At 36.2% G+C, this 72089-nt stretch overlaps 4 protein-coding genes across 4 annotated transcripts in view; all 4 read right to left on the reverse strand.

Annotated features, from left to right (window-relative positions):
- The window catches only part of LOC111613305, a 25086-nt gene extending 14298 nt beyond the window's left edge, over positions 1-10788 (reverse strand). Inside the window, exon 1 of the mRNA XM_023354654.1 lies at positions 10627-10788. The gene's annotated coding sequence lies outside the window, so the exon portion shown is untranslated. The remainder of the gene's footprint in view (positions 1-10626) is intronic.
- Positions 10789-19227: 8439 nt separating this feature from the next.
- LOC111613304 (nibrin-like) lies at positions 19228-36196 on the reverse strand. The gene is made up of 18 exons (XM_023354653.1): positions 36055-36196; positions 35850-35983; positions 29825-29976; positions 29590-29749; positions 29013-29116; positions 28832-28949; positions 28577-28767; positions 27828-27919; positions 27669-27756; positions 27540-27603; positions 27425-27471; positions 25949-26043; positions 25760-25875; positions 25612-25695; positions 25359-25535; positions 25177-25287; positions 25070-25104; positions 19228-19816 (listed from the first exon to the last, which is right to left on the reverse strand). Exons 1-18 carry the CDS (start codon positions 36083-36085, stop codon positions 19783-19785), a joined length of 1833 nt encoding a protein of 610 aa, XP_023210421.1. The 5' UTR covers positions 36086-36196; the 3' UTR covers positions 19228-19782.
- A 1566-nt stretch (positions 36197-37762) lies between these two features.
- LOC111613307 (general transcription factor IIH subunit 4-like) lies at positions 37763-46494 on the reverse strand. Its single transcript, XM_023354657.1, has 14 exons — positions 46223-46494; positions 43169-43273; positions 42974-43105; positions 42497-42590; positions 42325-42419; positions 42149-42260; positions 41995-42063; positions 41830-41913; positions 41628-41760; positions 40956-41007; positions 39858-39936; positions 39744-39791; positions 38265-38405; positions 37763-38187 (listed from the first exon to the last, which is right to left on the reverse strand). The coding sequence occupies exons 1-14, from the start codon at positions 46342-46344 to the stop codon at positions 38077-38079; spliced, it is 1377 nt and encodes a 458-aa protein (XP_023210425.1). The 5' UTR covers positions 46345-46494; the 3' UTR covers positions 37763-38076.
- A 707-nt stretch (positions 46495-47201) lies between these two features.
- On the reverse strand, positions 47202-54974 carry LOC111613306 (WD repeat-containing protein 19-like). Its single transcript, XM_023354655.1, has one exon. It carries the CDS (start codon positions 54293-54295, stop codon positions 47642-47644), a length of 6654 nt encoding a protein of 2217 aa, XP_023210423.1. The 5' UTR covers positions 54296-54974; the 3' UTR covers positions 47202-47641.
- Between the last annotated feature and the right edge of the window lie 17115 nt (positions 54975-72089).

A 72089-nucleotide genomic window follows, 5' to 3' on the forward strand; every position in this document is an offset into this window, starting at 1 on the left:
TCTGTACTTCGTTTATCTCGAGAACAGAGTTAGATGGAAATTGGGAGCTGATATTTGAAGCCTAGGGGCCGGAGACCTCGATTGAGGGAAAGTATGGGGTTGAATCAAATATTGACCCCTCGAAATTTTTACATTTTTGGGCTGTGGTGATTTCGAAACGTCGAGAAATGCAAAAAATTTGGAGGTTTTCCCTCTACGTATTGATGTGTGTGTGGGGGGATCACGCTTTATTCACCCAATTTCAAGCTTAATAACTCCCGTGCCCGTAGACCAAAATTTATGAAATTTTGCAGGATGGTCTGGGTTCTAGGGGCATCGTTTCTGTTAAATTTTGGTGGTTAAAGGTCGAAGGGGTGGGAAGATAGAAGCGTGTGAAGTGTCACACATCGACTGAAGATTTTACACGTTTCTCAGCCTTTTGCCTTTTAAAATAATTACTTTCAAAATAAAATCTCGTAAAAGATGCCGCCACACGCAATTTTCACCCTTTTTTTTCACCGGGAAAGTTATGCAACTTGTTTTTCTCTTTCATTTCTAACAATTTGAGGTGGAATCCGGACGTAAACGGGAGCAGTCGATTGTATCAAACAGGTGTTAAAGTGTGTACACCACTCGAAAACACATGCGAGGGGGATGCGAAATTAATACTTTTATCCTTGCAAACAATCAATTTCTATTAAAAAAAATCCAAATGATTTACAACGTGGAAACACGCAAGAAAAAAATTTCAAAAATTTATATTGCCATAAATCCCCGACTTTCCACTAAATTTATCTCGTTGAAGAGGCGTAAATCATCGTGTTTATCAGCTACGGGCATCGAGTAATATTTATTAATCATTGCCAGGCAGATAAACGCCCGGTGCCGTAAAATCTTTGACGTTTATGACCCATTACACTCTAATTTTGGATTTTGAACCCCCCAGGCATTCTGACTTGACGCATCAATTTTACACAATATAACTTTATTAAAAATGACGGTCTGTCAAGTGGGGCTCTATTTACAAGAGATAAAAGGGCTGTTTCTCAAGTGGGGCCTTCCTAGAAAGAATATGACTTTATTGAAAGGGAAATATGACAAGTGGGGGTTCCATTTGTAAGAGAGGTTGCTCCTTTATTAAAAGGGCAATCTGTGAAAGGAGGATCTTGATACAAAGGATGTGACTTTATTAAAATGGCAATTTGTCAAAGAAGGATCTTGATACGAAGGATGTGACTTTCGTAAAAGGGCAATTTGTTACAGAAGGATCTTGATACAAAGGATGTGACTTTATTAAAAGGGCAATTTGTCAAAGAAGGATCTTGATACGAAGGATGTGACTTTAGTAAAAGGGCAATTTGTCAAAGAAGGATCTTGATACAAAGGATGTGACTTTATTAAAATGCCAATTTGTCAAGTGGGGATCCATTTGACAAAGAGATAATGTGCCTTTACTAAAAGGGCAATTTGTCAAAGAGGGATGCTGTTACAAAGGATGTGACTTTATTAAAAGCAATTTGTCAATGAGGTTGATACAAAGGATGTGACTTTATTTAAAAGGGAAATGTGTCAAGTGGGGGAACTTTCTACTTGTCTCCTCACCTTTTATCTTATCTTAAAGACTGTATAAAATTTATAGAAAGGATGAATTTACCCACTTTACAAAGGTGATTTATCATCACCACCTGTAGATAAACTGTGATTAATTTGATAAAAATTCACTCTTCTAACATCAAAAAATGACTTATATCCGTTTTCTACGCAACAGATTTTATTATTTTTATCAATTGAATTAAAAATAATGCTTATTTCGCTCCACAAATTAACGAAAAAAAACACGAGAATGGCTCGCAGTTAGGATCGATATTTATTTATTTATTTATTTAAATATAAATTTGAAGCTGTTTACGTGTAACAGACACTGAATATCTTCTAATTAATTACTTAATATGAAATAATAAAATAAAAACTTCATTATCTAAGAGATTTAATTAAACTCATTTAGAGTTAATGAAGCTCAATCTAATTAAAGATATAACTTCGTATAAAAATAGAGTATAAACATCGTCACAATGCTGTAATGTTTAACAATCATTTAATTTAAATGTACGGTACTTTATCCATTTTAAAGTGTGTCAAAGTGGCCTCATCCCAGTGGTTAAGGGCAATAAAAGAAATTGCCTGGTGCTCCCAACAACAGGGGGCCCGAACCAATGTTCAATGAGAAGCCATGGAATCAACACCGTACATTGGGCCCCCTAATTCAAATTTGCTGGGCACCACGAAGCTATATACCGCTAACACTATTAGATCAGAGGTAAATAACACAATTTGGTACAAGTAGGGTGGCATGGACGAACAGAAATTTAATAATACAGAACGTATTCATGGAAAATTAGGGCGGAATGAGGACCCTATGAAAATCTCAGTTAATTTCTGGGTGGTTCCTCCTTTTGTTTGGATTCAGATTTACCATTCCTCAGAGTCACTTGCAAAGGGCAATTAACTTGAAAGACAAGAATCTCGAGATAAAACACATTAATAACAATTGAAACCACCGTTTCTGTTTATTGTTCTTTCTGCTTAAAACGTACATAAACACGTGGCCCACCACACAGAAGCACGCACTAAAACAATTAAGAACATCCCAGCAATTTAACAAATACAACCAACTAACAGGAATCTAACACACGTAACAGCCTGTCATCACCTTAACAGTATCCAGCACAATATAATTTAACGGGTGACCCGTGTAATATAATAACTAAACACAACGTGGCACGACTCCGAACCGAAATTTACCCGCCAAGAGCTTACAGGGCAATTGTAAAATCGCATTTTAAATGACTCCTAAACACGTGAACAAACACAAACGTTATTAGTTTGCCCATCCAGTTTACACGGCAATTTCCATTATTAACGAAGCTGGTGTATACCCGTTAATTATATTTAAACTGTAAATTCATTTAAAAGTTTTATTTATTTATTTATTTGTATTCTCGAAAAGGAGATCGGAATACACAAGAATTGGCGTTGGTCTTCCGATTCAATATGGCTTCCGAGAACGTGACGTGAATGAGAAATTGTGGAGAATTCGATTCGATTTTTCAGGATTTATCTTTTGATATTTGAATTACGGAAAATCTAGTTTCGTGTGACGTAAAATAAGCGGTGACTTAAGTTAGTGGCTTAGTAGATAAGTAACTAAACACTAGATGAAATGAATAAAGTGAAGTACTAAACGAGCAGTGGGAGAAAGGAACACCTTCCCCTCTATGAGAGGACTTTTCTAAGGTAAACTGTGCCCTATTTAGGTGTTAAAAACGCTAAGAAGTCCCGAGAAACTCCACGTGTCTAATCCTTAGCGAGGTGCGAACCCACGACCGACCGGTAATTAGTGGTTCCTCATTGGACTAACGGAGGGCACGTTTACTTTCTTAATAATTTAACGTAGGGCCCCCGATGTGCACTTTGCCAGGCCCCCCACTTATAGTTTGAACGAGGCCCTGGCAAGTTTGAATTAGAGGAGAATTTTTCTTATAAAAGATTAATTTGGGGGTGGGCAATTGCCCGTTTTTGCCTTCTAGGATAACGTTCCATCCCTGTTTTCGCCCGAGTAAGGAATAAGTTAAGTTGTAACTAACTACTAGACGAGTATGTTACGCTGTTTTTATACTTTTCGACTACCCGTAACGTAATAATAATTAAGTAATTAACTAGCAAAGTACTAAGTAAACAGCTTACAAAATATTGTATAATTAATTGGAATGGGTATTGAATAACTGGCGAAAATGTTCCTCCATTTGCAGGAATGTCCTCCGTAAACTGTGGTATAAAACATTGGGTAGTGTGAACCACCTCAACCCTCTTTGAATTAGCCAGTGGGGTAGACAATTATCTTCAATTTTCCTTAGTAAAAAAGTCAGCAAGAGCAATGATAAATATTGCATTATCCATTTCCCATTTTCTGCACCAGTGAAATCTTTGACTAATTCGTTTAAACGGAACCAAATTAATCAGATTTTACACTGGATCAATGGGTTTTTTTTACGGAGAAAAATTGCCAAAATACGCAAAGTAACTGCTGAAAAAAAAAATAGAAAGAATTCCGCAGGGAGCATCCATTTGCATATTGATGCAGAGGAATCGCAGTTTTAATGGACGAAGAAGAAAGAATCAATCATAGAAATTGCCCCGATCAATCATCGATCTTTCAATTTCTTTTTTTTTTCTTTTCTGCAACTGAAAAAAAGAAAGAAGTGCAACTGAAAATTATGAAAAACAGCGGGGGAGCAGCCATTTTGCGTATGAATTCAGAGGGATCGCAGTTTAATAATGGACAAACGAGAATGAAATCAATCAGAGAAATTGTGGCGATCAATCAGGAAAGAAAAAAAGTTAAAAGCTTTCATATTTTTTTTTCTGCTGCCGAAAAAGAAGAAGAAGAGTAACTGGAGTTGACACGTCAAGGATCTCTGCTTCAATGAGATTTCTGCGGTTTGCCACAATAACGTGAGATAGGTCAAATGTAACAAATGGACAACACAGATGAAGTAGTGTGGGTGAAGTCGCTGTTTGACATCCAGGAAATGAAATTTCGTTGACAAATACGTGACCTAAAATTGCCGAAACAATATTTTCTGCAGGGTGAGAGAGCATTTTCTCTCCTCTATTTTTTATTATTATTTTTTTATTTCCTTCTTCTTTGTCATCCTCATAAAATGAAATGAGTGTTTTTTCCCCCCACTATTCTCGTTTATTTAACAATGTGTCGCTCGTATCCGTTGTTAGTAACAAAAGTAATAATGATAATCTTGTGTTACGTGAAAGAATTTCTGCAAGAAAAATTCATGATGCAAGAGGAGGAAGAGAAAAAAATAAATATTTCCTAGCAATTTTTTTTAATTTTCTTTTTTCGGAGCAAATTTTATTTTTACAAGGTATTCTTCTAGCATTACATTTGCTTGGGAAGTTGGAGGAGTGTGCTTAAAAATGACTTCAGAAGTGAAGAATTGCCCTTCACAGTTGTTTCAGAAGTTGAGGATCGTGCTCGTAAATTTGCTTTATAAGCGAGGAGCGGGGATTTATAGCTGCTTCGAGGGATTGTGCTTTGAAATAGTTTCAGATGTGAGGAATTGCGCTTTACGGTTGCTTCGTAAATGAGGAATTGTGCTTCGAAATCGCTTCAGAAGTTGAGGATCGTGCTCCTAAATTGCTTCAGAAGTGAAGAGATGGGCTTTATAGCTGCTTCGAGGGATTGTGCTTTGAAATAGTTTCAGATGTGAGGAATTGCGCTTGACGGTTGCTTCGTAAATGAGGAATTGTGCTTCGAAATCGCTTCAGAAGTTGAGGATCGTGCTCCTAAATTGCTTCAGAAGTGAAGAGATGGGCTTTATAGTTGCTTCGAGGGATTGTGCTTTGAAATAGTTACAGATGTGAGGAATTGCGCTTGACGGTTGCTTCGTAAATGAGGAATTGTGCTTCGAAATCGCTTCAGAAGTTGAGGATCGTGTTCCTAAATTACTTCAGAAGTGAAGAGATGGGCTTTAATTTTAAATAATGTTACGTAACAATCGATTAGTTATTGTTTAGTTAACAATAACAGGAAATTGTCCGACAACTTTTCTAGATAGTGGCATCCACAATAGGCATTTATATACAATCGATGGCATTAATTTGAATATTTTCCAGAGAATAATATACAATTTAGTTTAAAATTACAGAAAAGATAAATCAAAAGCCGAGGATCAAGTAAAACAAACAATGAATCCCAATAAAATAACCAAGTGTTTCCAGTAGGAAGGTGTTACTTTACTATTAGGGGACAAAGAATTCGTGTATCATTAATAATAAATGACTTTTAAACACGATAAGATCAAAAAAAGTCAGGGTGTTTAAAGAGAATTTAATAGTGTGAGAGCGAAGACGGATAATTAGAGACACAAGAAGTGACTTTACCTGTTTCTTCACCTAAGTCATTCTTAATTATCTTTGTCTTTGCGAATGGTACAAAGGATCGTGGTGTCTAAATAATGCAAGTATCTTCAGATTAGAAGTCATAACTCTCTTCCACCCCCTTCGCGGGGGGGGGGTGTAAAATAAGAGGATTAACCCGAATCCTTTTAGGTTTTGGTTCGGTGGGATAAGGGAAAGCGACATGTGTGAAAGGTTTTCTATAGTAAAATGGTGCCTATTTAGGTGTCTAACACCTAAATGGACCCTCCACGTGACCTAATTTGCCGCAATTTATGTCATCCTTACACAATTGAATCTCTCAACATCAGAATTAACCTTTATCAAATTAAGCTCCTTTTTTTTTAATTAATTATTTAACAAATCGAGTTCCTTAATGAAACTGGGGATCACTTAAACTTTAACGAATGATCGACTTTATATTAGATTATCCCGCAGACAAGATGGCGCGCGGGGAGAGAGAGAGAGAGACAAAACCGAAGATTAATAATGATTGAAGGTGGCCAAATTCCTCCTCTTACGCCTTTTTTTTTATAAGTCCAAGTGCCATCCGGAACACTCGAAACTTTTAAGTACGGACAGGAGAGAGGCATTTAACCCAAAATTAATTCCTGTACTTATGGAGTTGCTGAGTCAGAAGAGTCTTAAAATTACTTTCAGCGATGTCAAGAAGGGAGGAAAAAACGGTGAGTATTCTAGGAAATTCACCATTTTCCTTCAGTGTTTAACCCTTCCCTTCCCCTTTACCTTTCCCTCATCATTCACTTCACTTCCCCTTCATCTTTCCCCTTTACTCCCCTTCACATTTCCCTTCACTGTTTAACCCTTCCCTTCCCCTCATCATTCACTTCACTTCCCCTTCATCTTTCCCCTTACTCCCCTTCACATTTCCCTTCACTGTTTAACCCTTCACTTTCCCTTCATCTTTCCCTTCACCCCCTTCACTTTTCCTTTTCACTGACCAATGATAGATTCAAGCAAATGGCTGGAGGAATGGCAAAAATTGGGGCATTATCAAGATTTTCCACGTCGCCGATCGATTATTTTTTCGACAGGAACCACACGCGCACGGTTTATTGCAGAATTACACACGAAAAACACTGCATTAAGATGAGACGTACAGTACGTGGTAGGTGTAGCTACACATTATGTATGCATGATTCTGGTGCTATATGTTGGAATGCCGAGACAGATGAGTGATGGGTGTAGGGGGAAAAAATGCATTATATATGTGATCTGTACGTTTACAGTAGCGTGAAGAGTCAGGGTGAGGTTGAAAGAGCGATTGATATGAATTAATAGTGTTGATAGACACGAGAGAATTCATAATGGAAATTGTGTTCATTAGTACACAAGTTGATGATTTCATCCCTGTGAAAAATCAATTGCCACACGTTGCTTACATCAATTACTACGCGGGAATTTTAATTAATCACCCCCTCCCCCCGAAAAGAATGCGCACCCGGCAAATTAAACTGGTGGCACGCGCGGAAACAATAAAGGCCTTCTTCATCTTACCTTTACGCAAGAGAACTCGAAGGTGTTCTTAAGCCCTGTAGTTATTACTTTATGGCGAAAACGTACGTGTGTTTGTCGGTACGTGATCTTTCGGACTTGCCTTTAATTTGGCAAACCCAATTTGTCGATAGTCACGTGACCCGACTAGAGAAATATAGCAATTGATTTGTGGAGGAAGAGCAACAGATGCTAGAGATGTATACTTTCTCACGTGTAGAATACACAAAATATTAAAAGCCAATTAAAATAATAACTTGGCAGTTAATTTCTGATGTTATTGGAAATATTTCGTAGGATTTCTGCGCCAGATCCTTTATTACAGCAGCATAAAACGATGTGTTTTTTTCTTGGAAGAGCACAAAGTATGTGTTATTATGATAGAACACTATAAAAGGCATAAAAACATCACCTTTCATCGGTGGGACACAAAAGGGAATATTTCATTAGAAGGGCACAGAAGGGTACTTTTCATTCGAAGAGCACAAAAGGGAACCTTTCATTGGAGGAGCAAAACAATAACCTTTTAATGGAGAGACACAAAAGGGAATATTTCATTAGAAGGGCACAGAAGGGTACTTTTCATTCGAAGAGCACAAAAGGGAACCTTTCATTGGAGGAGCAAAACAGGAACCTTTTAATGGAGAGACACAAAAGGGAATATTTCATTAGAAGGGCACAGAAGGGTACTTTTCATTCGAAGAGCATAACAGGGAACTTTTCATTGGAGGAGCAAAACAGGAATCTTTCATTGGAGGAGCAAAACAGGAACCTTTTATTGGAGAGGCACAAAAGGGAATATTTCATTAGAAGGGCGCAGAAGGATACTTTTCATTCGAAGAGCACAAAAGGGAACCTTTTATTGGAGGAGCAAAACAATAACCTTTTAATGGAGATACACAAAAGAACACTTTTCATTGGAGGAGCACAAAAAGAAACTTTTATTGGCGGGACACAAAATGTCACCTTTAATTGGAGAAGTACAAAAGGACGTCCTTCATTGGAGGAACACAAAAGGACAGCTTTTATTGAAGAAGCACAAAACCATCTTTTCTGAAAGAGCACAGAATATGACTTTACGTCATTAGAGCGCACAAAATGATAATTTTCCCTACAAGAACACCAAAACATTCATCCGAGTTCGCTTAATTGCATCCAACTCGTATTAATAAGTCATTATTATTCATTACAAAACGAAAACTTACTCTACGTGTTTCGTTTTATTATTATATTATATTTCTTCCAGGCGAAGTTGGAAACTCCGAATTACCCTTTCGGCATTAAATTACAAAGAATTCTCAGTCGAGTTTTAATTTACTGCATACCACACTCTCTCGTTTCGTAACCGGGAAGGGAAACCAGTGTGTTACTCTTATTTTTATGGCTGCAATCATTCTTCCCCATTCATCTGTTAATTTTATTTTCGCTCCCTGCCAAGGTACAGTGCTCCCTCTCGATTCTTTCATTGAAAATTCCCCACCTCTCAACGTCTTTTTCTCCCTAAACCAAAGCAAAAACACCACTTTTTTCACAGAGTACAGAAGGGATAAAGGGTATCTTTGATGTCTCAATCGCTCTCCACTTTCTTCAGAGTGGTTTCTGGCTCTTCTGATCTGCTTTATCACTTTAAAATCGACTTTTTGACTTGAATATTTGCCGTCCCGAGTGATTTGGCCCCCTCATTTTTATCGAAATTAATTAAATTTTCAGTGTTTTTATGCATCCCCGTTTAGAACTTAATAATTCTTTAAAATATTCAACTTCATTATCATGCGCTTTTGCAAATAGATCACCTTAAGTCAACCTTGTCGGCTATGCAAATAAGTCTGGGATTTTCCTCTTTTGAGCTTTTAACTACCTTCTACGCTGATTTTGCATACATTTTCAATGCCCATTATCGTTTTCTTGCACCCAAAACACTTCACCCACCTCCAATTCCTCATTAGTTCTGATTAAACCCGTGAAGTTCCCAACGTTGCATCCTCCCAGCCCCTGTGCCACGAACCCAGAGCGGCAAACGTAACAAACGAGATAAAATTGTTCACGTAAACAACGCTAATTAGTACAGGGGGTGTAGTGAACGATAAACACCAGCGATAAATAGTTAATTAAGCGCAAAATACGTGTGCAGAAACGTTATATACGAGCCGAAACGTGGTGGATATCGTCCTGTACAACACAGGCTTTATCTCAACGATTGCTCCGCTACATTAATGTACGTGTGTTAACATAATGCGGTCTGCTTTTGGTTGTACGAAACACACAGTACATTTTGTAACACACCAATTAGGACCACGTTAATATTCACTCCACCTTCCATCCCACGCGTAATTGTAATTGGCACAGTTGCCAGAGTTAAATAAATCTAGCAGAATCTCTGGATGGAAAAAAAAACATTTTAGGGGAAATTTCATGGGCGAAATTATCCCAAATACCCGTTATTTACTGTTTTTTTTCCTCCTAGAAATACTCCCTAATAAACAAAATCACGTGAAGTAGCGTGGCTACTCTTAATGCTTACCATATGCATTGCCGGGTAGCCCAACAACTGGGGGGATTGCGTGTTTGTTAGAGTCATTTCTGTTTGTTTTATCGTCGATATTTTGTAGGATAGTAAATATTTATTGTTAAATTTTGTATTTTATTGTTATTTCGGTCGTCTCGCAGCACCGATTTTCTTTACGATCATTAAAATTACTCAGCTTAATTGAGATTTACGCACTCGAAACTTGCTGCTGCTTGGTCTCTTTCAAACCTTGAAACTGCAGTTTTACAGCTTTTCTAGTAAGCTAAAGGGGTCCAAGCGAAAATTACAACTGGACCCCATAAGTAAGGTAAAATTACACCCCTAAAGGGGGTTAAAGTTTGCTCTTTTAAAGCAAGAGAGAGAGAATTAAGACCCCCTTCAGGGGGTGATATTTCAGACCCCCTTAAGGCTCGCCCCGTATAAAGGGAGGATCTTAATTTCTGCTCCTAATACGAGAGACTAAAATGGGGCACTGGGGAGGAGGGTAGAAGAGAGAGTAATTAGAGTTGTCAAAGGGTTTCGACTTTAGAGGAGGGGGGAGATAATGGAAAATTTCGACTTTGAGCTACCGGGGAGGGTGGAATTCTTAAAGAAACGAATAATAGACGGGAGCAAAGATTAGAGAAACTCACCAAAAATCCTCGCTACTTGCCAGTATCTTTACTTATCCTCTAATTGGTCCTCTTAGACGATTATCCACCACCTTTACTTCCACGTGTTTCCTGTAGCTGACAAGCTCCCATCCTAGTCAGTCGACTTCACACTGAAACCTGAGATACGCTTGTTGCTCGAATCTGACGTCACGCGCACAGCTGACCAATGGCGACATTCGTTACGTGCCTTCTTTATAAATATATATATATATATTTTTAAATCGATATAGATAAATTCTCATTGGAAAGAATTTCGGGGGGCAACGCTGTTGACAGTACTGTAATTGGATACAGCACGTTGCTGATAGTGTTTAGCACAAAGAGGAGAAAGGAAACTGGTGAAGCGTGGGGAGGAAAATCAGTAAAGAAGTTGTGTGACGTCTGAAAGGGGAGAGTCAAATCTGCATCGTAAGCTGTTTGTGTAGAGGTGGGAGATTTTTCAATAAAGGGGATGAAGGATGCGGAGGGATGTACAAGCGCCCAGGTGAATGAGTATCATCTACCTGTACCGGTCGACACTAGACTCGGTCGGATCAATAACTCACCCTTTTTCCCTCTGTAATCTGATTGTTTTTTAAATCTTATGCCTTCTTTTAACGCACTCCCACCAAAACGGTAGAGGAATTTGAAGGGGAAAAAAAACAAATTGGCCGAAAATTCCCTGTGTTTTTTTGATATATTCCCTATTGTTTACTGATCGATTTTTATGTTCCTCAGGAAACTGACGAAGAAGAATGGTACAAAGAATGGAAAACTGGAAGAGAAGAAGGGTGCGGTGAATAGAAATTAGGAAGGAAGAAAGACGGGGCGAAGGAGAAAACAGGTAAGAGAAGAGATTAGTGTGTAAAGGGTAAAGGATATCGCGTGCTAAAGTGCATGAATAAAATATGTGATGGGGGGATTTAAAAATTTAGTACACGGGGAAAATGAATAAAACGTCAAACGGGATTGGCAAGTGGGTAGCGAAATCGACAAACAGAAACGATAGAAACATATAAAGAATTGGAAAAAGAATAGTGTAAAGCACACAGAAAAAAAAAGAAAACAAATGAACTGGACAAGTACACAACAAAAGAAACTGGGAAAATAAAAAGAAATAACCTGTATAAGTCAACTAAAATAGAAAGAGTAAAGAGAAAAACAAGTCCTTTTATACAAAGAAAACACGCTCTCCGCTAATTTCTAAGGAACCTGTACATTGGTTTAAAATGGTAAACAATACGCAGCTAGTTGTATTCAATTAAGCAAAAATTAATTAGCAGACTTTAAACAAAATGGCAGCAGTGAAACACTAGTTTTTTGGTGTTTGTGTGCGTGGAGAGACAGGATAATTGCTCTCCGCTCATTTTACACGAGCTACTTGCTATGCACTCATTTTACACAGGCTACTTTCTCTGCGCCCAATCTTACACAGGCTACTTGCTCTGCGCCCAATCTTTACACAGGATACTTTACACTCATTTTACACAGGCTACTTTCTCTGCGCCCAATCTTATACAGGACACTTGCCATGCGCCCAATTTTACACAGGATACTTTACACTCATTTTACACAGGCTACTTTCTCTGCGCCCAATCTTATACAGGATACTTGCCATGCGCCCAATTTTACACAGGATACTTTACACTCATTTTACACAGGCTACTTTCTCTATTATACACTGTATAAACAGCGAATATTATACAGGACACTTTCCATGCGCCCAATGTTACACAGGATACTTTACTCTGCACTCATTTTACACAGGTTACTTTCTCTGCGCCCAATTTTACTTGCTGTCCACGCAATTTTGGTAATGGTGCGCAGAAATCTTTTGCGGACATCGAAACACATCTGAACTCGCCATCAGAACGGATGTACAGCCAGACCGACGAAATGTGAAACTGCCAGTGTATTTGACACATGCCAGTGCATTTTCTGGTATCGGGAGCAGAGAAAGAGTAAGAACTGACATTTACCAAAACAGAAAAGTCGAGACTAAACATAAACAGAAAATGCCAAAGTCAAAGGCAAACAGAAACAAGTGAAATTACTCTTAAGTTGCAGAGAACATACAAACACTGTATAAACTGCGAATTAAAACGGGGAAATAAAAATGGAGAAAAGGTGTCGAGCGTGTGACGTGAGTAAACCTTCCTCCCCCTCCGGTGTTTGAAGAAGAAGGAAAGTAGAAAGGGCGTAGGAAACAATAAAAATGGAAAAGTAATTTAAATAAATGTCAGGAAGATGTCACGTGTCGTAACTGGTGTATCGGAAACGGCAGAGTTTTTCGGAGCAGCTATTAAGGGGGGAGGGATCAAACGTTGCAGAGTTTTTAGCGGGAAACATCAATAGTAAAGGAGGAAAGAAAAATAATACATATAACTTGATGGAAAAAGGTAGAAAGTTTTCGAAAACCGCTCGTGGCTAAAACAAGGAATTTGTGCCATTGAATACCTACTTTGATCGATCGTCGCGCGTGTCACACCTTCCACATTAAACACAAACCACTCTCGTTCCCTGAGGTATTCTTTTCTCTACAACTTATATTGACTTTGAGAAATCTTTGAAGCTGCGTTACTCCTACAGAATTAAAAGTGTGCCGCTTGCCTACGCCAAGAAGGAAATTTATATCTTAGAAAAGAAACCAAATCTTTCCTAATGAGATTGGTAATGAGGTAGGAAAGCAGCGCCGTTTCTTCCCTGGTTTTTCTTCCGCAGGGATGCGATTGACAGCGGTGCCGAGTTATTCGATCGTTAATGTCATTAGCAGATGGGATGTACGTTGCTGTGTTTTCCTACGAATAGAGGATACTTTTGTCAATAAGTTAATACCGTGGTTGGTTTAGTGCAGTGTAAACACTTTGCTCGTTTCCTCTTCTACGTGCCGGACACGTAAATCGACGATTTCTGATTATAGTGCTACGTCTTTCTCGGTGTGCAAGGTGTTACTTTTATGAGCGCGCTTACCACTTACTTTACATTCATTTTTACTCCTATTTAGTGTTCACTTTCATTCTTAACATCCATTGTATTTTACACAGGCTGCCTGCTCTGCTCCCAATTTTACACAGGCTGATTTCTGTACACTCCATTTACTTGCTCTGTATCAACTTACACAGGCTGCTTTTTCTACTAAATCTTACACACACACTTTATACTCATTTTTACACACACTACTAATTGTTTTTCCACAATATTATGCCTTTCTATTCCTCATCTCCAAGCATATTTCTGCATATCCCGTAGCTAAATTTGCACGCGTTATACCTAATTATATATATATAGAAAGATACACTTGAAATCGCCAACGTATCGATTGATGATGATCGTACTACTCTATGAATAATGTAAATTATATAGAAGGGTGCTCAGAAGCTGGTCAGATTTGATTCACACATTTATAAAGTCACGTTTAGATTATTAATTTCTAATGTGTAATTTTGATATCACGCTTAATAAATTCTATTGGAACTTATCACATCTTAAATTAAATCTGATGGACGTTTCCGGGGTTTCTGTCGTTAAATCGATGAGGCAGTGGCTCAGAACTCGGTTAACTACTATCAAGACACCAGTTTTACTCGTACACTTACGTTAGAATTGGCTCCACATTCTGGGGCCCCAGTGCAAATATAAGTGGGACCTTTGTAGTACAATGGTAGTGTTGGTTGGCGCCTGGAGAATTTGATACGTGATTTCAGGGTGTTGTTTACGTATCTAACACATAAACAGGGGTCTGTTTCCCACAGAAAGTACACTAGGAAGTTACCCCCTTGGCATATCGCTCATCTTATATTGCATTCAAACCAGTGTTCAAGACACGGACGCCCTGCGCGTTAACCAAGAGCACGGCCCCTCTAAGCCGATTCAGTGCGAAGGTCGCACACTTAACACACCCCATTTCTGTTGAGCTCACAAATTACAACCCTTGGATGGACAAATTGCCAAATTTCTTGCAACCGACTCTCGGTCCACCCCGCCCTTTGCTACGGCGTGGGTCCGAAAGACAGTTAACCACGTATCTAAGAGGGCATTTTGTAATCACAGCAAATTGCCGCAACCTGCTTAACACGGAAAGGATCTTTTCGTACCGATCCCGTATCGACAGATGGTGGAAATTAACAGGTTTGCATGAAAGCAGGCCTTGCGTGATGGCATTCTTTTTATTTTCCCCAATGAATAATGCAAAAGAAAATATTTACATCGAGGCAAATTAGAATTTTACGCGCGTAACGCCATTGAATATTTATATAGGTATATATATATATTATATCTCCAGAGATTTTTTTTATAACTTAATTTTCCATCATCAGCAAGTGGATGGCTGCCATCGTTAATTTCGTTTAAATATGTCTGGAAAAAGCGCAGAGAAATCTTAATGAAGTAAGAAAGTAAATTGCCTGGTGGTTACGCTTTCCAAGGCAGCAATTTTATCATCATCGTCGTTACGCCAGTAGTAAATAATATAGAAATCGCCACATTTTGGTACGGAAAAGTTGAAAAATCCCACAGTAAAAAAAAATACTAATGCCTCGTGTAAGCTCCTGGAGGATTCAAAAAGAATCTGCTGCTGACATGAAAAATTAGGTTTTAAAGCTGCCCACACTTACTTAAACCCTTGTTAAAAGCGTATTGGCCAGGATAGGGATTTTTCGATACGGACTTATACAATATATTGCAGATTTTCCTTCCCAGAAGTTTTACGAAATGAAACTTTCCACCACAGACTTTATCCTCCATCAAACGGGTGTTTAGTTCGCTTTAACGACAGGCGTGTAAAGATCACGACTGCCCTCCCTCTTCCGCATCCGGCATGCCTGTCACGTTCGCTCAAGGAAACACCTGAAAATCTGCGAAATCGCAATGTATCCCGCTAATGAGGTGGGCGATATCGTTTATTAACGACTGGCGGCACGAAAACGGCGAGCTGTATCGATTAAACCGTTCTTCTTGCAGCCCGGTTCCGTCTTTCCGTATCGAAAATTGTAATTCGCATCACGAAATTCGAATCTAAGCACATTTAAAACGTGTACGAAATCGTGCGAGTGCATAAAATTTGCTGTCACGTAAAAAAATCGCTCCGCCAGAATTGCGAGTCGCTCGGAAAGTGTCGCGCGACTCGCCGAGCGATAAAATTAGTAGTTATCGAAGAAAATTAAGTATTTTTTTTCCCCCTGTACTTTTACTCGAGAAGTGTCGGCAAATGTGATAAAGGAATAGCTTAATCTTTCTACTGATCTAGAAAATAGGATTAAAGAAATGTTACTTCTTGAAAGGAATATAATCTGAAGCTTAGATGATGCATCAAGTTTGAAAAAGTACAGAAGTTAAATTACGTTAAAACTTTGTTTTCGTGGCTTAAAAAGTTAAAAAAAAAAATAATTTAACTTGACTTATAACTGGAAAATTTGCTGATTAATCTCTGGATACGTCACATATCAGCGGTAAAGTAACCAATAATAAAAGATGTTACGTGTTATCAAATAAAAAAAATCCAACAACGAGTTGGGTAACTTTCCCGGCAGACGGTTAAATTATGCGTGACGCCATCTGTTAGATTTTTTTAAAAAATTATACTATTAATTATTATAAAATAGCAAAAAGCTTAATTTTGGGGTAGAGACATAAAAAATTGTATAAACAAGTCCGATCCCACTCGAGATGTGACAAACGACCTCCTCTATCTCCCCACCCTCTCGAGCTTTAACCACTAAAATCTATCACCATCGATGCCCCTAATACCTTAACCCCCCTGCCAAATTTCGGAAATTTTCGACAATAGGCACGGGAGTTATTAAGCTTCAAATTTGGTGAACAAACTCGTGCCCTCACACCACACAGAGGAAAACCACAGCTTTTTTTTTGGCATTTCCCGACTTTTCGAGGAATCCAGTGCAAAAATATGTCTTGGGGTGGGTCAATTTTTGACTGATCGCCATACTTTCAACTGTGTTACACACAACAGCCAGTAAAGTAAAATGGAGAGCTCTTGTTTGTCATCGTCTTAAAAGGTTTATTTTTATTGGTTGTAGCTGTATTTGATGAAAACATCCAGCAGTTGACGTTTGCGATCGATTTCAAAGCGCTGATTTATTTTTAACAACCAATTCAAATGTAAGTACCGTCAAAGAAGCTAAGTTTGTTTGTAACATTATCGCTATCAGCATAAAAATCGCACGATTGTAAAGTAAGGAGTGGATAAAAGTAGCGAACGGTTCTAAAAAATTCATTGTAGAATCCCGTTTTCTACAGAAATGTCTTAAAGGAAAACTGACAGACAAAGTTCCAAAAAAAAGAGATCAAGTAAATAAGCTTCAATTGCTTAATGCTGCGCACAGACACACGAGCACATAAATCTGATGCAAGAGAATTGAAAGTAACGTTCTCCGATTCTCTAGGGAAATAGAAAGACATGTTTTTTCGTGTTTTACATCAAATTTTCCTTCAAAGGCTGGGTTAAATGAACTGGATTTGGCTCTTCGTAGCTTTACTACAGTAAAACCTGTGTTAAAACTGCGGGCCTTTTTGGATATCGAGTGATGTAACCCGAGTAAAGCGGAATTTCTTCTTCAAAACTCCTAATTAATGATGTAATTTGAAACGAGGCATAGTCCACTTCTGGAAGAATATAAGTTGCAGTTTCTCTCTCTCTGTTACAATTGTAATTATAGTCAGGAAGGTAACTGTGACAACAACACAACAGTTATTTCTACTCAACTGTCCAGAAAAGTTAAGATTCCATGGATACTTGGGATTTTACTCAGCTTTTTCTTCTATACCTCACAATTTTTATGTTTCCAATACGTCTTTGAAACAAGAAACACTCGGAGCAGCAGCTGAAACATTTTTTAAAACTCATTTTCTGCACATTAACCCTGTTAGACAGGTTGCTAATGTAATAAGTCAGCATTAGATGCTGCCCGTAAAGATTAAAAAGACACCTGTATAAAATGGCACAAATAACACCGAATGGAAGCACGGTCCTGTTTGAAATGCGTGCGAAACCGCTCTGAAAGGCACAATGACTTCCATTGAAACATCCTCCATAGATTCCAGCACCAATACCATTATCAGTTTTAAAATCATCCATACACCGAACTAGGTCACGACACTAAAGTCAACTTTGCAGATGCCAATCAAGAAGAGTGAAAGGAAACTTGGAGACTCTTATCAAAATTGAAACTAGATAACATTTATTAGACCGTATTAACAGATGTCCTCCTTCACGGTGTCCTTCAACAGACAAAAAACGGCTCATAAACTTTGATCTCATAGTAGTTTTATTACATTTAAACCTGAAGAACCCTCCTCTTGTGTGTGAGAAATACAAAGCAATCGCGGCGCCAACTCTAAGGGGTTAGAAACAATTCAGCCCCCAAGTTGAAAGATAAAAATTATCATCATCCTCTAGTTTTGTTGAGATAAAATTATATCATTTTTTCTCAGATTTGCTTGTTGCATCGCAGCGATTAAATCGCACGATTTTATCGTAGTCGTAAATTCGAAAGCGAGAAAATCCCAGTTGTTAATTAATAGAAGCGAGAAAATAACCACCATAAAATCGTACGATTTTATCGCTCTCGAATTAACAACTACCATAAAATCGCACGATTTTATGATAGTTGTTTTAAGTAGAAAGCGAGAAAATCGCACGATTTTATCGTTGTCGTTATTTAACTCGAAAGAGAAAAAAAATCGCGCAATTTTATGCAAGTCGCAAACACGAAAACGAATTTAAAAAAAAAATAAAATCGCACGATTTTATCGCAGTCGCTAACTAGAAAAAGCGAGAAAATCGCGCGACTAAATTGGCATTAACAATCCAGAACAATTTTTTCGATAGCCTACAGTCATTTTACGCATCACTCGCGACAGCAGAGTTAAAGAAATATAAAAGAGGGGGGAGAGAGAGAGAGAAAAAAAAAATTGAAACTCGCTTCTGCCATCTACTGTTACGCAAGTTACTTTAATCCGATAAATTCGCCATGTATTATTCAGCTGGAGGTAGAATTCTTTGAAAGATTCAACATCTTTTAATCTACCGAAACCTCGATAAAATTTTCAAGCCAAGTAACGGACGTTACGTTACGTTACGAGGAATGTAGCCGTATATATCTTATTACCGATTACATTCTCGGCATCGGGTCCATACAGGAGGAGGAGAAAAACTCCCTCAGGACTCCTACCAAGTTAATTCATTTCGGATGAACACACAAAAGGTTCCATATATAGAAGGGCAATCTACCAGACCACAGTTTAGTACAATTGATGCTTAGTTTTATTGTGATCCGGTTGCAACCCTAATGGACTTACTGTATTCGGTTACTGTTACTGTTTTCTATCGATCGGAGTGACGTTGCATCGTATTTAATCGTTACGTACGAAATTGTTACGCTTCTAATAAACTACACGCCAGTTTGAAAAGGACAATTTCCGACTGGCATGGCCGCTGGGTGTTGTGTTTTTGTTACGTCTAAACCCCGTAGGGAGGCGCTTATTCCTACTTTCAATATAGAAAGATATTAAAAAGTGTAAGCCTGTTTAATAATGTTTTCCCTTTCGGATATTGAAAGTGGGGGGTGGGTTTTCTTTCATACGGAGCGGTGCAAATATGGGAATTATTACAAGCAGCTCCACCTTTTTTTTTCTTGTGTACCTCCGCCAGCGGGTTACCTAGTGTTTAGTTAATTCTGCCACGGCACTCGAGTCTAAACTTTGCCAAATTTGATATTAGTCTTGGTTAAAACTCGATAGGGTCACTTCACCCGAATACAATGCCCACCCGATTTACGATCCTCACACACAAACACACTGCAAAATCGATAACTGCTAACGATACGTCTATCCGTTTCGTACGTGTGTAGGGCGAATTGTTAGGGGGTCGAGTTGTGCACAAGTGTTTCTAATGCACAGAACGTGGGCCCTTAAGCAAGTAATGGTTCAGTTTAATGCTTAAAAATATTATTTATTTTAAAATACTCATCTTATGCAACAATAAGATACCATACAAGTAAGGCCACGCGCAAAAACAAGAAACGAAATCAGCACCCACCATTCGCCACTGCTGACATCTAGTGGGCGAATTTACTACTAACTGCCTCACGTACAAATATTTTACCATTTAAATCTTCTTTTATTAAGTATTTACAGGAATCATCGTCTTCTGGCTCTTGGGCGTTGTTCCCAACTGAAAAATAAAACATTTAAGAATTAAATAGTCAATAGCCGAGAGGAAGACTACACCATCTAACACCAAATAAAGCACACTAGTTATCTTGTTTATTGCAAGCTTCTCTTTCAATATGCATGTTAGCATCAAATGCAAGTCACCACATGTACACAAAACTCTGATTTTGTGGTTTTGCAGTTCATGCATTAATCAGAGATCTCAACTATAAACTTAAAAGAGATGATAATTCCACTAAATCTCTAGTGGCATTGTTTTAAAAGCATTAGTTTACTATCTTAAGGTTTAGAGACCGTCCGACCGTAGCCTCTGGCAAGATGTGCTCCCTCCTCTGCCTTATAATTTATTTAAGAATGTTTTCTGTCGGGTGGGAGCCACGTAGAATGTCAAATGAGACAACGGTAAGGCTTGCCGTTAATAAACTCTAACTAATTTTTAATAATTTTTTTGAAAAGTATTTGGAGCAGAGATGGCAAATTTTGTGTTAAAACCTACAGGACGGCAGAAATGGAATTCCTACAAGACAGAGCAACAGAGTAATCAAAGTTGAATAAAGGTGGTGAAGATGGAGAAGAAGAAACTTCAGATAACAGAGGAAAACAAGTTGGAGTGGACGTGAAAGATGAGTAACGGGTTGGGTGCTACCAGAGATGATGTCAAATGCAGGGAGGAGAACACAATGGATGGAAGGAACAAAAACCACACATCGGCTTAATCTCCCGTACAAAGAAAAACCCGAGGCATTGAAGAAATTCACATGCTACTCTCTCAAGCAATTGTATACTTAATCAATAGTGACGACCGTCTTTGTCTTCTGTCATCGAGATTAATGTAAAATTGAAAAGAGGACCGACGAGGGACACGTCCTAAATCATATCCTCGGGGATCAATAAAAGACCGCGTATCCATCTTAACTGCGTGTTCCTATACAATTCGTTCTCTGAAGCAATTGTATGCTTACTCATAACAAAAGGCAATCGAGTAAACATCAAAATACTTGTTTTACTCTCGAGATCACTAGTTTCAAGAATAACAATTCTGTTGTGTAGTTAGAATAATAAGATCATTCCGTTATATCAAAACAATCTCATAGAGAGTATTTGTTTAGTTTGTGTGTATTTATGCTAATATTTTCTAATTATAGTCTGAAGTCTTTGATAGGTTTGGCAAGAGTTTATGTATTTATTAAAATATCATCTCGAAGAAATGGTAACCGAATACCTAACATTCTGGATGTTTCTGGCAGACTTATTTTTTATAAATCTTCGACAACGGAATGACAGAGTTGATATTCCGAGAGACTGCAAACAGTTCCAAAATCAATATTATGTAAGTGTAGGTTCTGGTATTATTATTCTATGAGATAGATTCGAAGAAATAATACCGGAGTCGATTTGATATTTGCAAATGTCTTTGGAATATTAAATAATATTCGCTTATCAGTAAGGAGAGAAAGATAATTGTCCGAAAATTCTAATTGAAAGAATAAATTTATTATTATTCTTCCATATTTAAAGACGAATAACAATTTAGGACCGGACTTTTCAAGCAATTTTTGCATATCGAGGAAGAATTACATCAAATTTTCCAATGGTAAAGTTGTAGGGAATGATGAAATTGGTTTAAATCTCGCTTAAATTTCTCTAAAAACACATTAGAAAATAGTAAGTCTCCTTAACATTTATCAGCAGTGAAGATTAGCTTGCTTCTGTAATCCAAATAATGAATGTTATGCATAGAAGTTTCTTTAACATAATATTGCATCCAAATTTAATTACAGTCGACCCCCCTATAAGATCATTGATTATTCCGTTTTATATGAATTCCATGTTGTACGAGTCACTTAGATTTTACAAATACGTGTACCGGGCTGTGAACGGCTCACGTATTTGTAAAATTTAAGTGACTCGTACAACATGGAATTCATATAAAACGGAATAATCAATGATCTTATAGGGGGGGTCGACTGTAATGATTTGCTCGAAATGCTTTCCTTCAATTGAGCACGGGGGTAAACAAATGATGTCTGCAGTAACTTCTGCAATTGCTAATGCAATGGTGGTTGACAGGAATCTAATAGATGCTATCTTCAAGGAAGAAATCAAAAAGAAATTGTTTCCGATGAGCACGACTGCTATTCCGCAGGTCCCTCTCGACCAATCTGGTGATCCGGAAAAGCATGACATAAACCAGTATTTGACAGGGTGGGATTCTGTTGTGCCATCTGTTGAAATCCAGCAGACTGTAAATCTTCTGTTTAGTTGGAAACTATGCATAGTGTTCCTTCTTGCAGCTGCAGAAACAAGCTATTCTGCTGTAAAGTTGACTTATTGTTTCGTTGTTCTCTTGAAGAAACTTAAGCAAGATTTAAACTAATTTAATCATTCCTTGCAACTTTACAATTGGAAAATTTGATGTATCTACCGTAACAAATAAGATATTTGGATGCCCTTCCGGGTCAACAAAAGGTCATCCAATAGATTTGTAAAACACAATTTACTAAATACAAGTGTCACTTTTGTAAACACAACTTTCACATTTTCAGTTATAGTGTGTTTCCACCTTTATGAATCACCCATGCACGATAAAGTCATAAGTCAGTCAAATTACTTTTTAACAAAGGTATCTAGATACATATAATAGCAAAATATTCATATGGTAAAGCAATTATGCTCTACTAGTTAAGACCAATGGAAGCGCCTCTAGCAGTAAAGTTTGGAAGTTAACATTTCCATCGTGGAAATTATGAGAAATGCAGGAAAATCATAAATGGGAAAGTTGCAACACATCATCACTTTAATAGGAATTGACGTTGACAAAAAACGAACGCTGCAAATAAAGGCTAAAAACGCTACACACAATTTAATCGTTCGAACTGTACATTCTCTCCTGGAAAAGATGACTGTGATATGTCACCACGCAGAAAAACTCAAGCATGGCAATGTGTAAACAATATAGTCTGTTTGTTTTGTTAGTTATGGCAATGCAACACTTGGGCAATCTGCCTAGGGAAGATGCCTTCCGGGTGTCTTTTATGGATAACTGGCCTCTATTTAGGCATTAAAGACGTAGAAAATACCTGGAAAACTCCATGTGAGGTGAGGCATATACCCACAACCAAACTACCAACGTTCGGGGAATGGAACCACTTGGTAACTGGTGGGCCACATATACAATAGTCAAGTTTCGGATAATCCTTCGAAGAGTATGACAACAAAAAATCACAAGTTTTGAGGGTTGGTACTACTACATGGATCATGTATAGAGCCATTCAATAATGGCTAAGAAAAACCACCAGCATTGAAACTTGTCCACAAAGGTGCTGACGCAGTATAACGTGCCATTTCACAGAAGCCACTTCCTATCAATTTGATGATATTTGGCAACTTTTTCCTCTATCTCATAATTTCCAAGATAGGAATGCTAACTTCCAAATTCCACTAGAACATTGCTGTCGGTCTTGTCTGGCGACGCATGGTCATTTTGTCACACAAATATTTCACTTCCATTTCACTAGATATCTTCATTCAAAAGTTATTTGAGTGACTTACAATTTTACTAGTCATCCTTGTATAATTTTCATTGTTTTGGTGCCAGGTTTGACTTCAAAATTTAAAAAGTTTCACATACATATAAACAATTCTTACTTGTAAGTACTCCATATACTGTATGTTCTCTTAATACTGTATACTATTTGTTTCAAGAAGCTTGTTTTTTCTACACATTAAACGTTCTCAGTGACAAACAATGTCTCATGCTCAAATCCAAATCTTTGAACTACAAAAACTGCCGCTTCAAACAAAATTTGAATAGAATACAAAATAGACTACAATTGTTTTATGACTTAAGATCGAAATCTTTGCAAATTTTTGACAAGTTTGGTCATTGGTTAGCGTAAATGAGTAATAAAAATTACATGAATATATAGAATAATATCCATTTGTCTGCTGCATCGATTAGTAATTAAGCTAGTGAGGTGGAAGAGGGATGTATTAATTAGGTCCATCTTCCGTATCAAGTTCCATTATTGCCCTTATGTGCAGATCTAATCTTTCATTTTCTATCTTTTGATTGTATCCGTATGAGACACGAGACCTTTGACAGTTTGATAAAGCACATTTCTCGAGTGTGCTATGACATCTTAATTGACCGCTAATGGTTCTTATGTCAGTGCCGTGCTAACTTTACTTTCTTGACAAGAAAAATGCCCCATTAAAGAAGGATCAAAATAGTAGGATGCACAAGATTATGTTATCTGCTGGTACACCTCGACAAGCAGATATCATAAAACGGTACGTCAGTAGAACATATACAAAATTTTTGGATAGGCCGACAGAATATTAACAATTTAAAAAAAGAAAAAATTTGACACGAAAACGGCGAAAGAACCGTTAGCCAAAAAAGAAGCGTAGGCTGATTGGCAAAGTGCAGACATAGTTATAGCCCACCCAAAAAAGCATCCCCTCCAAACACTGAAAGATCTCGTCACAGCCACTACGAACGGCATTCTCGACGAAAGATAAAGGATTAGATCTGTGAATACAGGCTGTAACTGCACTGGATTACAAAAGAATCAGGCCTAACCAACACGTTCCACTCTTTCTCGCTAATGTAATTACTCGTCAATGCAGAAGACAAAGAGACACTAATAAAAACTATACAATAGTTTGCTTATGCTACTCGACAGCCAAATTTGCTAAAAATTTGCAAAGATTCTGATTTCGAATTGTAAAATAACCAATAGAATACAAAGTAGACTAGAAAACTTTGCTCAAAAGTGGCAGTTTGTAGTTGGATGCGACAATGAAACAACATCAGTCGAGGAGAAAGCTTCCTTAAATTAATAGTGTATGATATTGAGGATGTGACTGCATTTTTCATACGTGTTTAATTACTACAGGGTTTATGAAAAACAATCAGCCATTGAAAAATCATCAGAAAATTTGTGTGCACGTACATCAATCAATGCAATTTTATAATTCCTGCATTGATGATGTGGGCAATGGAAGAGAGACTGCAGGTCCAGTGGCAAGAAAGATTGCTGACCACTCATCTGTTTGGGAGTGAATGCAGATTGCCACAAAAAACTAGGTGTGGAAATTGGCGGTTGCTGTGCACGATACCCCTTCACCGTATGGTGGCATACGATGAAGGAGCATTGTGCCACAATTTGTCCGGAAACAATCGACAATTGTCATTAGAAGTGTAATTTGCGATTTCAAATATAAATTTATCAATTATAAATATACTTACTCGAAAAGACCATCTTCCTCTTTCTCCGGTTCAGTCTATTTATATATTAGTATGTTTTAGTTATATTGTATTATCTCAAATTTTATATAATATAGAAGAATTCTCACCTCCGGATTTTGGCTCAACCATTCGTCTAATGCCCTGGAAGAATTTTTATCATACGCCACCAGATCTCTTCCTCCTATGATACGGGGCAACGCACTGACTGCCGAATATATCTATTACCGCATAAGATGTCTGTTAGATTGAATATCGTAATGTCGTAATTTGTTTTCCACGGGAATCTTACCTTTCGAAACTTCTTGAAATTTCGTACTGTCCCATTCGGTTCTGTCTCATCTCTGACATTAATGTTGGTTCGACGATCATTTCTCAAAGGACATAGTGCGGCGTACTCCACATTCACTAACCGAGAAGGCAGTTCCTCGTGCGAGTTCGAACTTTTCGGCATTGTAGTGGTGACGTTCTACAAAATAACAATTTTTGTATACTTGCATCTCCAGGTTTCTATAAACGTGATAAATTAAAGAATTTTTATCTACTTTATTGGGTTTTGAAATAAAACCATCCATGACGTCCTCTTCTGTAACGTCCGCCCACACTTGAGTATTTTCCATGGACTTGTCCTGTCAAATAGACAATTGGCAATTAAAATACTGCAATTATGCATAAATTGCAAATTAGATTTACCTCATTGTAATCTGTATATAAATGAGGAGGTGAATTAACAGGAGAATGAATGGGAGAATCTTCTGCTTTTACGTCTGTGGTTTGTTCGGTTTCCGAAGAGATCGGAACCGTCGATACTAAGAGAATATTCATTTTTTTAGTAACTTTACTATTTGAATATCACAGTAGGTAATTTATAAAGCACGTTACCAGAGGCAATCGTCTCAGTTAGATTGGGTTTGTCCGCTTCCTGCAGTTTCATATGCTTGGGCGACGGATCCTGTTTAATTTCTGTCTCTAGGATTCTGTAATTAAAATTTTAATAAGAATAAAGTACAAGATTATTGCCAATTAAACCAGATATATGCTGGAATTTTAAATATCCTCTCACAATTTATCAAATTTTAGTATGCACGTGGTAGTCATCGGTGGCACCTCTATGTCACACAATTTTTAACTCATTTTACTTAAACTTAACCATAGCTGTGCCCAGTTGCTCATGCAGTTGTTAACATTGTTTACCAGCTCTGTCACAAGCAAAGAATATCTTGGGCTCAGTGCAGCCATTAAGCATAATGCCACCATCTGAAAATCGACCTTTTTCCATGTTCGTGAGATTGTATCAGGTTCCTCATTTTCTCGAGATCTGACTGGAATCATTCTGTAGAATGTATCTAGACTTGTTAGTGAATTGAACATTGGCCCATTCATTACAAACGGCATAGAGGGAGGTCGTGCATCATTGTATCTCGAGCAGTGTCGGAGTTAATGAAAATTTTACTCGTTACTGGCATTTACAATAACAAGTTGGATGAAGAAGTCAACTTATTACAAAACAAAAGAGCCGCACGGAACGAACTGTAGGAGCTCGAGCATAAATCTCATTTCCTGGGGAACAGAAAACTGCGATAATCGTATAGTAACGTGTGTTTTATCAATTTTTTATACAAATAAAAAAATTGTTAGTTTTTCTCGTTATACATTTTTTTGTTTTGAACACAGACTGAAAATGGCAATGTCTGCATTAATATATAAGGCGAACCGAATGCATTCTTAGCGTAAATACATGTAAAAAGGTGTTAATTTACTCGCGTGTTACCTTTGGCCTGTGATAGGCAATGTGTACTGATAAAGACAATAGATATTCCAAATTAAACATATACGTCTGTGGGGTTGGATGGAAAGTGATTAGGCATTGAAAAATTGGCGTAAGTTTTTTCGTAATGATAATGCAATCATAATAAAAGTTATGCATGTGCATCAGTTAATGGAATTTTATAATTCTTGCATCAGTGGTTGCCACGGTACCAAATAGAGTCGGTAGCATACGGTGAAGAGATGACATGCCTCAATTCAACCAGAAACAATCAACAGTTGTCATTCAAAGCTAAAATGACCACGGGTTTGGTTACAGACAGAAGTGGCCCACTGCATCGTGACCCGAGAAAAATGTATCATCGGTGGATGGCATTGGTGCTACCACCGACCATCATCATCTTTGCAATAGAAATTTAGAAATTATAGCAATTTCTCAATGCCTAGCTACTTTCCGCCAACACTATACTATATTTTATCAAGGAATTTAATAGAGAAAAATCTGGTGGAAACTCTCAGTTGTATAATGATATTAGAAGTCCAACATTGTTTATGCTACAGAAAATGATATATAACTAAGATGCAACTCACCTTTTTCTCGAAACAGGTGTTCTGCGCGGAGATTTTTGTATGGAACTCTAAAAGAAATTAGTCACAATTATCAATAATTTAGATCATTTTGAGTCCGCGTAACCAAAATTCTTACCAGCTGGGTCCTCTCCAGGCTTTCTTCGACAAACGATCCAGACCTGGTTTTGACTCCGCTAGAGCTAATCAGATTTCGGCCATATTTTAATATAAATCAATATCAAAACTGAAAAATGCTAAATCATACCTTTGAGTAGATTGGGTCGCTTGCACGTAAACATCTCCCTGAGTAAGCGTCTGGGAATGAAGGTTGGCCAAGCTAAACAAATTACTTCCTGTAAAGTAACTATCTTAGTCAGCGGAATATAAAAAGATAAACTTCCTTTTAACTTCAAAATTACTTTACCCAAGTTGTACGACGGATTGCAGTACTTCTCCGTGGAACAGTAGACGACGGCCAGGCCGATGTCGGATTCGGGAATGGTTCGTTTCTTCTGCCTACAAGCAAAATTTTATCAATGTTTGTTGAAATCGTCATCATCATTGAAACACAATTTATTCTACAAATGCAATGTCTATGTACGTAAAATCTACTGTACGAATGGAAAAGGGGCCAAATTAAATTTACTACGATATCTTCAACACAAATTGTCTTGGCATACAAATGGCCTTCATTTCAATCATATATAGAACAATCAAATAGAAGTAGGTCTGAGGGTGTGGGTTGGACTTTATGACGCCACAAGCCGTCGCCAAATTCCTCGCGAGTTTGACTTTTGTTTGGTTTTAATGAAGAACAAACCTGGCTCAAACTACCTACAAAAACATTTCATTTAAAGTCAGGTGTTTTATAACAGAAGAAAGATAGTTGACCAGTACACATTTTCTACATTTTGATTTTACAAAATGCTGCAGTTAGTTATTAATTTATGAATTTTCAGATTAATCCAGCAGTTGCGGACCGTAATGAGTTAGCTATGCTGCAGCATACGAGCGTTAAAAAGATAGCGTGCAAGAGAATTAAACCCCTCGGCTTCGCGGAGATACACTTTAATTACTTTTAAATCAAATCCTTCACAGAAAGTGCAAAGGAAGAAAGTGAAATAACATCTATGTAATTAGCATACACGTTAGTAAAAATATTACACTTAATACCTTTTTAGTTCCTGTTCTATTATTTCTACATGCCGTGGCAGTGTGGGAGACGGGACTGTGGAGGAATCCGACTGGTGCTTCATGACAATGGTGTTGGGATGCAGGAGGAGGCTTGCCTTTACTTCGTCTTTACTATCCAGTAGCTTGACCCTTCCCGACGCCAAGGTTATTCCGAGACAAATCTTCTTATACTGGACAAGTCAAACAGTCATTAATAAAATCAGTAGCGGTAGTAAATCAAAGTGGAAACGTTACCTGTTTCTGCGACGTGCAAATGAATGTTTTATTCTCGAACAGCTTTGCTCTGTGTGGATTGGGATCGAAGGAAATTTTTTCATTGACGAGAATTGGTTCGCCCAATTTTGGAACGTAGCTGTAAAATTCTACATTAGAATTGCTTAAATACTTTATGTTTGCAAACAGAGAAAGACGATACCTTTTGATATTCGGATGATCCTTTTTTTCTCGAATGGCTTGCAATAGATCTTCAAAATATTCCGCAGTTACAAATGGCTTCAAGCTAACCATTGCACAAACGGCCTGAGAATGTTCAGAATGCAATTAGAAAATACAGCAAATACAGAACTTTTTCATTTTAAGCAACTTCGTCAACTCCGCTACATAAAACAAATACTGTATGTCCTCGAGAGATGGGAATTACCAATTTATATCTTAATATATCTTAAATATAATCAGTTGCATATAAAAGAGATGAGATACGGGCACTTCATTAGATCTTACCATATGAAGCAGACTCTAATGTGTAGGATTTTTTATCCTCTTCTTGGCCAACCATTTGTCAAACTGTATGAGTCACAAACAGCACTTGAAGAATATGTCAAATAACAGATAATAATCCCAAGTTCGGGTTGTATGGTAAGATCCAATATAGTGTGACAAAGTGCCTAAATTTGTGCAAGCCAAACTACCCATTTTGCATAAATCAATTTTGAAATATTAAGTGTACACAGTTCATCCTTAAATCATCAATTCAAAATAGACATTATTCTTACTTTTATGGTGACTTTGATTTCCTTCATCACCAGATGAGTGCAGTCGGTCTGCCATTCGGAAACCAAGTGACCCCCCAATTTCTGGATCGACTGCTTTAACGATTTCTTCTCTTCGGAACTGATGCAGGATGTGCTGATCGTCATTGGATTACGGCACACTCTGGAATGAAATACAGAAATAAAAAATAGAATGGTTTTCGCTTGCGCTCTACTTACGGAAATGCTTCTAACTTACTCGTAAGTATTCCCACACTGTCCGAACGTGATCCTGTCGCTGATCTTCAGTGTGGTTTCTTTGGTATCGAGTCGTGCATCCTCGTTCAGATAAGTGCCATATTTTGAATCGACGTCTCTGATTGTTACGATCGGCAGCTTATTGATGTTGTTCTGAAATTAAAATTTATATAAATGCAAGAATTATTATGGGTGCGTAAGAGATGTTAAAAATGATCTGCAAGACATCAATAAACAGTAACGACTGACAAATAAGTGAATGTTAGAGATTAATGCTCTTAAACTGTAAATTTTTCTCTTAATCTCTCTCTCTCTCTTCCCTACTAGGCAAAATACTCAAGTTTCAACTGATACAGTACTGTCTCAACCACCTTTAAAAATTTAAACTTACCTAACTATCCTAGCAGTAAACTAAAGTAAAAATTAAGGAAGAAAAAACATAATGGTAAACAATAGCAATTCCCCATATTACAATATTATTGTCCTTAAATGACCGCCAGTAGAAGGGGTCGGCTTTGCCCTACGGCACTTCCTACTGTGCTTTCTGAGCATTTGAGATAATGTTTGGTCCTTACAGTTAATCGACTCTCTGATGCAGGCAGATTTATACGAGGCGCAACCTGAAAGTAAGCACAATTTGGCTATTTAAAATAGGCTATTGAAACAAAAATTATTTAATTACCATTAATTATATATAGCTTAATCTACTTTTCAATCGGATGTAACTGTTTACTTGCAGTAAACAGTTACATCCGATTGCCACAAATATTCGCAACCTAATTAATAATTCTCATAATAACTACATCATTTCTTGGACCAAAGGACACCAAGGTATGGTAGGAAATGAACGTGCAGATCAACTAGCGAAGGAAGCTGCTACTGACAATTCATTAGACACCATATATAATAAGATTTGCAGAAGAGGAATTAAAAAACTATTATATGAAGATCTTTTAAACCGATGGCAACTCAACTGGGACTGCAAACATAATGACATGACTTTTAAATTCATACCTAACATCAAGGAATATCATAATAAATATAAATGGGTAATTCCAAGTTTCCCCCTTACTCAATTTCTTACCGGACATGGCAAATTTTCAAATTATCTACATCGATTTGTGAATAAGCAAAATGATCTGTGTGCCATATGCGGACAACCGGACAGCGTCGACCATTATCTTCTTACCCGTATTTCTCTCGAAAGAGAACGTTTAGAACTAAAAACCATTGCTCATAGATATAACCTCAACTGGCCATGCAAACATGAAGATCTCATTAAAAATAAAGAAATTTTTTCTTCCTTTCTTCTACTAGTTAAACGCCATGAGACTATAGCAACCTACGCAACTAGGGAATAATTCTTGATTTCAATTACTTTTATCTTACTTGATAAACTTGTTTATTTTCTTGAAAACTTCTTGTAGTCTTGTTCTTTTATTCGGTTTTTGAAAGTCCTATTATTATTGTTGGATTCGCTATATTCGACATAGTTTTGAGGTTAACTCTCTTGCATTTTCTGTCGTCAATTGTTAACGACCCTTTTCTTACATTTGCCACTTTGCTGAATTGTCAGAGGACTTGACAGATGAAAATGTTTTACTACCATATAAAGGCTTCGATGGATACGTGATTATTAAAAACATTCAACATACTTTGATCACTATGTCTCATCTATGACCTTTGTGTTCAGTCAACGTGTTTATTATCTTCATAATAATCGAATACATAACTCATCACAGTCAGTTCGCAAGAAGAATTGCAAAGTCTCCTGGCCAAATAAATTGCTTCAGTGCAGAATCATGGATGTCTTATACACATTGTCTCTGACGTAGATACGTGAATTAACATAAGATATCTTGGATACATTGTACCGCAGACACGTGACATTTATAAAAGAAGTGTGGATTATGGATATCTTGAAAACATTGTTTGAGCTGTAGACAAGTGACCTTAATTGAACCTTGTGTCCTTATTCTAAACCGTTTGCTTTCTCAGCGCCTCTACTGCAATATGTGTTTTCTCCATTTGAGAAAGGACATGACATTTGGATGCAGCCTATGTGCTGTAACGATAGAGACGTGCTAGGCAATTATCTGAGCCCATCTTGTAGTAACAATCAATGCCTACTGCAAGTCTAAGGAAACTTTGCATTGATGTGACTGGATAAGACCATTATCGATGTGATTGGATAAGAATACGCCGTTGGATTAGAAAAGCAGTGTTCAACTTTGCGACTTGGCTTCATAAACTTTTGCTGGTTGATAGTCTGAGTGATCTAAACATCTGTGTGATAAGAATACACCATCCAATCAGGAAAATACTGTGCAACATGCAACTTGGTTCCATAAACTAGTGATGGTCGATAGTCTGTGTTATCTAAATATCTGTTATGAAGTATACACGGCTTCAACATTGATGAGCTTCGACAAAACTTACCACCAAACTAGAAAAACTGTGCTGTGGACACTCGGCCTCAAGATTTCATAACATTCTGTTTGTATTACGATTAGAATACAACACGCTCAGTTTATTGTTATATAGCATAAGTTTAGTTTTAAGATAGTCATAAGTTTAGTTTTAAGTTAGTTTTAGTTAATTTTCGTTCACCTCTATTTTATCTTATGTACTTTCTTTTTAATAACCTGCATGACAAGCTGTAAGATTATATCTATATTGGTACACCCAACACCTGTATAACCATTTCTATTCATTACCACGGTATCGATTTGTAAAATTCATACTGATATTGTACAACTTCTTTACTTTGTCTTCCCACAATTTGTCAAGCGTTTTATCATTTGTAAATTATATTTTCATATAAAGAATTGTATATATATTTCTCAGCTATGTATAATACGGTACTGGGAATGCACCTGCAAGGTGCCTAATAAAGAATAAGTAAGTAAGTAATCTACTTTTCAATGTAATTGCAATGTAAATTGATGTCCTTATCACATCTTGGCACTAAATTGAAGATACCCTGTTCATAGAATTCTGCTTTCTGTGATTTGAAATACTTCTAGACATTGCAGTGATTGTCTTGAACACAACTTTTCGAAGTGCAAGTGTTTAGTCACAATTTCGTGCAACAAAGATCTTGAAATGTCAGGAAATTATAGAGATAAATCAGAAATCGTGAACTGTCTATTGAAACAAACCTTCTCTTCGATACCGAGAAGCAAGTCTTCATTGACTAGGGATGAATGGCTACCATGCTCCTCATCACGAATGTCATCCCTTCTTATATAGGTAAATGTCTCTTCAATCCTAACAAAATTTCGGTAGACTTTCTTACAGCTCTACAGGTTAAAAATCTCCTTTATTGTTTTTCACAGATGCATTTCGGGCAAGTTTAATTTTCCTGCCCCTCTTCAGTGCTACAAAACAAATTCATATTGAATTTACACAAAACAACTTTTGAGTAGAAAATGCTTACAAGACATAAAAAGGCATTTTATAATACCTTAAGATTTCCCACGTTTCTTCATCTCTTTTACAGTACTTGTACTATCAATTTACAATGTTTTTAAATTTATAATTCCCAATTTTCTCTTAATGGCGTTTTACATCGAAATCCATACCATTATGCTACACAACTAATTACAAATTATAATTATTAGTAACATTTTAAATCACTTATTTATAACAAATTTTTTCTTTAAAAAAGACATTTACTAAAAAAAATACATACATGTTTTTCTTTAAAAGTGTCACAACAATAACAGAGTAGTATACGTTGTAAAAACTTTAAAAAATCCCTTCTTCGTTAAACATTCTAATCCACTTTCTCACCATGCCTTTACTCATCACATTTAGTCTGTAAATTTCACAAATTTGCTGGTAAATTTCGTGTGGTCAAACGTTTCTTGCATTCAAAAACCTTATTACCGATCTAATTTCACAATCGGCAGGCCGCTTGATTGTTTTGAACGTTATAACCGACGCTCAGTGATCCTCAGCATGAACAAGAAAAACAAATATGACTGAATTACTTCATTCTTGAGTTGAAGAAGTAACTACACACGAGTGACCTTGACATTCCCAAAATGCATGGGAGATATACGCAAACAGTACTTACTTTCTGAATGCGCCTGGTAGATTTCTGGGTTTTCCACATGCTTTAATTCCACAGCATCTGGTATGCTTTATTATTTTGGTCTCTTTCCTGTCAACTTCTCTTCTTTCATTGCATGTGCAACTTCTCTTAATGTGTCTGAAGGGAATTCCTGATCATGCCACTCAAAAGCTTTATTAATTCAATGATTTGGATGTTATCTGGATATCCTAGATTCCTGACACTAGCATATGGTTTGATTTCCCTTTATCATTATTTAAGAGATTAAAAAAAGTTTAATTCCTTCTATAAAAGATTCTTCTGTTTGTGATTCCAACAATTTCTTTATATAAGGTATTAAGGCACCAAGTACTTAATGATTTTAAATTCATCCTTAATGTGATTACAGTTATCATCTTGCCCCTTATTCAAGAAATTTTTTAGTAAAATATCCGCTGCATGTTCTCTCAATCTAACCCCTAAGGAACACTTTGTAGAGCTTACATAGACAAGACCAAGAGTAATATCCATTAGTTTGTAAATAACAGACCATCGATTTAATAGAAATTTCAAATAACTGGCACATGGCATTCCCTTAAGAAATGTGTTAAGGAGAATAAATATAACATAGCAAAGATTCGACCAGCAATGGCATTAGTTGCACATACAATAGACAAAAAGGCAGAAGTCAAGAGGGAAGATGCCAGAATACTAAAATGCATATGAGATACGACAGGATTAAACCATCTAGAAAACCTAGAAATCTATAAATGCAATCAGATCAGAAAGTCAATTAACCGTAAGAACCAAATGGCTATCTTGAATGCCCAGAAAAAACGGTACAAGTTGCCTTAAGAAACTGACCCCTTCTACATACTGTTGAATAAGGTCATTAAGTCATTTAACACGATAGTACCATATTTAGATCCAGTGTGTGAAATGTTCAAAAAAGAGCCAACCAATATTTACAAGAAAAAAGCATTCTAATCAGGAATGTAACAAGAGCAAAATTTCCACTCAGTATAATTAGATTCCATTCTCCAGTTTCTTTGTTTCATTCACATTCGTCTTTGTTCATCGGGTAGCACCATTCATTCTAACACAAATGCCACCACCCTAATAAAAAAAAAAACATCACTTATGAACCTTAAGGTTAGTCCAGCATTTAACGTATTCTATTCACTCCTGGACTAACCCTATGGTTCGTAAATGATTTTTTGATTTGTGCAGACCTAACTCAGAAGTGTTCCCACTACCCTAATAATGAAAATAAAGCAAATAAATTGTGTAAAACAGAAGATTCCTATCGTACCTCTTCCAACCAGAGATGATACAACGGCAAGTCGACCAGTAAAGTGGCTTTAAATACAGCTGGATAAGAAAGCAGACAACAACCCATTCATTTAAAATGATGACATTGGTTTGCTTATCTGGCTTATTCGACTAAGTCCCTAAGATAAGATGTGAACTCCAAACGAGGTGTTCCCCTGTAAGCATGAAAATGTTAAAGAAACCATACCCATACATGCAACCATTGGTGAGATATTTGCTTCTAAGTGCAGAACATCAGTTGAGGCTCGCCATCACTAGCCTCGACAGACGCTCCGCACGTAGTCATGCTTGCATCGCGACACCCGCATGGGGCGAGCAACACACCACCCTAATACTATATAACTTCGAATACTCCACGTCAAGCAGGCTAAATAGTTAAATGCGATAGTCTTAGAAGAGTAAACGGTTCAACTCTGTACGGCCGCATCTCACAAAGGGTAACAGGTAGAGGACGTTTACGCTCCTACGAGCATGATTTATAGCTCCGGTAAGGTCCCAACTGTCCAATTCAGAGGTGTAATTCTACCGTGCCAATGTAATCTAATTACAAATCTGTATTAGTGTAATAATCTTATCATATGTAGTGTTTATATAACAATGTAAACATTAATCAAGACAACATGACAACAAAGCATACCACATTGGCTTCAGGGTGATGTAAAACGATAACTGCATGTGTTCTGCTAATGGAAGGATCGTCTTCGATCTTTATGCGAGCATCTTTCCTCCCCACGGTATACACTTCATCCACCAACAGGTAATGGATTATATCTATAAGAAATTCGGCGTTAGATCGAAAAATATATAAAATTAAAAGATGTCGTTAAGAAAACGAGAGGTACTTTTGTTCTTTAAGCTTTTAAGATACCACATTTTCTATTTTTACGCTTCGAAATGCTTTATAACGTCCATAACTGTCCCAGCACGTCTTCTCCTCCACTCGTAAAAGCCGCCATATTTTTTACCGTATAAGACGTGTTGCCAGCTGTTGACAAGTTTTTTTTAATTATTTAATTAAATTATTTTCTACTTTTTTGTAGTGTCGACACCAAGCGGCAAAATACAAAACTATTGATATAAATTCCAATGTTTCTATTTCCTCACGTATTATTATTGCAAAAAATACTGTATAAAAAATGAACGTTATTAAAATACTTTTAAAACTATAAGTTTCTTGCAAATTGGACACCAGTATTACTTTTTTTTCCTAAAATATATTTTTTTCTAGTTGATTTAGATAGAACGCGGCCATTTTGAAATATACTCTCGAAACACTACCGTGTAAAATTGTATATGGCTAATTACCGATAATTTAGTACTTATTTGATATTTATGCTTTACTTACATATAAATAAATACACAAGGCATGTCATTTTCAAATTAGTTCATCGAGGAAAATCCGAAACTTACTATTAGCGAATTCAATTTAAGCAACGCCATATTTGGTCCTTTTAATTAATGTAAGATATTTGATAATGACTACTTAATTATATCATTTTTACTCAAATTAATACAAAAATAATAATAATAATAATAATTTTTCAAATTTAATGTAATGTACTACGCAATACACGAGTTCAACATTATCAGCAGGACTAAATATGGCGGTTCGGCGGCACGAATGACATCGCCTATACTTCGACGGCGAATTAGCTGTTTTTCAAAAGCTTTCACTAGTCAATTATTTCCAAAAATATAATTATAGGCAGACAGAAACTTTGTTTCGTACAGGACAATGTAAAGATGACTCAATTTAACATTTGTTGGTTGTTTTCTTGCTATGGCACTAAGAATGCCATATTTCTATGGTTTTTCAATGGTCATAATGGAAAAGCCAGCTGCTGACGTACAAGTTCCGATCACCACGAAAAATTCCTTTAAAGTTCCTCGCTCGAATAGGATTATGGATACACCGGAACACCCGGCTGAAACTTGATTCCAATTGCAAGTTGTTTCAGTGGCGATGGCGATTGATGGCAGCAAACATCCAGTAGCAAAGATACATAGGAATTTAATCTGTTGAAAGCAGGGGCATTTGTGGCTGTGCAAAGACTTCAACCAGAAACATTGAAAAATCTGCCAATTAGAAGCACTGTCACAATTACAGGCATGGGATAGATTCTGCTGTTAGATTATACTTTCATTTATTGCTGTCGCAGCTGCGAAGTTGCCAGTAAAATCTTGAAGTTTTTATTACAGGTATCCCTTGCTTAAAGCGCGAAAATAATTGCAGCAATCCCTTTACATGCACGGCATATGATTTAATTAACCATATTAATCAAGGGATACCTGTATTTTCATTTGGAGGAGCATATAAACTTTCAAAGTGCCATAACACAGCTTCAACCGAATTCATTGGCTGGATTTGAATCATTCTTCTGCAGCATCAGATGTGGTTCAAGTTTAGAGGCTCGGATCTCGTTCAAATCTAGTAGCGATCCCGCCAGCAGGTTGAATGTTACTTAACAATCTACCGAATGATATCTATGTTATTAGTAGGACTAAACATAATAATAAATAAATGTAAAATCTTTTATTTTCAAAAGGACACATACATACACACCTCGGCATGATAATTACACGTAACTTATCATGATAAAAAATGGTAACAAAGATCAGGTAATAAAATGTTTAAAATGATAAAGAAATATACTTATTTACATGTCATTTACTGCATAATTGCTTCAAACTTTAATAAAATATTACAACGGATGAACTATGAGCCTTACGAGACGCAATTTGAAATGTTTACGACGCAGTGGCATCGAATTTTGATTGTTCGTTCCGCAACGTACCTCATGTCACACTAAATGTAACTTTGGTCTAACAAATGGACTCGCGTAACAATTATTATTAACAAATTCCTAATGGTCTTGTCTGTGACGTTTCCAAAATCTCCTGACGTCGTCGTGACCCGTCTTACTAACCACGATGACTCGTTTTATTGGATTATCCCAGATTAAAACATTGATATCCTAATTATTGGAAGAAAATATGGCTTAAGTAATAATGTGGTAAATAAATAAGTGAGTTTAAATAGAATTTATCGTACCCTTGCGTAATTTCTTAACAGTTCGAAATCGCTCTGAGACAGAAACTGACTATAAAGGACGCCTTCCTTGAAGATGAAGCGATTCCTCTCCATCTCCCATAGACGAATTTGATCCGTCACAGTGGCGGGAACGGAAGTTCGCTACACAAAAGAAGAAATACAATTTCAATTGACAAGATAATTACAATCATAGATTGTTGGTTATTGTTTCTAGCAATGCTGGCAACTGCAATTGGCCATTTGGTGAACCTCCTCCAAACGCTGCACGAGCACAATTGCAAAAACCACCCGTCACCTTCTACAATGTGCAATAGCTAGAGTTGCTGGCGAGACTAGAAAGAGCAACCATTTAAAAACATATCTTAAAATTACTGTACTCAAGCTTATGCGAAGACTTTCTAACTCTACAGAATTACTATTTTTTGGGGCAATAGAAGGTAAAAAGGAGGGGGATGCTCCAGAAATAAGATTATTTTTAAACTAGATTTAAGATAACTATTAACGAGCAATTATTTATTAAAACATTGTCATAATGCACTTAAGTTTAGTCATGTTTTACCCCTGTACATCACACTTTTCCTGTTAACAATGAAGTCATGCCTGTCGTGTATGTAATTCTGCTCAGGAGAGAATTTTTGAATTGAAATAACGTGACTTCAGGCCTAAAGTGGAAGTTCTTAAATAGTTAATTGGGGCCTCCTGCTGCTAAGCTTTTCATATCTGGTCTCGACTTTCATCTGTCTAACACTGTTCTCATGATTAAAGGACAGACAACAGACAAACAACAGATTGGTGAGAATGTGGCAATGCAATACTTGGGCAATCTGCCAAGGGAGTACCACCTGGGAGGACTTTTATGCAAAACTCGCTCCTATTTAGGATGCGATTATGCAGACGCCAGCAAATAAATTTTCTGAGTGAGCGAGAATACATAATGAGAAGAGATGATGACATTTCCTGCACTTGTCTTTGTGGTTATATAAATGAGAGTAAGAAACAGAGAGCATGAAACGTCATTACTTCTTCTCGCTTTGCTTGCATCTGCATAGTTGCACCCTTAGGTGTTATACGCACAAAGAAAACAGAAAACTCCACATGGCCAGCCCACTGGTGAATTGCAATCCATGACTAACAATTCTTGAAAGAACCATCAGTGTTTTGACCAAGGGATAAATAAAACTGGCCCTTCTAGAGGATATCTCTGACAATTTCTGCTTATCGTGAAGATGTGTCACCAGTTAAATTGCCGGACTTCCTTTGCATCTTCTTCTCTAAACTAATATTAAGTTAGATTGTAATTCCATCACATTATTTCAGGAGCATCTCTTTTTTATGTACTGTAAACTGAAAGGAATTAACAAATAACAGCAACAATCCTACATTTTGTAAGTGTGGAACAAGTATGGTTAAATAATAGCCATACAACAATCTAGTAGTCTTAGGAAGACAATATGCAGGTACCATTTACAATAAACTCACCTCGTTTACAGTTATCGGATGGGAGTGCATTCTCAGAAAGTTAATAATCTGTAAAAATATTCATATTGGTGAAATCGTTAAGAGTTTCAATTCAAATCTGTACATTTGACTGACCTGATCAGCAGTTATACCGCTCTTCAATGCCTGCCTGACGCTGTCTCTGGTTAAGATGCCAACTATTAAATTTGGAAATCTGAAAAATAATAATTAAAACTAATAATTTCTTAAGTCCGTAATTGACTCTAAACATTATTTTAGAATATATATTTTTTTGTCACCTTGGACATTAATTATTAATAGGACAACGGCAGGTAGCTCAATTTTCTTTATTGAGCTACCTTGGGGTTTTGTTGACGTTAACAAGATGTCATTTAGTTTACAAACTTCGGCTGGTGGCTAATCGGCATGGCATGGCATAGACGCCAAACTTTGGAATCATATTGTTACGCCAGATCAGACACCAAACATGAAGATTGTGTTCTAATCCCAATTATTCCCATTTAATGTAGGTCTGAGTCGCAATGAGATTGACCAATACGGGCGAGGGAGCAGAGAATAATCCTGAGGAAAATCCTGACACATGCTTCCAAAACTGTTAAATCTATATAACCTCTTTATCCTTTGCATAATGTAAACTTGTACTTGGTACTTGCAATAAAGAAACAGGTCATTCCAACAGCAAAAATTAATTAGTTATGCTGTATGGACTATTTGGCAACACTACACCAAAATACATTTTTTCACCTGTGGAATCAAACCCAAGGTCCCATGTCTCCAATAATGGTCAGCTTTGGGGTTCTCATTTCCCCGGTCTTTTGCTTGTCCCGGGATTCCGGAAAAAAGTGAACTGTTTCTCGGGATCCCGGGATATAATCAATTACTTTTAAGATTACCTGAGTTAAAAAACATCTGGGATCCCATTGGAGAAACCCTAATCAGCTTGATGTTATCCTTTGTTTTGAACCAGACAAGGTGCTCCCCACGGGTAGCCAACACCACAGGAATTGCTGAAATCAGCACTCTCCAAATGGGATGAAAACACAAAGCGAGCCAACAGTGGTTCAGTGTCCACAACCATCCCATTTCCCACCACCATGTTTGGTTCCCGTCCCTCACAACTCAGTTGCGCCATTGTGGGGCCGGCTGAACCCATAATGGGCTAATTAACAAAGTCCTCTTAGTGCCACAGGAGTTATATTTATATTGTCTTACCTATATAGCATTTCACAAAATAGACCAAGCAATGCCACTTGTAATTGAGAATCTGAAATTAAAAGTCAAAATTAATAGACAAATATTTTATAACAACTAAAAAATTCTCATAGATAAATTTAATTGGAAAAAGTTTATAAAATATATATTTATTTTTAATTTTAAACGTAGAAGGTGGAGTGATTTCAATAGTATGACTTCCAAATGTTATGCGACAAATGCAAAGATTTCTCTGTTAACAGAGTGACAGATTTCCTTTGGTTTTACAAACTGTAGAGTCTAATACTCGTGGGTGGAAAATTCCATTGACAAGGAACACCGAGAGATTAAACCAGTAGACTATGTTAACTATCAAGGTCAAATCAGACAATTGGCAATGTCACTCGAGTGCCGAGATCTTGTAAATTGGTAAAACCCAACACACTAGAGGCACCGTAACTGTTTTTGGCGTGTTGCGAGCTTATTGGCATCTTTTTAAATCAATTTTCAAGTGTTTCGGCACCTGGAAAACTTAGGTTCTCCTTTGTTCTACATACCGATAATTCGATTCCTTTGCAAATTCATTCACATTCCCCGTCCTTTAACGGACGCATAGTGCTGGACATGCTTTCACGTCTCGAACAATTAGCCTAGAGTTATAATAACTTCTATCTTTAAACACATTTTTCTAACCTGTATATGCATAAACTCTGTAATTGGTTTCTACTACGATGAATCCTGGCCTGTGAATGTCGAGATTAGCATCTTTCATACCCGAAGCAATGTTTAACGACAAACGAGTAGGATAAAATCTTCCAGATCTCCGCTAGCATAAATAAACAATAATTTATAACGATCAAACAATATTCTATAGCACTATAAACATATCACTTACCTTTCGTTGGTAAACTAAACCGATTTCTCGGAGATGTTGCAGGAATGTCAGTAGCGTTTCACTCATTCCTTCCGTGCTGTAAACCTAAAATGTTCAAAATTTTAATCACTTTAAGGATTTTACTTTCGATAAACTCCACATTTTATAAATTAGATATAAACAAACCTTTCCTAAAGTAAGAAAACTCAACTGAAAGAGAAATGTCAGACATTCCGTTAAATTCAGTCCTCTCTCCTACAAAGATAAAAGTTTAATTAGCCAAAAATTGAAGACGGAATCCTAATTTTGCTAAGCGAACTTGCTAGGAAATAGCTCAAACCTCGGCTGCATTGAGATACTGCAGCATAAAATACCAAATTTGAGACGACGTGTCCATTAACAGGAACTGGAATCCCTCGGTCGTTATCGTCGGCGTCGATTCAGATTCCTCTCTGAGTAGAAATCAAGCAATTTGGTCAGTAACTACGCATTATATGAAGGAAAAGAAATACTTACGATTTCATCAGTTTGGCAAGCTGAAGAATCGTTCTAGTATCACTACTGATTCCTTCCGTAGACTGTTGCGAACCGACCATAAAATGTAGCACGCTCTACAAAACAAGTTTCCGAAATGCAACCTTTACTCAAATTATCAAGTAAATTAATTATTCATTCCGACACTGCTTACCTCCCACCTTTCCATTGCGTACGTGTCTAAGAAAGCAATATCCCTGGCATGTTTATCTTCTTCCAAAGTAGTGCATACCGACCAAGGTTGGCCCCTAGAATTAATGAATAATTGATTTCTGTGCATTGTTATTGATTTAAAATAATAGATAACTACATGTGGCAAGCTTTCTATAGTGAAAGTAACATTCTGAGTAGTGTTTTACAGGAAAGAAACCACCTTTTGGAATGGTAAATCAGGTATTTCTTTCATAAAACAGTGCTCGGAAATGCCGATAATGGCCATTATCAACTTTTTATAGCATACGGCTCCGTAGAGTATACAGCATCACTTGTCTGTAGACTCAATTGAAGCACTTTGAAGATATTAAAAAATTACAAACCAAAAGAACTCGACAGAAGAATAAACAATTTAAGACTATAAAAAAGCACACGCACTTGCATTTAAAATCAATAAATAAATTATATAACTACTCACCCTCCCAATAATGCAGTTTTAATATTCTTTCTGAAAGTACTATGGAGAAGCCAACCGGGCAATCCTCCCGGCATAGGGTTTTCTTTCCACAGGTGCAGTTCGCAGAGTACTTCGACAGCATCCAGATGCTTCCTACAAGAAATTAAATACGCTTTAGTAAAATGCAGTTCCGAGACACAGCAACCGCTCACTTACTTGACGTTGTGTTGGTTGATCCATCCGCCTATTACCGCCTGCGGAACGGTAGACTCCACAAAGAGCAACCTCATTATGTAGTGTCTGGCCATCACAGGTAACTCCCTGAAAACATTTTCCCTATTTTATATTAAATTGAAACTATTAATGACTAGTTTTAATTAAATAATTATCAGACTGCCTTAATTACAGGAATCACCTTTCAGTTTGCTTATGTTAGAATTGAGAATAAAATTTAAGTCCCAAATGAGTTGGACCTTATCAGAGCCGTACACCGTGTCCACTAGAGTAAAAAACAGTCAAAGGAACAGACAATCTACGTGCGACCCTTAACAAGATATAGCTCTCCCTCCCAAAATCACCCTATTACTGTATTTTCCGGTGTATAAGACGACTTTTTAACCCAGGAAAATCTTCTCAAAAGTCGGGGGTCGTCTTATACACCAGGTGTCGGCATATATGGCGAGTATATACCAAATTCTATATTTCAACTGTAAAAGTCGGGGGTCGTCTTATACGCCGGAAAGTATAGTAGTTATTTTGAAGACCCTCACAAAGGAATAAAATTTAAAAGCTGAAAAAATCTGAAACTATTTCTCAAAACAATACTAAAAATCAGCTGTTTTGCACTTTACTTAGAGACAGCTAAAGCTCATACAACATGAGAAATGCCGCAGCATCAACTACTTTTGGGGTAAGTCTATATAATAAGTTATATACCATGCCACTACATCTTGCAAAGGATGACATATATACACCATCAGTTCCTTTGACTTTTTTACTGTTATAGAGCTCTGATAAGGTCCCAACCACCTCAAATAAAAAACTCACAATTATGTTGTTACTTTACAAAATAAATTATGCATTTTACCACATTAATTAAGATTATCTTGCTATACAGCAACGGTGGGCAACCCCCGGCCCGCAGGCCAGCTACGGCCCGCGAAAAGTTTTTATCCGGCCCGCGAGATATTTAGAAGAAATTATAAATAAATATTTTTCGATGTAATTCGTCTAGTTTAAATTGAATATTATTTTCTGAGGTGTTGTGGCAGCAATGACAGGAAAAAATAAGGGAGTCATTTCCTTATTCAAACAAAAAATGGGAGAACAGAATTTTTCTAAATTATTTATATCTCATCGCATCATCCATCAAGAAAATCTATGTGCAAAAGCTATGCAATTAGAAAATGTAATGTCTGTCGTATCCAACTACATAGTGCTGTTTTTATTGTGTTTAAAGTCACTTAGATTTTACAAATAGGTGAGCCGTTCACAGCCCGGCACACGCATTTGTAAAATCTAAGTGACTCGTACAACATGGAATTCATATAAAACGGAATAATCAACAGTGTTATAGGGGGGTTCGACTGTAATAATTAATTTCTTTTTATTTATTCATTTATTTATTTCATATTTGCAGACTAAAAATTTACAGGTCACAAGGTGTCAATTAACTACTATGGCCCGCGGAAAAAACGTAAAATTTATTCTGGCCCATGTTATAAAAAAGGTTGCCCACCCTTGCTATACAGTAAACAACATTTAAATAATGACACTGATAGATTAACGTCATTCTGGCTCCTAGCCTTAATAATAAAATATATATTAATATTAATGCAGGAAAAAGGAATAATACCAAAAATATAGGCAAAATGGTGAGTATGGTCTACAATATCCCTTGCGTAAAAAGTATACATGAAGGAAATGGGAAGGCTTTTTAAATGCAGGCTAAAAGAGGCTGTAAAACTTAGGCATGAAAAGTCACCCCCGTATGCACACATTTAAGAAAAATGTTGTGATATCGATAAAAAAAAAAAAAAACATTTTCAAATTATAAAACATAAAAATCATATAAATTTAATTAACGGTATGTTAGTTAATACAAATTGGGACAATGTAGACAAAATGGCAAGAATAGTAATAAAAGATTTTGGATGATATTCTCGTCTGCTTAGTGCTTGTAAGTCGAAAGAAATGTGGCCGTTCACACCGGGTTTTGAAAAATACGCTTTTTACTTCTCTAAATTTACAATGCATTTCTACAGGGTGTCCCAAAAGTTTCCATACATACAAAGGTGAAATGTAACTTTATTCACTAAACATTAAAATGTCAATGGATTGATGGAGTAAGGCAATGGAACACATGGGTGATCTGCCAATTGGGTAACTTCTAGCAGGATTTCCTATGCTATATTCAGGTGTTAGACACGTGAAAGAAACCCAGAACACTGCATTGGTCAGGCACAAACAAATGACCATCTACTAATGTTCAATGGTTTTATTTATTCGGCCGCTGGTGGGCTTGATTTGAGTCAATGTAAGGAGAATTTTCGAAAACTGTATGTTAATTATATAATGTTATTTACAAATTACAAAATACTATACAACTAATGACAGCTGTCATTAGTTATATAACTAACAATATGTGCACACATCAATGCAGTATTGATTTGTACACATCCAGCCTAACCAATATATTTAAAAGTTCAATTCTGATGAAATTTTTACATATTTTAGAGCATTTTACACACAATATCACTTATGTTACCCCTGCTTCAGTCAGTAACTTATGAAGAAATATCCATCAGCAGCATATACAATGAGTGATTTTACAGTCAAGAGATATTGAAAAATGTAAACTATCCATTTAAGCATTAACCAACTTAAAAATTAGTGAAATTTATGTGTAAAAACAGAAATTTACACCAAAATCACTAGTAATATGTTTAATATTAACTTTATGTATAGTTTCATGTGTATTCAAGTCATATTTTGGTTAATGTTTACCTAGGTAGTCCAAGATGGCTGTACAGTGGGGGACCCACGTTCTAACCTAACCTATTGTAATAAATTAAGAAAATTTTCCTTTCTTCATATAATTAATTTTTTGAGTTATTTTACATCTTACATTAGTAATTTTGTTAATTTATTAGAATAGGTTAAGTTAGGTTAGAACGTGGGTCCCCACTGTGCGGCCATCTTGGACTACCTAGGTAAACATTAACCCATGCTTTTGATAACATTCGATAATTTATTGCATATTTTTTTTACCTGAAGACGGCCAGACATGCTGCAGGATGAGAATAGAGTCGATTTAATGTAACTTGAGACAGAGTTCTGAGGTATTCGTGTAGGTTACTACACTTTAATCCCTTGGAAGATGCCGTGCACATGTTTAGGATGAAAAATAAAACAGAAATTGATTAATTATAAACGTAAAATTCAAGTTATATCCTACACAAGAAACGAAAAAACCGGCAAATACGCCATATTGCCTAGACGTTATCACATGTTCGGTTTTATTCAGTGTTGCCGGATCGATTTGATATTTATTATTATTTTTTATGTAAAGTTTTTAAGTGTTGCCAGATCCACATTTTTTAAAAGCATTTTTTTCCGGCGAATCTAGTTACAAATAAAATCATATAAATTAAAAGAAAAATATTATAATTAATTTCATGATTATTTTCCACTTTATATTATTATTATTACTATTGGGGATATTCGAAAAATATAATGTTAGAAATCATTTTGTTTTAATCTTATATTAACGGTTCGTGTAATTCACTAAAATATATTTATTATTTCTAAATTTTGAGTTTGAATAGAATGACAAAAAAAATAAATAAATAAATATCACGGCATCAAATACATTTTTTTAAGAATTCTATTACAGTTCGCCGATACGAACTGCCGCCATTTGATTGGAATGAATCCAAGCGTCGACAATTTATTATAAAGCGGATTACTTAGTAAAGCAGTTTTAATACAGCTGGATAAGCAAACCAATCACGTAGCCCGTTTCAAATAAAACAGACCGTGCCATTAATTGTTATCCATCTGTATTAAAGCCGCTTTACCAGGAAAAGCGGTCATAATTTTGATCGATTTATGAGCTACCCGATGACCAAAACAGCTAAAGCCTACTGCTTTAAGGGATCATAGTTCCAATTCATTTGCAGGCCAAGCGATGAGCAATTCAATTCTTTATGCTGAATGAGGATACCATCATTTATCCCCATACTATGATCATATAAATTGTAAGGACTAATACATAGGAATGTAAGGACCACATAAGCTGCAGCTTAGAGCCTAACATGTTTACACGAAGGGCCTGTTATATATTTCTTGTAAGAAAAGACTGCTCACCACAGGATGTATCCAATACCTAGAATAGTTGGGAATCTGCTTCAGGTCCATACAGTAATTACAGCTTCACCACATTCATATAAGTAAGAAAAACTAGCTGTAATCTTGACTATATTACCATCAAACCAAACAAAAATGTACTGGCTATTTGTAGGAATGATTACACTGCTTGGTATATTCTATCAATAAACTTCTTTATTATATAACTATGTAATAAATTACATGCTTTGCATACGTAAAATATAGAATTTTGTGCATATAGAATGTGTATAACAGAAAAATATCACAGAATTAAACACCTAAATGCAATTGAAAATGAGTTCACTCCTTGGAATCAAAGTAAAGAAATGACTTGGCATCCTCGACTCGCTTGACATCTTCGCTTGCCACCTTTTCGTTACACATGGGGCAAACCTCGTGCGATTCCAGGATCTTCAGGAATTCGGACATTATGGCGGGAAACTGACAATGCGGGCAACAGGTCAAATCTGTTTTTAATATATGACAACCCGTAGCAATGCAGAACGGTATGGTGTTTCGGCAATCGGAACAGGATAATTCCGTTTCGGGCAACTGATTATTGCAATATGGACAGGCGGTGGACGGTTCTTCCTCTTCGGTTTTCTGTGGTTTTCTAACAATGGCTTCTATCTTCTTTTTGTACTTTACATCTATTTGGTTCCTGTACTCGGGCCTCATCAGCATTGCTGCATAACTAAACGAAGAGTTTTTGAGTCCCGATCGATGACACTCAATAACAGTAGATGTTAATATAGGAACAATGTGGGCCGGAAACTTGCTGATATTGTTCGCCACTCTTATTAACATTCTAGCACTTTTTAAATGATCTCCCCTTTTCACATGTATCTTTACAAGAATGTAACTGTGTAGAATCATCAAATTTGTATACATTTCTGCAGGCACTTTTATCTTTTGACGTTTTAATTCTTGATACATGCTGAATAGTACATCGTGTGCGTTTCTGTAATTACCAGCATTCTGCTCTTCTCTTGCAATGATGATTGCAGTTTTAGCAGCCTCTCTATATTGTTTCAGAGCCATATAAAGGCGGAATAAGTGCTTGAAATCCTTAGGAACCCCATCTCTCTCTCCCATTAGATGCTCAATTAACTGCCGAATTAACTGTTCATCTCCGGTAGTCCCTACAGCCTGAATTGCAAGTTGAATAGCTTCATTTTCATCATTTCCAATAACTTTCAATAAATGCCTGACTGCTTTCTTGTATTGTTTTGCCATACAAAAGAACTTACCTGCCATAAAATGATTGCTATTATTTTCATAAAATGTTGCGATGCTTAAATAATCTTCCTGAGTTGCATCGTCACCAATCGCATCAGCATAAATGTCCATTTTTCCATTAGACTGAGAGAGTTGAAAGGCTTCTTCGTTGCATTTTGACAAAACAAGAAACTGAATTGCCGAGGTCACATCATTTAATTTCTGAAAAAACTTAGCTACCATCTTAGCACCTTCGGTCGATCTTGTTTCTCTCACAATCCTCACGGCTTCTTCTGGATTATTTAAATGTTCTAGCTGAATTCTGATAACGCTTTCATACTCCCGAGCAACTTCATATGCTCTAGCTGCTTCTCTATAATGCCCGTCAGCTTCTTTGGCCTTAGCATACTGTGCATGAATCTTTGGAGATGTCACATTTGGCAACAACTCTCCAACTTTGTTCCAATTTTTCAGTTTTATATATAAAGCAGCTGATTTGTCATACTGATGACCTCTCTCGTACAACACCGCTGCTTCCGAATACTGCTTCATGCTCTCTAAAATCTCAGCACACTCCCTCTTCAGAGTTTTATTCGACATCTGCTGAGCAATTTGTATTCCTCTTCTTATATCACTGCATCTAATGGACATTCGTGCAATTCCTGCTTTGCAGGCATCATTGTGTGATGTTTTGGCTGGATCATTGGTAATCCCATTCTCATAATGAACTAAAGCATTGACATAATCACCAACAAATTCCAACTGCTGAGCATATTCTCGAGATATAAATGGTATTTGATTAGGTGCCAATTTTTTTGCCAGTTGTAGCGCTTGTTCCCAATGAAGTAGATCTCGTCTCATGTCTAAAGCAGCAGACGGTGTTCCGGAAGCTAAATAAAGATCTTGTGCAAGGTTAAAATTGTTTTGAAACATTGCTAAATGGCCAGCGAGGAGATTGCGATCCTCTATGTTTTTTACTCCTTGTAGCGACCAAACCATACCTACATCCCCGATATGCCTAAACACACGGATCGCTAGATCCACATCTAAATTATAAATTGCACTGTTTCCTAGGGACACCCAATCATCTTTATTATTCAATAACTGGCAGATTGTCCAAGCTTCTCTAAATCTTTGCAATTTTAGGCTTTTCTGTAAGGCATCTTTCATCTCTGCAGGTGAATAATCTTTCAGCTTCTCTTCTAACTGATGAGTACTTAGTGTAAGTGTTGTAACTTTTCCACTTTGAGTCTGACAAGTCAGCTCACCACTGTATAAAAGCAGAGGATACTGTCCTGGTGGAAGCTTTGTTTGACCTACTAATTCAGCTTTAGAGCCCTCAATAGTTTCTTTGGCATGAACGAAAGTACCTATTTGAGTATCATCATATGCAATGAAGATTCCTTTATCTATTGGCCACTGATCCCAAAGAATGCCTCTAACAGTTGCCGGAAAATTCACAATTTGGATTATTTGATCATTCACAGGATTATAAATAAATCCATCAGTCTTATCATCCACAATAACGAGTCGTGTTCCCGATGCATCTGCATGTATGTTTCTTACCCCCATCACGTGACGATACTCGTTAACCATTTGCCAATCTTCTAACAGAAAAAACTGAATTGAACCCGTATCAGTGCCATAGATAAGAAAATCATTAGTCATTATGTGGCAAGTGATGCGAATATTACTAAAATCTCCACCAGGGAATAACCGAGCTTCCCTTTCTTCTATTTCGCCATTTTCACCTTCAATAATATGCAACTGTATCTTCCCTTCGAACAAAGCAGATGCATAATCACTGTTCATTTTAATACTCTGAACAGTTCCCAGGTACTCCCGGTCATGTATCGGAATGGGTCCCCTTTCACCCAAACCGTAAAACCAAGCTCTGTTATTCATTCCAACGGCAAGATGATAAGGGCCAAGGGAAAGAAAATTAGGTTCTACATCGACTCTTAATGTTGTGGACATCTCCTGTTCAACTACGTGTGATATAGTAACTTCCAACAAAGACGTAAGGTGTGCTATTTTAGTGCCATAACTGTCTCCGAGAACTGGCAATTTTGTTAAATACACATGAAGAGCATTCCCAGTTCCTGTAACAGCTAACAACTGGCCGTCGTCAGTCCATTCCATCCATTCGAGACCTCTTTCGTCATCAACTGTAATTATCGATTCAACTTCTTGAAGATCATTTAAATCATAAATCTTTATGGTATTATCACCACAAGAGGCAACTTTGTTATTTGGCAAACAAGTAGCCATATGACTTAAATTATCCTTGTGACATCGAATTTGGAATAATTCTTGTCCAATTTCTTTAATATGGGTCGATATAACTATGAAGTAACCATTGGTAAATCCTAAAAGGATATACCCATCCCCGTACCACTTATAATCAATAATTGTGCCGTATCGGTCTTGAAATGCTAGTACGATTGGATTCTCAGGATCGTGAATATTGAGTAGAAACAAAGTCTTTCGGTTCAGTACCAAACTAACGGTATTTTCTCCCGACACTCTCTCATCTTGTTTCATAGACGAGAACTGTACTAGGGTTGGCTCAGATTTCAAATTACTTTGGCAAATTGTATCACCATCATGATTACTAACAGTTAAAAGTTTATCTTCACCCACTAGTGCGAGGTAATTCTGAAAGCTCCATCCACCCGAAGTGATGCGCTTACTGTGCTTACCAAGTATAGGAACTTTCCTAGAGGTGCGATGATTATAAATTAAAAGATTCCCCTTTGCAGTACCGATGGCCAGAGAGAGTTGAAAGGCTTCTTCGTTGCATTTTGACAAAACAAGAAACTGAATTGCCGAGGTCACATCATTTAATTTCTGAAAAAACTTAGCTACCATCTTAGCACCTTCGGTCGATCTTGTTTCTCTCACAATCCTCACGGCTTCTTCTGGATTATTTAAATGTTCTAGCTGAATTCTGATAACGCTTTCATACTCCCGAGCAACTTCATATGCTCTAGCTGCTTCTCTATAATGCCCGTCAGCTTCTTTGGCCTTAGCATACTGTGCATGAATCTTTGGAGATGTCACATTTGGCAACAACTCTCCAACTTTGTTCCAATTTTTCAGTTTTATATATAAAGCAGCTGATTTGTCATACTGATGACCTCTCTCGTACAACACCGCTGCTTCCGAATACTGCTTCATGCTCTCTAAAATCTCAGCACACTCCCTCTTCAGAGTTTTATTCGACATCTGCTGAGCAATTTGTATTCCTCTTCTTATATCACTGCATCTAATGGACATTCGTGCAATTCCTGCTTTGCAGGCATCATTGTGTGATGTTTTGGCTGGATCATTGGTAATCCCATTCTCATAATGAACTAAAGCATTGACATAATCACCAACAAATTCCAACTGCTGAGCATATTCTCGAGATATAAATGGTATTTGATTAGGTGCCAATTTTTTTGCCAGTTGTAGCGCTTGTTCCCAATGAAGTAGATCTCGTCTCATGTCTAAAGCAGCAGACGGTGTTCCGGAAGCTAAATAAAGATCTTGTGCAAGGTTAAAATTGTTTTGAAACATTGCTAAATGGCCAGCGAGGAGATTGCGATCCTCTATGTTTTTTACTCCTTGTAGCGACCAAACCATACCTACATCCCCGATATGCCTAAACACACGGATCGCTAGATCCACATCTAAATTATAAATTGCACTGTTTCCTAGGGACACCCAATCATCTTTATTATTCAATAACTGGCAGATTGTCCAAGCTTCTCTAAATCTTTGCAATTTTAGGCTTTTCTGTAAGGCATCTTTCATCTCTGCAGGTGAATAATCTTTCAGCTTCTCTTCTAACTGATGAGTACTTAGTGTAAGTGTTGTAACTTTTCCACTTTGAGTCTGACAAGTCAGCTCACCACTGTATAAAAGCAGAGGATACTGTCCTGGTGGAAGCTTTGTTTGACCTACTAATTCAGCTTTAGGGCCCTCAATAGTTTCTTTGGCATGAACGAAAGTACCTATTTGAGTATCATCATATGCAATGAAGATTCCTTTATCTATTGGCCACTGATCCCAAAGAATGCCTCTAACAGTTGCCGGAAAATTCACAATTTGGATTATTTGATCATTCACAGGATTATAAATAAATCCATCAGTCTTATCATCCACAATAACAAGTCGTGTTCCCGATGCATCTGCATGTATGTTTCTTACCCCCATCACGTGACGATACTCGTTAACCATTTGCCAATCTTCTAACAGAAAAAACTGAATTGAACCCGTATCAGTGCCATAGATAAGAAAATCATTAGTCATTATGTGGCAAGTGATGCGAATATTACTAAAATCTCCACCAGGGAATAACCGAGCTTCCCTTTCTTCTATTTCGCCATTTTCACCTTCAATAATATGCAACTGTATCTTCCCTTCGAACAAAGCAGATGCATAATCACTGTTCATTTTAATACTCTGAACAGTTCCCAGGTACTCCCGGTCATGTATCGGAATGGGTCCCCTTTCACCCAAACCGTAAAACCAAGCTCTGTTATTCATTCCAACGGCAAGATGATAAGGGCCAAGGGAAAGAAAATTAGGTTCTACATCGACTCTTAATGTTGTGGACATCTCCTGTTCAACTACGTGTGATATGGTAACTTCCAACAAAGACGTAAGGTGTGCTATTTTAGTGCCATAACTGTCTCCGAGAACTGGCAATTTTGTTAAATACACATGAAGAGCATTCCCAGTTCCTGTAACAGCTAACAACTGGCCGTCGTCAGTCCATTCCATCCATTCGAGACCTCTTTCGTCATCAACTGTAATTATCGATTCAACTTCTTGAAGATCATTTAAATCATAAATCTTTATGGTATTATCACCACAAGAGGCAACTTTGTTATTTGGCAAACAAGTAGCCATATGACTTAAATTATCCTTGTGACATCGAATTTGGAATAATTCTTGTCCAATTTCTTTAATATGGGTCGATATAACTATGAAGTAACCATTGGTAAATCCTAAAAGGATATACCCATCCCCGTACCACTTATAATCAATAATTGTGCCGTATCGGTCTTGAAATGCTAGTACGATTGGATTCTCAGGATCGTGAATATTGAGTAGAAACAAAGTCTTTCGGTTCAGTACCAAACTAACGGTATTTTCTCCCGACACTCTCTCATCTTGTTTCATAGACGAGAACTGTACTAGGGTTGGCTCAGATTTCAAATTACTTTGGCAAATTGTATCACCATCATGATTACTAACAGTTAAAAGTTTATCTTCACCCACTAGTGCGAGGTAATTCTGAAAGCTCCATCCACCCGAAGTGATGCGCTTACTGTGCTTACCAAGTATAGGAACTTTCCTAGAGGTGCGATGATTATAAATTAAAAGATTCCCCTTTGCAGTACCGATGGCCAGCATTGGAGTAGTTTTCGACCACAGTAACAATGATAATGTATCCCTCAAACCCGTATCAACTTGAGACATTCTGTTCGAATTAGCATCCCAAAGGATAAGAACCGGCGAACGATCATTAATGATACCCAAAATATCACCATCTTTATCCCATGCCAAGCCCGAACACATTCCAGGTAAGCTAATCTGCTCCTTTCTATCACCATGACGATCGTATATGTTCACAATATGATCGTAACCAGTAGTCACTAGATAATTGCCTCCACCTTTCTGCCAAGTAAAATATACGGGCCCCACGCCGTGCGTTTTTTCTGGAACCGTAAACACTCGCTTCATATTGTCGAACTTAAAACAGGTCGAAATGCTCGGGTATTAATAACATCAACCTCGTGTACCACGTAGTGCTAACAAAGTTTACCAAGAATAGATCATATAACATGCTGTAATCTGACAAAATATTGCTTCTGTAACAAGAAAACTGTAATATCTTGGATTAACAATTAAAATATTCCAAGAAATGACAAGACACAATGATATTTCTGGACGGAATGTACAGGTTCCCCTTGAAATTGTTCACCTGTAAACTGAAAGAATGACCTTTGATTCATTAATGTATGTATTCTGCTATACTTGAAGGCACCTTTTCTTCTTTAAATCATCAATTCAGCACCAAAAACAACTTGTTTGCATTCTTATAAGCTTCAAGGCATCTTTTATTCTTCCATATCATCATTTAAGTCATTTTAAGCTAACACATATTAACCCTAACGATAAGTATGAAGCACCACTTCTAAGTTCTCATTATATAAATACGAGATAAGAACACCCTGTGACAATGCAACATTCACGCCCATCACGAACATGTCCACCCTAAAAATAAGTTTAAGATGCTAAACTGCATCTAAAACGATTCTAAATCATCAGCATGATGCTGATTATATACAAATTTTATCTTATCGATCGTTCGACATGACTTAAATCGATAACAACAACACGTGCACAATCAATGGCTACGTTTCCGTCTCTTGCCACTAGAGGCGCCCCTCAAACTTTTATTTATTTTTATTAAAAAAATTGCGTATGATAATTCAGAGATTTTAAATATTCCACTTTTAATAGCTCCGCACTGAATGGATGTTTTCACAGTTGCCATGGTAACAAATTATCCGGAGGGTTTTTTTCTCCCTAAGATCTTGCCAAGCATCTCATTATTGGAACATTCAAAAGTTTTATTCTTGTTACATTGAAAGTTATTGAATCCATTTGAAAGATTCGAGGAGTTTTATAAGAGAATTTTATCGATTTTTTATTTTAAATTTCCTTTTTTTCTTCCTTCGTGGCTTTAATTTAGGAAGTTCGGGCCGATGACGTCACGGATTTTAAAAATTCAAACTTTTGATTAGATGTGTTACATTGTTTTCGGTTGTCTAAATTTAAAATTATTCGTCGTTTTTTATTATTAATGGATTCTGAGCAGCAAAATTTAAGCAAAGTAAATAAGAATAAAGCTGAAAGGTAAGTATAAATAAGCGAGAAGAGCAGTGGTTAACTGAAAAACCAAGAAAAGTAGGCAAAAATCAACAATAGGGAAGTACAGGTAACCCCCGTATAACACGGGAGTTACGTTCCAAAAAAATTGCCGTGTTATGCGAATCCGTGTTATACGAAACAAACAACTAGTGCCCCCTAGGGGGTTAGGTTACAAAAATTAAAAAAAACATGCTATTAAATCCTTATTTAAATCGGATTTATTATTCGTTTTTTAATAGGTAAAATACTTATTTATTATTTAAGTAAATATTTTACCAGAGGATTATTCATCCTACATGATGATCTCAGCATGAGCATCATCNTCTTCGCTTGCCACCTTTTCGTTACACATGGGGCAAACCTCGTGCGATTCCAGGATCTTCAGACAGTAAACAACATTTAAATAATGACACTGATAGATTAACGTCATTCTGGCTCCTAGCCTTAATAATAAAATATATATTAATATTAATGCAGGAAAAAGGAATAATACCAAAAATATAGGCAAAATGGTGAGTATGGTCTACAATATCCCTTGCGTAAAAAGTATACATGAAGGAAATGGGAAGGCTTTTTAAATGCAGGCTAAAAGAGGCTGTAAAACTTAGGCATGAAAAGTCACCCCCGTATGCACACATTTAAGAAAAATGTTGTGATATCGATAAAAAAAAAAAAAAACATTTTCAAATTATAAAACATAAAAATCATATAAATTTAATTAACGGTATGTTAGTTAATACAAATTGGGACAATGTAGACAAAATGGCAAGAATAGTAATAAAAGATTTTGGATGATATTCTCGTCTGCTTAGTGCTTGTAAGTCGAAAGAAATGTGGCCGTTCACACCGGGTTTTGAAAAATACGCTTTTTACTTCTCTAAATTTACAATGCATTTCTACAGGGTGTCCCAAAAGTTTCCATACATACAAAGGTGAAATGTAACTTTATTCACTAAACATTAAAATGTCAATGGATTGATGGAGTAAGGCAATGGAACACATGGGTGATCTGCCAATTGGGTAACTTCTAGCAGGATTTCCTATGCTATATTCAGGTGTTAGACACGTGAAAGAAACCCAGAACACTGCATTGGTCAGGCACAAACAAATGACCATCTACTAATGTTCAATGGTTTTATTTATTCGGCCGCTGGTGGGCTTGATTTGAGTCAATGTAAGGAGAATTTTCGAAAACTGTATGTTAATTATATAATGTTATTTACAAATTACAAAATACTATACAACTAATGACAGCTGTCATTAGTTATATAACTAACAATATGTGCACACATCAATGCAGTATTGATTTGTACACATCCAGCCTAACCAATATATTTAAAAGTTCAATTCTGATGAAATTTTTACATATTTTAGAGCATTTTACACACAATATCACTTATGTTACCCCTGCTTCAGTCAGTAACTTATGAAGAAATATCCATCAGCAGCATATACAATGAGTGATTTTACAGTCAAGAGATATTGAAAAATGTAAACTATCCATTTAAGCATTAACCAACTTAAAAATTAGTGAAATTTATGTGTAAAAACAGAAATTTACACCAAAATCACTAGTAATATGTTTAATATTAACTTTATGTATAGTTTCATGTGTATTCAAGTCATATTTTGGTTAATGTTTACCTAGGTAGTCCAAGATGGCTGTACAGTGGGGGACCCACGTTCTAACCTAACCTATTGTAATAAATTAAGAAAATTTTCCTTTCTTCATATAATTAATTTTTTGAGTTATTTTACATCTTACATTAGTAATTTTGTTAATTTATTAGAATAGGTTAAGTTAGGTTAGAACGTGGGTCCCCACTGTGCGGCCATCTTGGACTACCTAGGTAAACATTAACCCATGCTTTTGATAACATTCGATAATTTATTGCATATTTTTTTTACCTGAAGACGGCCAGACATGCTGCAGGATGAGAATAGAGTCGATTTAATGTAACTTGAGACAGAGTTCTGAGGTATTCGTGTAGGTTACTACACTTTAATCCCTTGGAAGATGCCGTGCACATGTTTAGGATGAAAAATAAAACAGAAATTGATTAATTATAAACGTAAAATTCAAGTTATATCCTACACAAGAAACGAAAAAACCGGCAAATACGCCATATTGCCTAGACGTTATCACATGTTCGGTTTTATTCAGTGTTGCCGGATCGATTTGATATTTATTATTATTTTTTATGTAAAGTTTTTAAGTGTTGCCAGATCCACATTTTTTAAAAGCATTTTTTTCCGGCGAATCTAGTTACAAATAAAATCATATAAATTAAAAGAAAAATATTATAATTAATTTCATGATTATTTTCCACTTTATATTATTATTATTACTATTGGGGATATTCGAAAAATATAATGTTAGAAATCATTTTGTTTTAATCTTATATTAACGGTTCGTGTAATTCACTAAAATATATTTATTATTTCTAAATTTTGAGTTTGAATCGAATGACAAAAAAAATAAATAAATAAATATCACGGCATCAAATACATTTTTTTAAGAATTCTATTACAGTTCGCCGATACGAACTGCCGCCATTTGATTGGAATGAATCCAAGCGTCGACAATTTATTATAAAGCGGATTACTTAGTAAAGCAGTTTTAATACAGCTGGATAAGCAAACCAATCACGTAGCCCGTTTCAAATAAAACAGACCGTGCCATTAATTGTTATCCATCTGTATTAAAGCCGCTTTACCAGGAAAAGCGGTCATAATTTTGATCGATTTATGAGCTACCCGATGACCAAAACAGCTAAAGCCTACTGCTTTAAGGGATCATAGTTCCAATTCATTTGCAGGCCAAGCGATGAGCAATTCAATTCTTTATGCTGAATGAGGATACCATCATTTATCCCCATACTATGATCATATAAATTGTAAGGACTAATACATAGGAATGTAAGGACCACATAAGCTGCAGCTTAGAGCCTAACATGTTTACACGAAGGGCCTGTTATATATTTCTTGTAAGAAAAGACTGCTCACCACAGGATGTATCCAATACCTAGAATAGTTGGGAATCTGCTTCAGGTCCATACAGTAATTACAGCTTCACCACATTCATATAAGTAAGAAAAACTAGCTGTAATCTTGACTATATTACCATCAAACCAAACAAAAATGTACTGGCTATTTGTAGGAATGATTACACTGCTTGGTATATTCTATCAATAAACTTCTTTATTATATAACTATGTAATAAATTACATGCTTTGCATACGNTTTCTGTTAATATTATATTCCACTTTGTTGTATACTTAATAGAATTATTATACAAAGCAAGATGTAAAGCAGTTTAGGGCAAGTTGAGCACTAAAGCAATTCCAACATAAACACTACTTGTGTGAGGTTTTAAGGGTCAGGATGCACTTCTGTATGCATAAACTCCATTATCAATATTTCTGTTTTCAGATAAGTTGCTCTCTGCAAACTTTCAAAAACAGAATAGTCCCACACTATAAAGGAATGTATTTTTACAAGTAGAAGACAGAGAAAGAAAGACTTTGATGGCTAAAGTCTTTCTTTCTTTCAAATAAACTGGCACTGACAGCAAAAACCTTTAATTATTTTACAAAAAGATATGTATCAGGTGATAAAGTCACACCTCTAAAAGAGACTATTCTGAAAATCATTATTTTGAAAAAATATATGCAATTAATTATGTTGTATTTTGTGTTATTATTTAAATAAGACATAAAAACTTGTGTAATTTACCTTTTAACTTTAAAGTACAGTCCAAACATAGATCATAATTGGTTATTTCCTTGGAGTACTCCATAACCCATGTATCCCTGATAAGGTCATCACCATTTGTTAAAACCACTCCTAATATAGCTTGTCTAGCTATACCCTCACATACATAGCATCATTCTTGTAAAGCACTAATGAATGTTGTGAATACATCTACCAATGTTATTGTTATTACCAAATCAAAGTTAAATTCCTCAGTAAAACTCATTACTAAACATAATTCTCATTGTTTGTGTTTGTTCATTCCAGTGACATCTTCAATTTATGTACAGTTGCAAATGGTAGCACTAAATCAAGCTTTGACTGTAAATTTAGTGTTTGAGCATACAATCATCTTCAGAGATACGTGAATTAAATGAATACAGTTACTATTGCAACTGTATTTGGTCTATTCATTAGATGATGAGCATAGACTCAAAAGCATTGCAGAGTATTTGTAAATGGAGAATATACAATGTTATAGTAACAAGAGATCTAGACATTTTGTTCAAATTAGAATCCAAAAGCAAGGTAAATAATAATAACAACATTCAAAATAATGCAATCATTAACTTTAAGTGGATACACACATTCAGTATTCGCTGAGTGCTGAGCAAACATTTGGCTGATACCAAATGATTTACCTCTGATTTGTAATAAATATTTACCATTTCACACTCCTTGTCAATGTAGGGTGTCAAATCAAAGATAATGAATGAGCAATTATTTAGCAATTGGCAAATACTGAATGTGTGGATCCACCGTTACATTAATACATTCCAGATAAGTTAATGTGTTTCTGTTTATATATAATATATTTACATTTCATATTTTATATTATATCTATTATATTTACTACAAACAAATTCACATTATAGTTGAGTCATTGGCCACCTGTCTCCTGAATGATATATACAAGCATCATGTTTGCTTCTAGCTTTGTAAACACTCAACACACACATTTCAATACAAAATTAAAAACAATTTCTATAAATTTTCAATTGTTTTTATATATTACTTGAGTTAAACTATTCAATGTACAATATTAATTCCCTCCTTACAGGGTTAATTAAGGTTGTTGATGCTGTGGATTACTGTAGCATTAGTAACTTTTACACATTCTTCTTTACTTAAAGGCACTNTACTTTAAAACTTCTTGAATTATTTTCATTTCTTTGAACAGCATTGAGTTTCTTTTATGGCATTCAATTTTTTTTTCTATCTTTTAAACTGTTCTTTCACTCCAGAATTTTTTCTTGGATTAAAATTTAACTTATTCTCTTACTTATATAAGATACAATATTGTTTATTTTAGATTTTTGTAAACTTTTTATCACTAGAAAGTAGATTTAGCTGCTTATATTAACCTTAATGCTTTCAATAATTGTAGAATTTATCTTGAAAACAGTGGTCTTCTCATTGTACTATATAAATTCTTTATTATAGGTTTTCTATGAAATTATAGATACAGATTTATTATATTATGTAAGCCATTATATACACTTTAAACTCACTATAATGTCTGAATGTGAATGACTGTGAATAAAATATATAAATTTGTAGCCTTTTAAAATCAAATTTAATACATTTTACAACTGAAATTCACTTATAATATTGTGAAAATGTTTTATATATCATGTATAAACTTAAATTTATTGTCTTCTGAAAGATTAAAGTGGTATAACTAATTAATTTATTGTCTCAGATATTAATAACACTGCTCAGAATCCATTTATAATATTTATTTTCAGCTGGATTAATCATTTATATATTGGGTCTGTTACTGTTGTGATTTTAATTATTTTAAAGTCAATTACTTGTTTATTATTCAAAAAATTAGAGATTTCTTTTTCTCTTACCTTACACACTGTATGAGGAAACCTGATAATGGCTTTCTTCCTCCTCCTCCTCCTCCTCCTTCTTCTCTTCCTCTTCCACCTCTTCCTCTTTCTCTTCATCTTCCTCTTTCTCCTCCTTCTCCTCCTTCTTCTCTTTCTCTTCCACCTCTTCCTGTTTCTCTTCATCTTCCTTCTCCTCATCCTCCTCCTTCTTCTCTTCCTCTTCCTCCTCCTCATCTTCCTCCTTCTTCTCTTCCTCTTCCACCTCTTCCTCTTCCTCTTCATCTTCCTCTTTCTCCTCCTCCTCCTCTTCTTCCTCCTCCTCCTCCTCTTTCTCCTTCTCCATTCTTTTTCTTCATACATAGTGGAAGAGGAGAGCGAAGAAATGATCAGTTTTCCTCATGCAAAGGAAAAGAATTGTTTTTCTTTTCCTCATACTTTGTATGAGGAAGAGGAGAATTGATAATTTTCAATATTACTTTAATTAAGATGCCTTTAAGAGGTTTATAAATCTGTAATTAAATGTGAGCACAAAGTTATTGCTAATTTTAATTGCTTCTACATAATATATTTATTAGATTTTCATTATTATTATTGTCAGAAAGATTCAGTGGTTATGATCAATTCTGATGGAATTTTATTGTTAACGACTTTTTAATTTATGCCAGAAATTTCTAATTATTTTTCTAATTACCTCGCGTTTTTAATAATTGCAAAGATTTCAAAGTAATTAATTTTTAGTAAATTCTTAAATTTTTTATGGAGGGGAAAAAAGTTAAAATTTACGTCGCACCGGTAAAAATTTAACGCTTGTTTTTATCCAGGATATATTTAATTCATCACAATTCTCTCCGGGTGAAAATCCAGTAGAGTTGCATAACTTTTCCGGCAACAGTTGGAATCGCCTGTGGCCCCATCTGTTAGAGATTTTATCGAAAACTTTCTATAATTATTAAGTGGCAAAAAAAAGCTTAATTTTGAGGGTAGAGACGAGTTTTATATAACACTATAAATGCTAATAACGAGTAAAATCTGTATTAATTTCGACTCCACTCGAGATAAGACACGCGATCCCCTCTATCTCCCCAACCCGTCCACCTTTAACCGCCAAAATTTAATAGCATTAATGACCCTAATACACAAACTTTTTTGCGAAATTTCAGAAATTTTCGGCCAAAGGCGCACGAGTTATTTAGCTTCAAAGTGGGGAAGAAAGTCGTGCCCCCACAAATACATCCATATATACAGGAAACCACCCGATTTTTTTGCATTTCTCGACACTTCGAGGTCCAGGAATGTAGAAGACTTGGGGAGTCATTTTTTTTACCCAAGATTTGCTATGTTTCACGCTCCCCCTATTATATATAACATCCCGGGAAGTAGAAAGGAGGGAGACATTTTGCTGTTTAAGGAAAGAAGTAATGTAGAATTTATGCAAAACATTTCGCACTTTGGAAAAACACGGGGGGAAAAGCACTCGCGTAGAAAAAAAGAAAGTGAAATGTTTAATTAATTTAACTCCCAATTTGTAAATGGAAAATCCTAGTGAGTAAATGTATAGAAGAAGAGGGGAGGAATTTAGAATTTCTAGATTTAATGCAATGAAGAGAAATCTCTTAATTGCATGCAATCTGTACCTTACAGACAATCGCTATCAAAACTCCAATCGATACGTCCGTATTACAATAAGACAATAAAGGAAACTTTGAAAATAATCCCATTTTCATCCCAAACTAATCGTCGAATCCCTTTCATTTGCCAAGTTACATAGTAAAATTGTACATTGCTGTATATAATTTTCACTTTTTTCAGGTTATTAAATACCTCCCCATTTTAACGATACCGTTGAATTAATTTCGTTATAAACGAAACAACTTATTCCCGCATTCCTAAGAAGTTTCCTAACATTTATGAGGAAGCGTAGAGTCGAGTTAATGAATTTTCTGATAGATAAATAGCGACAGCAGCTGTCAAAAACCCTTATATATAATATATTTAGGGTCAAATTCTTTTCGGATAGGTCCTTCACGTAACATAAGAGAATATCTGACAAATCTAATTGAAATTAAAGGTATTACTTTATTAAATTTATCATTCCCGACGTAGAAATTTAATTTGTTACGATTAGTTGAGTTTCTGTAAAGCAGATGGCAGCTCGAGTTCCGTTTAAGCGTAACACGTTCTTGGACCGGACAGAAATTTTACTTTATTATTATTATTATTATTATGTAATATTTATTATTATGTAATAAAGTCATATATCAAACACTATAACATATGCGTGTTAGGATCCGAATCCTGACTTTTAGTACGTTTACATTATTTATTTATAACGTCACATCGCAACTATAATCTCGTTAAATAACTGTCAACTTTTACACCCGGGAGAAAAACATCTTTTAGGTTTTCAGGCCTGACAACGACGCTTTCTTATCACTTCTCGACCTAATATCTCGATTTTATCTGTTCAATATAGAACAGAACAACAAAGTTAGGAGAGTTTCCGCCGTTCCTCGTAAAGAGATAGTCGTCACCCAGCCCTTTAGCTAAAATCTTCATTACGTCTAAAATCCAAAGTCATCACATCCGCGAAAACCGAACTTATTGAGTGTCTAAGTGGTGGATTACATCGAACATTCTGTCTTGGATTACCTTCATTGTCAACGGACTTATTAAATGCCTTGTTAGGATTAAAATCACCCAGTAGCGTCGTCATCTATCAATCTGTCAACCACATATTTTACCAAGTATTTATCACCACGCGCTTTTATTGTAAACTCTCTCTCTCTCAAGACTTCGTCTAAAATGTATATCAATCACAACCAATGTCTTTAAATCTATGATATTCCACTCGAAATTGTATGTCCTGTAGTTACTCCTTTGTTACATATTAAACGATTGTTACGTTAACTCTTCTCTGCGTATGTTACTTCCGGTGCGTTGTCTCTCCCTCCGTCCCGAACCCGATCGTTCCGTTAAGGCGGCCATACTCGTTAAGTTAATCCTCAAGGATTAACCATGCATGCCTGACCTTGAGTAATTCCTGATAGTGTGTGGGGGAAAATTTAACAGTTTTGGCGAACTATACCGACCACCGGAGTAGAATCGAAAAACCATTTGATTTTCCTGCAGTATCACACTGTGCAGGCCGACCTTAACGTGTGTGCCGTCGTGTCGTTCAGTTTTGAGACNCTTCCTATAGTTTTTGTTTACTTTTACACTCGCTAGGAGTCGCTGCTGGCGGCGCGCGACGTCATTGCCAATTGCGTCACAATGCGAGTTTGTAACTGATGATCGTTGAAAGTGATTATTATTTTGTTTTCTTGTTTTCTTTTTTTTTCATTGTTGGACTTGGAAGGAAGCCAAATTTTTTTCCGTAGAGCGTTTTTTTAGGGAAAAATAGGGAAATTATTCCCTAATTATCCCCACATTTCCCTAACTGGTGAGAGCATCTGGAATTTTTTTCTTTCAGTCTGTTTTGCTGTTTTTTCGAGTAAAAATACAAATTTTCAGAAGGTTTCTGTGATTTTTTTAAAAATCATTCAAGAACATTTTTTGTATTTTAATTTTTTTTTATGTTCGAATTCTGCATTTTTAAAATTTTAAAATTAAATTCATAATTTTTAAAATTTTTTCCCTTTTTAATTTTCTAATAGCTTGGCATAAAACTCGGTTTTAAAAAATTTCAGAAAAATTCTGACTTTTCACGTTAAAAAAACGAAGTCCGGAGGGAAAAAATTGGGGATTTTTTTTATTTTAATGAAAATTTTTTATCGTAATTACACGCAAGCGGAGATTTCTGCACTGTTAATTCGCAATTACGAGATTTCTATCTTTAAATCGCGGTTTCGGAGCGCAGAAACCGCGGTTTAAAGATACGAAAGCGAAATTCTTATTAAGAAGCGATTGCGTAATTTCGATACGGCGTTAAATGCGGGATATTTAAGTTTCCTACGACGATTTCTCGCTATAGGCAGAAGAGCCAACAGGCTTGCACTCACGCTCGAATAGCTTCTGTCGAAACATTTGTTTGCTGTCTAACACCTGATATATCCACTTCATGCAGTAATGAAACTCTTGCCAATCGAAGTACGGAGGGAGAAGGAGAAGGAAAAAGTAAGATAAAAAAAAATTGACAGTCCAAAATTAATTGCGAAAGATAAGCAGAACCTTAAGTTGGTACTTTTACGAGTTTAATCTACGGGGAAATTAATTATTTAGTGTTTCTTGGTATGGACGGTGGGATCCGGGATCGATTCCCGCTCCCATTGTGGATGATTCCTCAGACTAACCCGCTTTATACGCTGATTTATTATGCATTTTAAAGCGATGTAAACACCGGGATTCGTGTATAGCGCTTGTTTATAAGCTTCAAGCTCGTGTTAATTCATTAATAAGATGATATCTTTGTTTTTTATACAGTGCGCGCTCCGAGACAATTGACGTTATATGGAGGCTACGTCTGCGCTAAATGAATATTGATAATGTAGAGGTTCATAAAGGATGTAAGATGTTTGGCTCGCGTGTATCATTTATAAAGAAGTTATGATTTGTTATAAATAATAACAATTCTTCGTTATAAGCGAGGAAATCCTGAAATAATGAACAGTGGCGTGCACGATGGAAGATTTAAAAATGATTTTAAGTGCGATTTTTCCATTGGTTTCTCGACTCGGTTCGGTGGCGTTGGGCCAACTGGATCCACGAATTAAGCAGTCGAGTGGAGATTACTTATCGACGATCGAATACTGGCATCGAACCGGCACTCCACAGGTGCGTGCGTGCAGCGAGATGATAAAAAATAGATAGAATTGGTTCATCGAAATTCGATTTTCATCCCTCCGAACCCGGAGGTGTCTTGAGATTTAACAGTGGTTTTTCCTCCGTTCTTTGTATTGTTTTAGTGGCAACAGGGTTCGAGATCCATCAAGTTGGCTTCAACACGCTCGTAGGCGATTTCGGGAACGTTTGCAATACATTATCGAGTTATTGCTGGGGTGATTGCTGCAGATAATAACATCAGATAAGTTCTTGTCAGCAGTTTCGATCGGTTTTGTTGGAGTGTGGCTCCCGCCAGACTGGTGTACTGTTTTGTTTCTCCTGGACGGCTGTCTGTTCATCTGTACGGATTTACATGAATATTAAGCGATGTCTGTTGTTTAAAATTGACGTCTTGCGTATCTACTTTCACGTAATACGTTCGACCGCCGAAATGGGTAAACAAGAGACACACGTCCGACCGTGCTTTACTCTCTTATGGTGTGCCATAAACAGAAAATGCCAAGTCGAAATGAAAACTTTGAAGATTTATCGACGAGTGGAGCGTGGCTTTAGGTTATGTCACTTTATAAAGAAAGCTGCTGTCGGATTCTAAAGAAAGAAATAACTTGTTTTTCTCCCTCTTCCCTCCTTCGGTTCGATATGTGTCTTTCTACAGTTTTCTTCTCGTATTTATTGAAATTTTAAGCATATAGGGCCATAGATTTTGTAGCATATCTAGCCCATAATCACGCGCAAAATCGAAGTTTTAGAGAATTAAATCGATAGTAGCAAAGCACCGAGACGTAAGCAGATAATTGCATTTTAGTAGTGTTTGTAATACGTCACCTGGTGCAGGTTTATATCACATTTATCGCATCTCTATCCAATATTTTCGACTAGTTCTTCGGAATGCGTTGGCATTTATCAAACTCGGACGAGTTCTGCCCGGGCCCAAAACACATTCCCACTTCGCGTTTCAATTTATCAATTTTTATTACACGCCGACATCCATTAGCGGAGACTTAAAACGTTCTGTAAAACGTCGAACAGAACTAAATCCTCCTCCTCTTTCACCGTTTTCCTGAAAAGACGGCAACACTTTCTGCATCGTTATTAAATTCGGCAATCGCCAAACATCGGAAAAGTGATAAAAAAAAATGAAAAAGTTTACTTTGCCTCTTAAACTTTCCTCTTTCCCTTTTATAACTTATTTAACACAGGAAAAGAGGGAAATTTAACAGCCGAAGTACGATCGTCCAACAGTGGCTCATTATCCTACGGGCGAAGAGAGCAATCGCCTGGGGTTCTCCTTGCCAACAGGGTGCCAAAACCGATCTTTTATAGTAAAAGTATCGAAATATACCGAAAAATTTGGGTTATATCTTGGGATCCCAGATTGCCGAATGGCACAGCGCAGAGGATTTCTCCAAAAATGCCCTCGAAGAAAAATGTATGAAGTCAACACTGTGCGTGAGGTCCCCTAATTCAAATTTGCCTGGCCCCCCATGAGGGTATAATACTGTCGCTCAAAAAAAATGATTGGCCTTCAAGATTCTTACATTTTTGGACTGTGATACGTCGAGAAATTCAAAAAAGTTGGAGGTTTTTTCTGTATGTGTGGATGCGGGGCACGAGTTTGTCCACACATTTTGAAGCTTAATAACTCCCGTGCTCTTTGTCGAAAATTTTTGAAATTTTGCAGTGAGGTCTGGGTATCGGGGACATCGATGATAATTAATTTTGGTAGTTAAAGGTTGAGGAGTTAGGAAGATAGAGGGAGATGACGTGTCGTATTTCGAGTGGGATCGGTTTTGTTTTGGTTTTATTCGTATACGACGATCTGCCGTGGGAGGAATGCCTCCTGAGAGGTCTTTCATGGGAAAATGGCCCCCTATTTAGGTGTTCCTAACGTGAAGAAAACCCGGAAAACTCCACGTGGCCACCCGTTAGCCACACTCGAACCCACAACCAACAACTTCCATTGTTAAGTAATCAGACCCAATAAAGATTTCTTTATAAAACTCGTTTTCTAACCTCAAAATCAAGCCCTTTGCTATCTTATAATAATTAATAATATAAAGAGATTTTTAGATAAAATCTCCTAGTAGATGGCGCCACACGCGATTTTAACTTTTTTTTTTACCGGGAAAGTTACTCAACTCGTTGCTTTCTTTACTTTTAAGCTCCATGTCATTTCTGAACCACAACAGAAGCTTTTTAAACAGGAACAAAGCGCGGATTGCTCCACTCCGATGGGTCGATGGTATGGAGATTAATCTTTGAATAAGCCAAAAAAATTAGAAAGAAATTTAATTTTTGTGAATAAGTTACGTATGTAAATCTGCCACGAATCAAAGTTTCCATTAATATTCATGGGCATCCCCCTTCTTTGTCTTCCTTTGCAATTAATGAATACTTTTAAACGTTCCTTTCTTAGCTTTGCAGTGAAAGAAATCCATAAATACCTAATTTGGGGGTATTAATTCTGGTTTTTGCACTTAATAAATGCATAATTTCCCTATTAATTCGGTCGAGTAGGGTAATAATTGCAAGAAGCAACGTCACATTCTTTCCTCTAACGTTAAATTGAACCGTTTAAACTAAATTTTGTACGTTAAAACCTTCTTTATCATATAGATGAAGGGGAGGATCTTGCCCCCTCGTAATTACACGTCTTAAGAATCTAATTTATAAGAGACATAGCGAGATTCCTCACCGTATATCTGGAGGATTTTCTCTAAATTTGGGGACATAATCCTCCGTACAGCAGAATATAGAAGACACTATCTCTAGATTTGGAGGTTATCTAAATTGCTCTGGGCAGGCCTGTAAATTGAACTCATGGGTTTAATGTAGAGGAATGTCTAGTGTAATTTAGATTGCAAGTTAGAGGGATGTCCCCTATAAATTTGGGGATATTGCCCTTCTAAATTGGGTGTATAGCAGAATGTAGAAGACACTGCCCTAGATTGCAATATAAATTGAACTGGAGTGTTTAGTATAGTGGACTGTCCAATTTTGGATAGAAATGTAGAATATTTGGAGTTGTCCCTGTAAATTTGGAGTATATTATCATTTAAATTGGAGATATAACTTTATATAGAAGGAGGTAGAGGACTCGTCTCCTAAATTTGGGTTGTCTTTAGCGAGATGATTTAGAGGAGGAGGATATCTAAATTAGATTGAGCACACTCTAGAAAGGAGAGTGTCCCTTCTAACTACTTAAAACCCCTTAAATTAAACTCTGAAGAGTTTAATTTAGAGGGGTTTGAAGGGAGACTTCTGTAGGCTGTTCTCAAGATATTTCTTTTAAAAAATCAACGCACTGGAAGATTTATTGTTAGATATTCTTTTATTTTTATTATTGTTATCACCTTTCACTGTTAAAATATACACCTAATTTTAATTATATTCGTCGGTAATGTATGCGGAAGTGACGTATCTTATTCTTCTTTTACTAATCCTCTTTACAAGTTACACGGTAATCTAATTAAAAAAAACGATAAATATTAATTTATGTTAATTAAAGTATGGAATTTTTGAAAGGTATTGTCAATGCTTCGAGGGATAATTGCAATTTTTCGAGGTGGAAACGGTCTTGAAAACACGCTCTTTATTGGATGACGACGTCCAGAAACGTAAGTAGAACGTCATTAATTGTTGCTAATGCCTTTTTTTTTTAAAGGTTAAAATAAGGTAAGACACGCTCCAAATAGGCATTTTTAAAAAAATTATCGAGGACAGAATTAAAATTTGCACGAAAATACACTACAAGATTGCATTTTGCTTCATCCCTCAAGTCGTATCGATCCTTAATTTACTCACAAAAGCTATAATTTGGTAGTTTTAATAGCGTACAGGGGTTTAATTTGCTCTAAACTGTACGCTGTGTGCGTTAAATCGAGAGAAAAAGAGACGTTAAAACCAGGAATCACGCGTAAAATACACTATTATTTGAGGAAAAACGTCATTGTGAAGTCATAATAAAGCGAAGAATAATTGTTGCGTCACAATTGGAAGAGAGAGATCGAAATTTGAAAAAAATAAAAAAAATTCCCTCCCAATTGTGTGACGTGTAACAATTGCTCCATTGTGACTCGACAATCAAAGTTTCCTCTCAGTTGTTATACACTATTGTGAGTTAACAATTAAATGCAAAAATAATGATTGTTACGTCGCAGTCGGGGAGTAAAATCTACACGAATTCATAATTAAATGAAAAGTGATGATTGTTACGTAACAACCGAAAGCAATTGTTGAAGGACACGAGAAAAGATGAAGTGACGTTCAAGAAGTAAGTGACGTCAAACGTCGGCGAATTCATTATCAATATTAATTTAATTTTAAAAACAAGGATTAATTAAACAAAGTAATATTTATAATTCTTAATCATTTTAAATTAATTAATTAATAAAATTCCGGAGAAGAATTTACTTTTCTGTGTCTCTCTCTATTAAATAATTACACGTTTCCGCTTAATTAACTGCAGAATGTAACTTCGTTTCAAGTAAACTCGCGGAACTTGCGGCGAGCATTGTTATAAACACTTAAATTTATTGGATTTGTGGGTGTTTTTTTCAAGATAGCGTGACTAAAACTCTTTCGAATCGACACGAAATATCACTATTTGATAAATTTGGAACGATTTAAAATCCTTAAAGTTCGTCCTTTCTACTGTAAATAAATAAATAAGAATAAAGTTGTAAAATCGGTAAAATTTTAAAGGTTTCTGCTTCAGAATAACTCGCAAAAACGTCATTTATGAGTTTTTTGCCTTTTAAAAACTAATAAATGACGTGGCGAATAATTAAAAACGTCGTAAATTAAGTCACGTATAAAGGCTCATTAATGACGTCACATATGATTAAAACACTCATAACTTACATCACGTATATTTTAAAAAATCATAAGTGACGTCACGTATATTTAAAAAAATCAAATGGCGTCACGTATATTTTTAAAAAACTAATAAGTGACGTCACGTATATTTTTAAAAAATCGTAAGTGACGTCACGTATATTTTTAAAAAACTCACAAGTGACGTCACGTATATAATAAACTCATAAGTGACGTCATGTATATTTAAAAAACTCATAACTGACGTCACGTATATTTTTAAAAAATCGTAAGTGACGTCACGTATATTTTAAAAAAACAAATGACGTCACGTATATTTTAACAAACTCATAAGTGACGTCACGTTTAAAAAAAACAAATGACATCACGTATATTTAAAAAAACTCATCAGTGACGTCACGTTTAAAAAAAACAAATGACATCACGTATATTTAAAAAAACTCATCAGTGACGTCACGTATATTTCTAAAAAATCGTAAGTGACGTTATGTATATTTTAACAAACTCATAAGTGACGTCACGTTTAAAAAAAGTGACGTCACGTATATAATAAACTCATAAGTGACGTCATGTACATTTAAAAAAATAACTGACGTCACGTATATTTTTAAAAAATCGTAAGTGACGTCACGTATATTTTAAAAAAACAAATGACGTCACGTATATTTTAACAAACTCATAAGTGACGTCACGTTTAAAAAAAACAAATGACATCACGTATATTTAAAAAAACTCATAAGTGACGTCACGTATATAAAAACTCATAAGTGACGTCACGCATGTGAAAAAACTCATAAGTGACGTCACGTATATTTAAAAAAAACTCATAAGTGACATCACGTATATTTAAAAAAAACTCATAAGTGATATCACGTATATTTAAAAAAACTCATAAGTGACGTCACCGCGCCATTTTTTCAGTTAGATGACGCTTGTTTCTTTTTGTTTATTAATGGCAAGTTGGTTGCGATTTCATCGATTTTCCGATAAATGAGATTCCAGGCGGGAAACGACGTGAAGTGTTACGGCGTAACCGTCGTCGATCCTGCTTTCTAACGCGGCAATTAATGGAATAATCGCCGTTGGCGGCCGCGACAATCGGTAACTACCGAACAGGAGAGCTCCCATCCTCCTCCCGAAGCCGTAACACGTTACTATAGTAACAATTAGAAAAATGCCAGCGTTTTACTTCATTCCGATCGGGGAATTCTAATGTAAAACGATTCGGGTTACAGATTACGTTTTAATTATTTTTGCGAGTTATGTTACTCTCATCCTGTCGAGGGGTAACGATAAAGTTCCGCCGGTATAATTAATTTATCGAGAAAGATAAACAGCGGAAACGTGTTACGTTAATAGAGGAGAAAGAAGAAAAATAAATACAGTCGGAGAGT

The sequence above is a fragment of the Centruroides sculpturatus genome, unplaced genomic scaffold (genome assembly GCF_000671375.1).
Source record: "Centruroides sculpturatus isolate CEXI.00-Female unplaced genomic scaffold, Cexi_2.0 scaffold1840, whole genome shotgun sequence".
NCBI classification, from domain to species: domain Eukaryota; kingdom Metazoa; phylum Arthropoda; class Arachnida; order Scorpiones; family Buthidae; genus Centruroides; species Centruroides sculpturatus.

Coding starts and splice junctions, on each gene's coding strand:
- LOC111613304 (XM_023354653.1), bottom strand. CDS start 36,085: ATGTGGTATCTTAAAAGCTTAAAGAACAAAA. Junction 29,750..29,824: donor CAGTGTGGGAATACTTACGA/GTAAGTTAGAAG, acceptor ATTTCATTCCAG/AGTGTGCCGTAATCCAATGA. Junction 27,920..28,576: donor ATAGAACAGGAACTAAAAAG/GTATTAAGTGTA, acceptor TTTTGCTTGTAG/GCAGAAGAAACGAACCATTC.
- LOC111613307 (XM_023354657.1), bottom strand. CDS start 46,344: ATGTGCACGGCATCTTCCAAGGGATTAAAGTGTAGTAACCTACACGAA. Junction 43,274..46,222: donor GCATGTCTGGCCGTCTTCAG/GTAAAAAAAATA, acceptor AAATGTTTTCAG/GGAGTTACCTGTGATGGCCA. Junction 42,420..42,496: donor ACGCAATGGAAAGGTGGGAG/GTAAGCAGTGTC, acceptor CTTGTTTTGTAG/AGCGTGCTACATTTTATGGT.
- LOC111613306 (XM_023354655.1), bottom strand. CDS start 54,295: ATGAAGCGAGTGTTTACGGTTCCAGAAAAAACGCACGGCGTGGGGCCC.